Genomic DNA, 70,728 nt, shown 5'->3' with positions numbered 1-70,728 from the left:
TCAAACAAACTGCAACAAAAACTTCAATTTTTAGTGGTGGTTTTTCTTCTCCCATTTCCACCTATTACATTTTAATTAATTACAATGTCACTTAAAAATCCTGACACCCAGTAGGTATTAACTAATAGCTAACTGACTGAATATATAATATTGTCCAATCTAAATCACTTACAGTTGTCTCCGAAGCAGATAATCCTGGATAGTCGTATATCTGCTGTCGAACCCCCAACGATTGCTGATTACGAACATTTTATTTCAATTCAATGACGTTTCACCTCATAACATAAAGATGGAATGTTGGTTTGTTAAGGGTGCGCTCAAACTTGGGTCGTTTTGTCTGAATCAATTAATGATTTTATCTCCTCGCGTTATGCTTGATTTCTCTTTCTCATATTTCAGAGGACTAGATTTATTTTCAAACTAGTGCGTCTAAACGCATCATTAATGTGGTAACTGTCAACTTTCCAAGCTGATTTTAAGCTCCTTTAAAGTACATGTACAGTGTCACCTCATTTAAAACGTTGCGGTAGGTCAAGGGCCTATCTTCTATTTGAATGTACAAGATACAACTTTGCATCCATTGAATGACCGAATTCCCATGTTTGCGAGGATAATCATGGTATACATCCATTCGGTCATCCCACTCTTCTTCATTTATATTACCACCACATCTGACAACCTCATACAGAATTTGAGAAATTCAATCCGTTAAACTCGCTTTCAAAAATTCGCTTCCAGAATATTAGCCCTTCAGAAAACTCGTCGTTGGGTAAATTTTTCGCTCGAAATTTCTCTATCGGAAACCTCCCTTCTAAAAGTTTCCACCTCGAAAAATCCGCTTTAAAATATGCGCCTCCAAGAACATGTGTCCCCAAAATATTGGCCCCTAGGTAGATTCGCTTTCGGAAATTTCACCCCCTATCGACACTTTTGTCTCCAAAGAAAATGGCAAAGTTCAATTGAACTGCTATGGCCGCAATGGCAACGGTAAGTTTTCGTTTTATGATATATTCCCTTCAAAATATTTGCCCATGATAAATTTCCATGGACAGCTTCCCTTCAAGATTTACCCCACTCAAATACTATTCTCCTATTAGGAACTTGGTCTAAGGAACACTAAAGTTCGGGAACGCTAGGCCACGAATGAATTTCCCCTACAAGGACTCTTCCGTGAAATAGTCCCTATGTACCTAATTCAAAAGGCATCATAAAAGCCTCTCGGAAGGTTTGTCTTAGGAGAATTTGCTCTGGCAAATCCGTTTTTAAAAATTCGCCCACCACAAATTTTCCCATTAAGTAAATTGGTCTCTGAAAATTTCTACCTAGGAAAATTTGCCCCCTACATTTTTACCTCCAAGGAAAATGTCAAAGTTCCCTTGAATTTCTGTGACCTTCGGAAATTTGCCCCAATAATATTAGTTTTCGGGGAAAATCCCTGAAAATTATTCGCGTCTGGTAGATTTCACTCTTCAGTCTCAAAGTAAATTCGCCACCTAATAATCGACCCAGGAAGATTCACTTAGGAAATTTCGCTCCCGTAAATCCGCCTTCAAAAATTCACCTCCCGAATTATATTCGTCCCCAAAAGAAAAATTCGGGCCTGGACATCTGTCTCTGGAAAACTCGCCTACCAAAGATTTTTGCATGGAATTTTTTTTTCGGAAATCCCCCCCCCCCCCTCTCGCCAAGTACATTATACCATATACATTATACTTCAGACGATTTGCGACGAACTTCGCAGTGAAGTCCGCGCCAAACAGTAACGCTCAAACTCAAACAGCAAAACATACCTTATCTACAACAGGAAGGAAGGAAAGCCTGCTGTGGCAGACGACGGAACGGTGCGATAATTCTAGAGCGCCACCACCAGTTTATAGCCGGTCACTGGTGAATAATCTAGCAAACCCCCCCTTCCCCGAAATAAACGTAACCTTAAAATTAGTGGGTACGCTAATTAATTACGAAAAATCTGTGAATAACACGTAAATATCAACGTTTAAGATGAAATATGAGAAAGATGCCTCCTTCCTACTGCTCTCACACTATATAAAATTTAGCAATTTCGGTAAGGGAAACCTAGATTTTCCAGTCATCACGACAAACTCGTACAAACTGTTCCAAAATAAATATTTCTTTAATTAATTGGCCGTCTCCCCGATGCCATAAAAATCTGAGAGGCCCATCTCAAACATCAAAGTGAATAAGCGCGTTTCAAAAACTCTGGGTCATCGTGATGTGATTATCTTCGTAAACTTCGACTGTTTTGCCCGTTTTATACTGATTTTTTGTTAACATTGCTAACATAAAATCCGCGAATAATTAATAAACGGAATTGAAACCATAAAATATTAATTTTCCCTCATCTTCCAAATAACGGATGCTGCAAAAATAATTTTCTCTACGGGAACGGTTACAAAACTATACGGTATCTTGTTTCGCTATCAGCGGTTGAAATGCGGAGCTACTAACAACCACGATTAATTCTATCCTCTATTTCCAACTAAATAAATCGATCCAAAAGTGAGTACATTTATAATATACAGTGAGTTCACTGGCTGTCAGGTAGTTTTCATGGTGCAAAATGGGTGGTTCGTTAGAGATTCCCCCCGAAAATTTTGCCTCCAAGAGAAATTCCAAAGGTTCTTTCACTATTTGTAGTCACATTGGTCACGGTAAATTCACCTCCGAAAGTTTGCCGCCAAGAAATCGCGTTTTCGGGGAAAATTGCTGCGAAATGGTCGCCCCTTATAGATTTCCGTCTCTGCCAGAAACGTATGCTCTACTGAAATACGTATCTAATAGATTCGTTATTGGAAGATTCAAGTTAGGAATTTGGCCCCAAGGAAGTTTCCTTGAATTTCGTAAAAGTTCGGCTCAAAAAATTTGTCCTTATGACCACATTTGTCATGGTAACTATTCCGTCAAGCAAACTCGTTTTCTGGAAAAATCGCCTATTGCCAATTTAAAAAAAAAAAGCAGTTTTGCTCCCGGAAATCTCTGGAAAACTCTGGAATGCAAGCATGAAAGAATTGGGAGCGTTTGTTACTAACGAGTTTTAGAAATGAGTGTTTCATTTTCAACTGCTGGAACTAATTTCTCAATTACGTACTCCAACGTTCAAGTTTTATCCCCTTTTGTTCAAGAATGGCGACACAAATGAGTTTTTTGTAGTGAAAAATAACCCGGCGCCTTCAATTAACGTGTCCGTGACCGAACACGACAACAATTTATGCTTGTTTAATTCCCGCCCTACGCATCCCATAAAACCTAAGGTACTAAATCTCTCCCAAATACGAAAAACATACGCCACGTAGCAGTTTGCACGATACTGAAAAGACCTCACGCCGAATTCGCAGCTGCAGTCAAGTAGATCTAATTAAGATAACTGAATATGATTCAAATCTCCGAAATCTCACTTCCAGACATCCGAAACCCATTATGAAAACAATGCTCTACAGAAATTAAAAGACGCAGACAATACAATCTTGAATTCCGTCTAGTCTCGTAGTCAAATAATTTATTAGAAAGCAAACCTGGTTCGAAAAATTAAATTCAAATTTAGAGCTAGAGTTAAAGTGCGCAAAACCGCAAAATAATAGAACATAGAGCATCTTTAAGCCATTCCACCTCAGAATCTACAGGGGCTCAAATGCGCAGCTTAATCAATTTCGCAATATTTGTAACTTTTCAGTTTTACACAGCCCGCGGCTACCTCATTTCGCTGCGTTTCAAAGGAACAAAAGTTTTGATTAGATCGATTGCATTATTTACAGAATGTATACGAATAACATCAGTCCCATCAAAATAAATAACGTACTTCGAATAAAACAACAGGGAGGAAACGAAGGGAACGTAATACTGTTAAAATAACATTTTCGTTTGTAAAATACGAAGGGTAATTACGTTCAGCTTAAATATCCGCATTTTATTTGCATATGGAGATGTTAAATGGGCATTTTGATGTAGCTATCTATTTATACTTTATAAAGGATGTTGTTAGATGTTTTGTATTTCTACCAAAAACGGATAAACAAAAGTAGGCACTCCTTTGCAGCGTGTTGATGCTTTTTGGATTAAATACGAACGAAATCAAAACAAAATTTCACAAAGTGGTATAAAAGTATGGGGTACTAAACTGTGAATTTTTTCCGAATCCCAAATTAAACTTTGCACAGACATCGACAGTGGATTCCAAAATCCGAGCATCTAGGTCTACAGTTAAAAAACTAAAGTCAATATCTGGAACAACATTCTTGTGCTATTAAACTAAGCGTTGAAAGAAACAAGGCAGTCTTTGCGTTGTAACATTTCTGTTGGCCGCCATTTTTTAAAAATTTATTTTTTGTTTTCAAACGTGCTTTAAATTTGTTGTCAGTGGCGTACTTCTGCATGGTGAAGGGGGCATATTTTTTTAAATGGCAACTACGATTTTTCGTTACACATGGCGTAACCTTTTAACTAACAATTTTCGTGGCCACAGATTTTTGGAAATTATCCTTAATTTAAATTCAAATATAAACACAGGCAATGACATTATGCGGGTCACTCTGTAATTGGGCGCAAGCCCTTATACTATTCACCTTGTCTTTGATTAGTGCACTTGAATATCGCAAACCTCTTACGACAACATTAATTGGGTTACAAAAAAACTGTAAGTAATTTAAAGTTTCTTAAATTATAGACTGCCTGCGCGCGGGGTACTATGTCCAAAGAAAGCTTTTTTTCTTGCAGGGATTTTGTTTTAATTGTTTCATATGTTTTGGAATACATTTTTGTCATTGTCAATCGATTAATATTGCGAATCTTTTGTGCGACCCAGATAGAGAAGTTTTAGGTTAGTATTAGGATTTTTCTGTATACCAGAGGCCGAATGTGTTTCAGATCAGTGTATTTTCGTTACGAATTCTAACTATTGAGGTCAGTTCCTTTTGTTTTTATTATTCCAAACGCGCCGGAATAACGCAGCATTAAACATAAACAATATTAATATATAGCGTAACATGACACCAGCACTTTTAAGCGATTTGTTCTCGACCGATGTCTTTTTTATCTTTGAAACTAAAACCCTATTGAGATGAGATTACTCTTATTTTCTACGACTTTCTGGAGTCGACGATATCAAAATGCCATTATGAGAACAACACTATAGAAATTAAGTACGTAGAACAAACATTTGATCTCTAACCTTTAAATTGAAACCCCGACTTGTGGACAGGTCTCGATTTACTCAAATTTTGAAACTACCCTGTACACTTTTTCAAACCTACAACAATGCCCACCCTTATATAATATTGAAAATTTTAAGTTCATAAAAAATTAAATCAAAATTAAGAGCTACCGTTACACTACTATATATGGATATGGACAACTTGAAGTAAACTTATTTAGAAAAATGTGAGGTTATCTCTCTTCTTATTTCTTGATATTTTTGATAATTAAATCCGAAGAGCCGTATAGTAACGGGGAAGAAGAGAAAGGTTTCAAATATCTCAAAGAGTACAAACTCTGCAAAATCTAAACAAATCCGGAGAGATTTTAAAAAGTCATTAGGAGCGAAAAAATCCAAACAGTCTGTACAAACTGGAGGATTGCAAAAGTTTGAATAAGCTGAATAATTCGAAGCATCCATAGTACTCGAAGAGACTAAAAAACTTCGGCGAAACAAAGGAAACCCAAGGAACTTTTAAATTCGATGAATTCGATGAAGAATCTTGGCAACCTGATGGATCGGAAGAAGAAGTGAATAAATCCGATGGATTTGAAAAAAATTATTGGAGCGTGATCCAAAAATTCTTATTTCTAGGAAACTTGCAAAATTTGAGAAATTTGTATCCTACAAAGAATCCAAGGAGAATTAAACAAATGAAATTGGTTATATTTAAATAATTTGAAAACTTCAAGCAACAATACATGTCTGATGTATGCATTGAAAAATTCGAGTAGGTAAGCAACACCGATCCTGGACCACTTTGGCTTTGAGTTCTGCGCATGCACCAATTTCAAGGTCATTTGTTCTACCGCGCACGGACCAAGTGAATGTCACTGAAAACCATCGTGGTTCTTCCCGCTAACTTGGATTCTTGCAGTAAATCAAAAAGAACGAAATACAAGAGACTACATAAATACAAGTGGAAAACACAATAAATCAAATCAAGTACAAAACACATTATTCAATTTGGATCAAACTCGTAAAATGATAAATTGCACGTACATAAAAAACACTAAAATGGCGTAGTGAGTTTTCATGTTATCGCGTAAGCAAAAACCACATTGAATAATAGAAGAAAAGTTTATTAGAGGACCGCTTTCTCGTATTGCTAAGACGCAAGCTGCGGTTCGCACACAGATACAGCGAAGAATCGGACTGTATTAGGTTTAATGTTGGACCGTTAACGGTACACAAAACAAAACCATTATATATCACCATTTTATGCATTATGTAAGAAGAAACGAAAGCACCCACAGAATAATAGAAATGTGAATAATTTCTAAATTAGAATAATCTGAAGGATCTTAAGAATCTGAAGTATCTAATTGATGTCGAACTTCAAAAATTAAGAAACCAACTTTAAAAGGGGTAAAATGGAATTCTAATCGAGATTTTTCGAGGAGTAGTTTGTGTAGTTCACTATCCTCTTTGTGGTCAACTGTCATAAATTAAATCGTTGCATTGTTAGGCGTTGTGAAACTGTAACCCGTTGGCAATCATACCATAAGATCTAAGAAGTTATAACCCACCCCCTATTCGAGAGCAACTCACAAAACGCCTACAGCAAAAAAATACAACAGTTTCGCATGAGGTCAAACGTATCGTATAAAATACAAAGCTATTGTTTCGTCTAATGAAAGCGAATTTGCAAAGTGTCTTTGTGTCTAAAAATACCTACCCACGCATTTAAAATATAGGCGCTGTTTTATACAAAAAAGATCAATCTCAATTTAAAGTGGTTGAATAAGCAATAAATAGAAACCCTTCAGATTCAGATATGATATCGAACAGCGTATCAGAAACACAATGGGTTTTTATACAAATTTCGTTGTTGGCGCGGAAATGAAAACCCTCAGTCAATAAAGGGGACAATTGGCTTGTGTTTAAAATAAATTAGGCGCCCAGTTTTTTAACGTGCGAAAGCTTTTAGTGAATTGCTTCCATTTTGTACAGAAGATGTACGTCCGACGTGTAAACCACCACCTAAATATGAGAAGTCTACGTATGGTTTAAGTAGGTATGGGGGTCACTTGACTCCCCCCTTCCTGTACAATTAGGCGAACCTAACCAAACGTATACCAGTACAAATCGTTGAGTTAATCTTTACATGTATACAATGTATAGAAATCCAATGTGATAGGAAAACATGACATTCGTTACAGCGTATCCCCACGAGTACTTTTGCTGTGTTCAGCAAAAGAAAAATGATATTGGTATATTATGTAACTGCTGTACTGTTGCGATAACACGAAAAGCACGTCAATTAAATAAACGTTTTGGCTGAAAACCCAAGGGAAATCATTATTGACATTTCAATTGTTAAAAACACGAGCGTAGCGATTTATCTACATATTAAGCTTTTTTTTTGTTGTATTTTTCAGCTTAGTCATCTCATTAAAGACCACAGTTCCCAGTAAAATTACTACCTCATCCATCTTACGTTCCCATCAAATTACGTAGAAGACGTATTTGCTACCGAGACGATGTAGTTATCCTGAATAAACATAAAATCAAATAAGTGGACCACTGAGGACAAGGTTTATTTAGGATTATGGCAACAGCTTTTTCATATCTCTATTGTTGAATGCGACACTCAAAAGTAAACAGAAAAAGTAATTCAGTATTTTTTCGCTTTCAATCCCGATCCTCTTGCTGACGGACGTCTTCGAAATTTGCTCTCTGTAGATTGAGTGTTTAGACCAGTTATTGAAATAAAGAGATTTGAATCGACTAATTTTGCAAGAGCGTCCGACCATTATTGATTACGTTACTGAGTCTTCAGTAAATGTAAAAAGAGGACAGAGAATACTGACCGAAAGGGGGAAAAAGGCAGACTGAGGGATCCTTGTTCTGGTCTTGATAAGCTAAAAAATAAAATGATTGATAAGGTTGAACATAAGCAATAATCTCAAAATAGATCTGAAATGTCAATGTTTAATTTAATTCAATTTTTTTTATCAAAAAGGGATCAACCCGTATTGAGAAAAATTATCAGTGGCTTCCACAGAAATCAACGGAGCTAAACGGAGTAAATGACAATCAAACAAATGTACACAAACCGATGTGCAATCAAACGTTATATCAAGGAGTCCTCGAAAATAATAATATTACTTTTGAGCTCAGAAGGGCGCTTTTCTGCTTTATCTGCAACAGATAACACAAACAAACAAGCAAGAAGGATAGTGACTAACGCGACACATAAATACTGCGGTAGCAACGTCTAACGTCTGACACTAGAGCAAATCGAATACATAAACCGTAATTAACATTTAACAGGAATTAATAATTCGAAAGACTTTACACTAGGAAAAGCAAAATTCTGATTGACAAGGAATTATCCGTACAAATCGGTGTATAAGGCATGCTCAAGAAAACTACTTTACGATGCACAATAATAACTAAATTTCCATACAATTAATTAATTAATTAATTCAAAATGGAAATAAGAAAACACTGAGGGTTTGTTCAACTCTTCGGGATGACACAAATAACGTAACTAAAAATCGTAGATATCAGTTTCTGAATAAGCCTCGGTAATTTCAAAAACTAATTTAGAAAACAATGGTAACTAATATCTTCGTATGATAAGCAGATCTGAAGGATATAGCGTATTCAAGCTAACTGGATTGGATCGTCAAAGTAACAAAAATATAACTTCTTCGTAGCGTAAGTAAAATCATAAATAATGAATCGAGAGGGTTCGTAATACCTGCAGTTAAACAGGGGCAATAATGAAGATGTAGGTAGGCCACCAGGTAATGTAGGTATAATCACGTGCCGTCACCAATGTCAATCTCACAAAAATTGTGGGTTAATGTAAAAATACGAAGTCAATTAGCAGTATAATTGGCGTATCGAGAAAAATTTGCAATAACCAAATTGGAGGCAAGATCTTCTCTGAACAGGAACAGGTGCAGGGAATGCGCAAAAAAAGATTAAAGAATGTGTGCAGCAAGGTACAAAGCGTGAACTCTAGCGACAAGAGAGTGAAGAAAGGTTAATGACTCGGACTCCACTCGGATAGCCTCTAACGGGGAAAATAAAAAACTAAGGTAACAGCAAAGATCTACTGTAGAGATAACTTACATCTTAACTAAACGCGTTTACAAAGGAAATACCTAGATGGCGTAAGAATACATTAGAATAAAAATCGAAATAAATTAAGAGACATGTTCAAGCGCGAAAAAACACAGTACAATTTTTTTTCGTGTATAAATAGCACATCTGAACTCTGAAGTTATTCTCTAGTTTATAAAATTTTGCAATTGTAATTAGAGTCCTGAATCCATAATGTTCTACAGCTCTTGATAAGACTAAGGAGTTCCGACGAGGAAGTTGTAAAAAATCAATCTTGAAAAACTGGAGGGTCGCGCAGCTTCAAAAGTGAACTTTTTTTAAATTATTTATTGCTGTGTTTATTTCGTTTGGGAGGATGAAATTTTCGGACATCCTAATTAAGATGGACAAGGGCGGTCTCCTTTTTATGTAATTAACTTTTGTAATTACATTTTATTAATTTGTCGTTGGTCTATGTAAAGGCATGGGGATTATTTGTGTCATACGAGTAAGCGGTCAAGGTTGTTTTTGTTTACATTTTTACTTTATTTAACGTAGAAATTTCTGGGAATTTTGTTTGGTCTTTATCCGTTATCAAATGTAAATGCTTAATTTAATTGACATGTGAATGTGATCTATCGCCTTTTCTGTGTTATTAAGAGAGATAAAATTTTAATTTTTCCTAGAATTTAAGTCTCTTAATGTCTGATAACAAATTGATTTATAAAAATTATTCGACCTAAGGCTAAGTTTTGTTTTACGTTTTGAAGTTTTGGCCATCAAAGATTTTGCAAGGAGAGATGTTGGTCGGCGCCCCCATAAGTGTGTTTTCAACGTCTCAGTTTGAAGTTGAGTTTTTTTTTTGGAACGTCCTTGTCTACTAGACGGAGACCTTTTATGTGGATCACAATTCCCGGAGAAGTAATGTAAGTAGTTAAGTCTTAATTTTAGCAATAATTGTTTGTGTGTTTGTATCATTTTCCTTGTGTGTGTTAGAATTAAATCGCACTTTTGTAATTGTCAGATTAATTTTCAGTGTGTTTCATTCTAACGACTCCATTTCTAATTTACCTGTGTTTTCATTGGATACTTGCCCAAGGTCCATTTTAATTATTCAAAATTTTGAAGTTCAGTTTGGAGTTTAAGGTATTTGATCTGACCCACTATCTGTTAGAAATTAACAGGTTAACTGAGAGAAGGGTCGAATCTCTTCTCTGTGCTGGGGAGAAGTTTTGTGCCGTGATAATAAATAAAGGTAAAAAGCTAGCTAGGTTTTTGTTTTGCTGTTGTGTGTACGGTCTTTCTGGTGTACGGACCAGTGCACACAGCATTATTTATGTATTTAATTTCTGTGCCTTGACTACTAGTGACCATTGGCACGTTTACAAGTAGTTTTTCGTAGATTTATTCACAATGCATTAGGACCTAGTACTTATTTCTAATAAAGAACTACATATTGACATTTTTTACTTAATTCTAATGACTAGGGATAGGATTTTGACGATTTTGTGTCTTTTTTCTGAAAGTCTAAGACATTGCTCTGTTATATATAAACGTGTTTCAGGGAATCAAGTGACAGCAAATTGTGTTTTTTTGCATTTTTTTATTTTACATATTTTATTTTGCCTTAATTGTTCAGTGAACGGGGTTTCAGCCAATGCCAACCCAACCCACTTTACATTTACAAATCCATGCCCGAACCCGGATTCGAACCAGGGACCCTTGGCACCATAGTTCAGCTTGCACTGAACTGCGTCACACGGGCCGGCAATGGCATTGCTTGCCATTTTTTGCTAATTTTTATAGTATTTTCAGAATTTTTTGGGGTTCTTGTGCTTTTTACTTATTTTGCATTTTTTAGGAATAGCACTAATTTTTTTTTGATAATTTACGATATTTTTCTTGGCTAGCTTAGAAACCCTTGTTCAAGTCTTATTTTTCATACACTCCAGAACAAAATGCAATATTTTTCTTTTCTCGGTGGTTCCGGGTAATTTACCTGTGAAATGGCCAATGGGTAAAAAGAGGGCAAAAATTGACATCCTCACAGATAGCCATGCTGCACTAAGGGCGTTAGTGACCCGTACGGCCGTACCCTACGATTCCAAACTTGGCTGGGAGTGCATCTGCAATCTAAAGAAATTGGCAACTGGCAACCGTATCACACTATCCTCCCGGCACTCCCGGCGACAACCCATCCCCGTTCCCGGTGGCCATTACTATCCCGGCATTGGTCATCCCGGCGACGACTATTACTTTCTCGGCAATGCACATCTAACGACGTCTGCCATACTCCATTTTTCTTTTGTTTTTTTTTTGGACATAAACATATACTGTAGAAGCGGTTGTCTAATTAGGTACCGAAAGTGATTGCTATGGTTGAAATATGCAAGAAAAGCCGTCTTGTTTACACAATTGCCAACGGTGCAAAGGACGCCTTTTTTTAAATTGCGTTTTACCGTTTACCTATGCAGGTAAAACTTTACCTAACTATAAATGGCATAATTTCAATTTGATACTACAATCCCTATTCAGATTGTATTATATCTAGAAAGAAAAAATCACTCTATACAATAACAAATAAGAAAACTTAATTCCGGTGAATTGTTTCAATATAATAAACATGAATTTACTTCATATGTTTACCTCGTCTTAAATATTTTCCAACCCCCCGATTCGAGATAACCGAAGCCGGGAAGTAACCGGTCGCCGGGATGGCTTGTCGCTGGGAAATCGGTGCCCTGATTGTCATCGCCGGGATGGGAATCATAAAATATCAAAAGAATGAAAATAATCATTACCATAACTTCGAATTATCGAAACTAGGATTGATAACCCTAAAGCCCCCTCGCAAACTCATAACTAAAAAAATTATAAAAAAATTATATTCATACATAAAGCATGATAAAACTAAAAACACACCAAAATATACAATAAACTCAAAACTTAAAAGTATTAATAGTAAATGTTTACTTTTTAAACAAAAAACTAAAATACCAAAATACATAATATAAAAATAAATTTACCTATTAATTAACATTGTTTTATTAATTTAATATAAAATATTGGTCTTGTAAGTCAAAAATAAATCTTTTAAAACTTCAGAGAAAAGAATTTTCTTTTCATTAATATCCAAAATTAATATTTTATATAAACTTACTATTCTCTGCATAGAAATAATATTCTTATTATTAACAATATCTATAACAACCTTTATTTTTATAAAACATCCTATATCAATAGGATTAATTCTATTAATTCAAACAACATTAATTTCATTAACAAGAAGAATAATCAGGTTCAATTCTTGATTTCCTTTTATTTTCTATCTAACAATAGTAGGAGGAATACTAATTTTGTTTACATATATAAATAGAGTAGCCTCAAACAAAATATTTAAATACAGAAATTCATTATCATTAATTTTAATTAAAGAAAACAAGCCCCTATAAAATTGAGCGTTCGCCTTTTTTTTGCTATTATTATTAATAAAGTAATTCAAAATCTTAAAAGAATTATATAAAAAGAAACAAAATCTGATCCCAAAAAAATCTTAATGAACTAAAAAAACTTGTTAAAGTTATTTTAAAATAAAACAATAAACATATAACAAAATAAATAAATATAATGTAATCATAAAATAATTTTTTTGAAAAACATAAAGGAATCATAAACAACATCCGCACTATGGTGGATTAGTGCCTTTTTATTCCCCCAAAAGGCCTGGAAAGTTCTGTAAATAGTCTGGATAATAGTGTGCTATGCTTTGTAGAGCCCAGAAATCTCTGGAAAGGTAACTTGAGGATTGCTGTAATATTCTGCACAAAGGAAATGTGTGAACTACTTTTAAAAATTATTCAATGCTCTGAAAAGCATATTATATAACGCTTTAGAGGGATCTTGAGCGTTTTACAACAGACTCTCAAGCCCTTTTTAGCGCTTTAAAAGCCATGTCTTAACTGAAGCTAGATTTTTGGAGGAAGAGCTTTATAAAGAGTCGTGACGTTCAGAGAAGACGTTAGAAAAACTCGAAAAATGCTTATAGAGAGTTCATTGAAAACCTTGAAGGCTACTGAACGCGTTTTAGTGGAAACCCATTTCTAGAGTGTGATGGGTTTTTCCAGGGATGGGCGAGATTAAGAAATCCACTCAGAACGTTCTAGAAGAGGTATGACCAAGCTATACGCAAAGGTGGCTAAGCGATATATTGCACTGTCCCCGAAAACTCCACAAGAACCCAACAACCCATAGAAAAATGATTCAGAAATAGCTCTGAAAGGGGGCGATATGCCTTGGAAAAGTCTTGAACAACCACTTCTAGCGATTATGTGCTTCCCAGAAACCATTTTGAGGATGTTCTGAGATTTCCTGAAGAGGACTCCTAAAGCTGTGTAGAGAGCCTAAAAGGATGCTATTTGACTATTCTCAATCAAAACACAGCATTGGAACTAAGAGCTAAAGCTTTCTTTCAACGCAATATAGTTACCTACCTTTTTGGACCAAAATTATGTTATGTAATGCAACTTGAATCATTAATGCTTTACTAATGAGTGGTAACGCGGATAAAATTAATTACATTCGAGTAGTGAGTAAAAAGCACTCGCGTATCATTAAAAACGTACCTACCGCATGCCAAAAGGAGGGCTAAATTAAAACATAAACCGTAAATTAAAAGCCATATAATTCCAGTTTCCAAATATACACATTAATTGTTTGAAAATTGTGTCAAAAACGTTCACAATCCTAATTGTACGTACAAATTAAGACATCTTGTTAAAGTGTATCGGGTAGGTAACCATTTTGGGGAAAAGTGGATGGAATAAATGAGAAGGGAGGTAGCTATTCGGCTGGAAACTTTGATAGAAACACAACGGTTGAGGATTTCACATTAATTAACCAGAATGGGAGCGAGAATGGTGCTTCATACCAGTTTAATTAATGTATTTCATCAGACGGAAGCTGTAGGTAGTATCGAGAAATGTATTTTCAAATCAAAAGGGAATCAGGGAGGATAAAAAAACAGCTGCATACCATTACTACGGGTTTAATCTCATTTTGCACTTACAAGTGGAATCGGAAACTATTTCCGTATCGCATACGGGATATATGTAAATCAATGAATGGCGAGCTGCAAAAAACCATGATGGTTCAGTTTACGGCCGTGCTGAGTTAGACATTAATTAAGAATTTGCACAAAAGAATGGGGTCATGCTGTAAAAAGCTTTGCTTTATGATCACGAATAGTAAAATCGGCAGTAAAAGCATTAGAAGCCTGCGAAAGAATGGGGGAGAGAAAAAATCTATTTTCTTAGTTCACTCTCGGAAACCAATTAGTTTAACGCTTCCGACGTCTAAATTGAGCAAGTTCTTTAATACCCTTTATAACACTACACGAACAAGGTTGCCCCGTGGGAAATCTGCCGAGTTACAATAATTTTAGGGACGTAGACTGCATTGAAAACTATTATCATAGGTAATTTTCGAATTTTAAAGGACAATCATAAATTTCCAATTAGGCACACTATACACGGAATTTGGTACGTAATTTTGAATATTCACTCCCGGCGCTATACGTAGGTACATCAAACGCGGCTCCCCAGGGGGATGATTGTAATTTTAGCACAATATTATTCAATAAGAAGGAAAAATCGAGTTACGTAGTACTCGCTGAAATATTAAACGACATCGCCGAAGTATGTTTTTACCTACCTAAAGCTAGGTCGAAAAAATAAGTCACTCGAAGCTTATCGTAGCGTGTAATGGCTTATTTGTACCAGAACGGCGCATTTTTTTTTCATCTAATTAGCAGTTGCAGTTATTTAAAAGTACTCGCGTTTATGTTTCTGCAACATGCACTTTGAAAATCGCGTGTATTGCCAGTTATAATAACCTGCATGCATTTTGTTAATACCATTAATTGAAATATCAGGCACTTCTGGAATCCGTAATGGAAAACGGATGTATTACTGAAGACGTCGGTCAAACCGCGCAGAAAAGATGTGGAAATTGACGGGTACTTTTTAGCCCCACGTTAGGCGCCCAATTGTAACAGTTTACGTTAGTTCCGACCCTCACCCTTCGATTCTACATAGCGTCCCGGCGATGACGAAGATGCTATCCAGGACGTGAGTAAAAGTTCGTGGTCTCATAGCGTGAAACCAAAAAAAGCGTGCGGTCCCTAAATTATTCCACTATCGCATGTTTGTGCAAGTGTAAATTCGTAGCAATCAACAGGTTAAGAATTAGTTAAAATTTTAATCACGCACTCGTTTTATATACCTACAATTAGGGAAGCTTTTCGTGAAACCACAACTTAGCGAATTATACTTGCATGCTATAAATCACGTGCTGGCCAGAAAGAGAAAGGCAAATTACTACAAACGCTATAAATTACCACGAATTCACCTTTTCACCCTTTTTAACAACTTCTTTGGATCAAATACTGAATGGCCTATGGGACGAAGAGGTCAGGATATTATCCATAAGTGAAAAAGCATTTGTCAGGAAAAGTAGAATACTGTGGAGCAGGTTGGCCATGAATTTAAGGAAAGTTACCACTTTAGTCTAATATTGTGGTCTTGGTCCATGGACCAAGATTATGGGGTGCGTGTTTATGGTGCAAGATCGTACCCTGGGATTTTCCCGACGACGACATTAGGATACCAAAAGGGCTTTTCTGTAATCGGAATCCTATTTAGCTTAATTTAGCGATAGGTTACCAAAACAGCAACAGTACTCTTAAAAAATGACAAATTATGCATTTCAAATTTTACTTACATATAACGTGTTCCTAGTTCTTGTTTAGAAATCCACAGTACGTACATGGTACGCCGGCAATTTCGGTCAACTTATAATTTTGCATGTGATCATGACATGCGCACGCGCTTTGCTCTTTCAGGTCCCAAGACCGGCTTGCCTTGCTAATTTTTGTAGCTGGACGTTACGCGTGAGTCATTACTCATTAGTATTAAAGTAAATAAATAAAATAAATAAATAAGCCGTCTCGCATTATACGAATCCAACTCGTTTTATTGTACTTTTGTACTTGGAACACCCATAAACTTTACAGCATTTCGTCTAATGTATAAGTTACTCCACCAAATACATATTTCCCATAATTGCACTTCGAAATGCAAACGCAAAGGAATATCCACCCGCGAACGCTTATCCTGGATTTACGGAAGAACATTTCACGTACATGGTACGTTATTTTTGCACCACTTTGTACATACTAGGTACGTACTTTGCCGTACGTACAATGTACGGAACAATTCGAAATCTAAAGCAATCAAACGTTACATCAAGGAGTCGTTGAAAATAAAAAATTACCTCGCAACGACCTTGTTGAACTCAATAAGGGCGCGTTCAGCCAATCTGTAACAAACAACAACACAAGCAAACAAACAAACAAGAAGGGTGGTGAATAGCGTGAATTGCGTAAGCAATGTCTAACGTCGACACGGAGGTCGGATAATAAACTGTAATTAATACTCAATAAGAATCAATCATTCAAATGACTGTACACTAGCAAGAGTAAAATTTTAATTGGCCACCGGTTAGCCTGACATCATGTATAAAAGCATAAATGTGACGTTAACTTCAAGAAAAGCACCAAATTTCTACTAATATAATAAATTCAAAGTATAAATAAGCTAGTGTGAGAAATTCTTCGGAGTAAACAAATAACGTAACTGAAAAAGGTAGATATCAGCTGGGGACGAAGTCTCGGTAACTTTAAAAATTAATTTAGAAAGTAGCGGTAGCTAATATCTCATATAACACAGCTAATCTGAATGATACAATGTAGTCAAACTAACAGAAATGAATTCGCGGAGTCGCAAAAGTAATCCGTCGACAAAATCGAGTCTCGACATCGGTAATGTCAAACCTTATATAACGACAAAAACAAAGTACGTAGTATCAGGAGCGATTTACAAGACGATAATCTCCAACGTTTCGTAAATACTTGCAGTTATAGGAACTATCTTCAAATCTCCAGGTATAAACAACTTCGAAGCGGGTAGTAATGATAGGAAAAAGTAGATTCACATGGTTAGTGTAGGTAGAATGACATGTAGAAACTCATCCATTGCGTGTGGTTCGCCACCGCCAATCTTAATAAGAAGGCGGATTCAAGTAAAAGTACGATTTTATTCACGTAGGGTGCAGGTACAGGTACATAAAAGTCGGTAAAAGTTATGGCGTACCAAGAGAAAAATGCATGTAAGCAATGCAAAAGTAAAAACTTCACTGAGAAGTAGAAGTACAACTGCGCGAGCAGATAAACTTAAAGAAGGGATTAGAAATACTATGCGCGACCTTGGTCGATGAAACAAAGAACTATTGTAATAAGAAATCTATAACAAATTTGCTTCAGTACTTAACTTACATCTTTACACTAGTGCATTACAAAGAAGATACCTAGATGGCGTAAGAATACTAAATACCTATATAAAGGAGAGTAAGAATCCATCTCGTCTATTTCCCGTCATAGATCGCCATTTAATATTAACGTCAGATCAAGTATACGTCGACGGAGGTGGGAAGGCAGGTTTCATCCGAACAGCTCTATCGCGGACAGTTAGTACGGTAGAAGAATAACCCGCTCTTCTTCCATTAGAAGCAAAAGAAATCTTCCTTCCCACTCCTTTTGGTGTATACTTGATCTGACGCTGATATTAAATGATGAAGTATAACGAGAAATAGGTGATATGGTGTACGGTCATTCTCCCATCTGATTCCATGATGGTTACGGGTTAAACGATTAGCCTGACGTTGAAACCTGGTATCTAAGCTAGCCCAAAGAAGTGAATGCTTGAAGACAAAATAAGGATCAAACTGGTACTTTCCTACATTGTTTAATCAAGCCCAAATTACGACCCAGGATATGAGTTCTCATGATAAATTTTCTATTCGTACCCTGGGTCAGGTGGTTTATTAAAAATTGTAATAAGTATTTTTTAAATTGAATTTTGGAGTGACCAATGCTCTCAAAATAATGAAATATAGGTCTTATCGAGATTTTTCGTAATACCGGTTGCCAGACGTGCTTTGGGAAAGGTTTATAGTGGGTTTTCTGAGATCTTGTGCGGGACATGGTCGATTCCTGTCGAATGAGGTAAGGGAGCAGAATCATCAGGTGGAGGACGCGTTACCATGGGAGTCATAGGAATCAGGGTAAAAGCCTCTGATCCTCAAATCTACACATCTAGGTCAAATGGGGATTGGCGTCAAAGCAGTACGTAAAGGAAAAATAATTTCCAATACGAAGCTACTTTAGGCGTGATTGCAGGGTTGATACCTATTCCGGCTGGATGTCGTTCCCTTAAAAGGCTAACATCCCCATCATCTCAATAATTCTCATTAAACAAAATCGATCATTTCATAACTACCTACGCAAACATCTACTAAGTTTGGATAAAAGAGATCCACAATAATATAGGTAGAGGTACGCTTTTATGCCCCAGTAGATACTTGAAAGCAACTCTTATTGTATAAAGGTACTCGTGAGAGACTAAATCTCTGCTTCCCCTTGCGATTATGATAAAAATCCTGAATCCGTTATAAGAGAAATCGTCTTTCCGACTTCCGTAACAGAATGACATCGTGAAATGGAAAATATTAAATTTATTTCCCCTTATACGTAAACGGTATGGCAAAATGAAACGTTCAAGTTTCGTACGTGTTTCCTTCGTAAGTGTATTTGAGGGACAGGAAGACATCCCTTCATCTAAACAGATACGTACTACATTATTATTCAATACAACTTTTCATTTTTGACGATACATGCGCATTTGATATATTTGACTTTTCGCATATACGTATCGGTTTGGTTCATAAAAAGAAATATCGTACAAATAAACATCCAATGCTTGTCTCGTGATCAATGCTTTGATCCTTATCTAAACTATCATTTTTTATACGTAAGAAATTCCTGGTATCTTCTCCTGTTTAAAATATGCACACCTCTGAATGCGAAACAAAATTTTAATCCAACCAAAGTACTAGTATCACTGAATTTAAATGCAATTTTCTAATCAAGAAGACAAAATAACCCAAATCTTTTATTTGGATTAGATCCTTATTCATAAATGTAGTATAAATCGGTCCGTGCAAATAGTTCTCATAGGTCGATTTCTTTAGGAATATTAAACATTCTTCAAACAAAATTACTTATGCAAATTCATAAAAATAACCGGCCACTACTTTGTAGAAATTAAAAATATAAAATCACTAACGTGGGTAATATTCTCTTCTGGTAAGTGGTAACTAATTGATATTATCTCTCGGGAAATGTCGCTTCCTTTTGAAATATGGAAGCACTTCGATGGTATATCTGACTTTTTGCACCACCCTGGTAACGTTATCTTTGTGATGAATGCAAAGTTTGACGGGATAAAACTTTATTTATCGCAGTAGGTCAATTAACTTCAAAGAACCTGCTGTTAACTAGCTGTTACTGTTGAGGATCCGAAACAACAATTTCTTTGTTTATCACAATGAGATTTAATGTCAGTTCCGTTGGTCTCTGACAAGCGGTTCTCCGACTCGAAAATGATCCTTCGCGTAAAATTAATGCTCGTAAATAAACGGCTACTAAAAAGTTTTTCCGCGTCCCATAATTTACGTACTGTAATTGGTCTATTCGCAGAAATATAAAATTACAATTAACCGGCACTATTTCACGAATCCGGTCTTAATTACCGCTTTTTAACGACGCGATTGACAAATAACAGCAACGTTCTTGTTTAGAATTTTTCTCTTAAAATAAATCTAATAAATTTTCACAAAACGAACATTTTAACGCACCTCAAGTGGTACGTAACCGCTCGTGAAATAAGCTCCCAATAATCGCAATTATACGTGCTAGCTTTTAGAAAGTCTAACCCCCAAAACTCCCTTACAATCCGGCCTCACTAGCGTTTTATCTCGAAAAATTTACACGTTGTTATCGCCTTTTATTTCACGACACACTTTCGTTCAAGTTCGCTGTGAAGCGGTATATGTGTAAATTTCCCATGAAAACAAAATACGAATTAAAAACCAAAGCGGCAAAGCAGTCACTTGTACAAGCTCCTCCTGCGTCTCCGAATGAATTAAACACCTGTGTTTTCTTACGGCGAACAAAACATCTGCTTTAATCTACAACTTAATTAACTGCGTAGCGATAAACTCCTTATCGCACTGACCGGAGATAGACTTTTACAATAACAACACGTAATTATTTACTAACAAAATTAAACATCAAATAAATGTGAAACAAAATTACATTGAGATCGTATGCAAATAATATGATCGAGTTTGTGTTCAATCTAAAATTAGCGACCACATTTAACTAAATAAAAAAATGAAATTCACATGTAGCTTTTAGTGTTCCAGAATCTAGCTTGCGATCTCTTCTTTCTTGTTATTCTCGAACTTCCACACAATATAACAGTGGTTACGTCTAGTGACTCGTCCTCAGAAACTTCCCATACTTCATGTTTTAGGTCATTGTATCTATTTGTAACAAAAATCACGTCAATGGACATTCACGCTCCCTGCGGTTTGCTTCCTTAATTTACCGCGGTAAGTTCTAACTCCGCTGCCCATTCTTCCACCAGGTTTCCCTTGCAGTTGTCCCCAGACTGTAGATGCCGCATTGATGTGCCCCGCCACTACAACTTCCCGAACCCCATTCTCCCTTATGGTTCTGGCTAGGTTGTCTAGAGTCTCTTCAAACTGAGCCACCGTCGTTTGGTGGGAAATACACGCTGTAAAAGTGCTTTCCTTCTACCTGCACCTACAATTAGCTCTCACCGAGTCCACAATTCAATACTCAAATGCTCCCATTACAACAACATAATGGCGGCTTTCCGTAAAATGATCCCTTTCCCCAACTCGGATGTTAATATAATGTCCCCGGGTAAGGTCTGGCGGTCTGGGTCGCAAGCTCCAGAGCCAGCAGTAAATTGTTCAAAGTTATCTTATTTATTTATGATTTTGAACCATTTCATTACTTCTACATATCATAGGAGAATTTTAGAGTGGCCGTCTGCGTTAATAAGAAGCCATTTTGTATGCGTTCTTAAATCAATAATGAATTTGGGGAAAAATTTAGAGGATTTGTAGTAACGCACGCGGCGAGACCAGCGTGTTAACTTCCAACTTCAAATTATCACCATTACGCATCTGAACTACGGAAATTTTAACCCTACATTTGAAAACAAAGTATGGTGGGGAACTACCACGGAGTTAAGTAATTTGTGCGAAATTCATTAAGGGCGAAACTCGTTGATTTTTAAGCATAAAAGCAGCTTAAAAAATGCGATGCTAACTATTGAATTGAACGCAAGTTCCGCGAGTTTTACAGTAGAATCAATTAATATCTAGAAGAGGAATGAGAGATTATTGTGCAACCAGACGATATAGACGCGTTTTCATCGCATAAATTGCAGTCGTATTTAGTCAAGGACCGGTTAATTAAACACGCCGAGTTATTTTTCGTTCCAAAAAATTCATCTGAGTCGCCGTTTGTGAACAAAAGTGGATGAAACTTGATTGTTGGAATACGTAACTGCGAAATTAGTATAAGTCCTCGCAGTTAAAAAAACATTAACCGATAGGTAGAGTGTAAAACGTCTCATTTTGTAAACAAATTTCCCCTTTGCTGTGAATGAAAATAGTCTTCGCACTCATTTCTTATGGGCGTTAATGACAAACGTTCTTACATGCTTGCAATCCATGCACACAGGGATTAACTGTTCTAAAAATCTACACTCTAGAACTTTTAATTCTGCTGGACGATTTTTTTAGCGTTGGAAGATTGAAGCTTCAAGATTTATGTTCTCCGAATCATTGTAATGAGTCCGTTCCGACCTTATTATTTTATCATTCGCGTCAGATACAAGATTATTCTGTTTACGAGGTACAGAGATAACCATTTCAGTTAAACATCTATAGCAACAGTCGCCATAATTTATGATTAATTAAAATGTTTGTAAAATTAGTTAAAGAAACTGGTACATTCAAGAGAGCTGCAAGTATGTAACCGCAATTCTCCAATTTATTCCAAAGAAGGGAAGTTCCTAGGGAAGTTCTCATTCGACTGAAGCGATGATGACTCACGATAATCTAAACGCGATTATCAAGACCGAGTACATTTGTGAACCTTGATACTATTCATATTTGTAAAGCTACGTGTTAATACCTGCAGGAAAAACGAGCCCCCACAGTTTAGCACCTAATCAACCCAGAGACGAGCAATCCCACGTGAATTAGAAGGAAACGGGTAATTTACACTCGATTCAACAATTCAATCTACTATTTACGCCATTTTGGTCAAATTTAGCAACAGAATGTACATTGAAACCGCCCTACAGCCGATGAATAGCTAAAGCCGGGTGAATTATCGAAGACGAATTGTATTAGAGCAAATAATGTCAACAAAGGTAACCCTTAGGCCGACACAATACATCATGATGTATCAAGATGAAGTGTTGCTACACAATCTTATATCGATTGCAAGGCGGAATTAATAGTGCTTCCATTTTGGTAATTCTGAAGCTTTTAAAGTCGTAAAAGCTTACGATCGCTTACAGAATTTATATCGAGTCGCGCGTTATTGGGAGTAATGGAGAATGTGTATGCAAATTGTCGTGTGAGCGAAAAAAAAAGGGGGATGACTCGGGATATGGAAAATTCTCGTTAAATATCCCAATGCTAAGAAAATGATTGAATTTTAGGATAAGGATGAAAATCTGGAAGAAGAGTGGAAATTTCTATAGCTTGAATATTGAAGCGATGTGGCGCAAACTCAATTTATAAGAATAAGTGCGAACGTCAAAGTAAATTTAACTCGACAAGATGATACCCTTTTCAAATGGGTTCTGTCAGTGCGTAAAGAGATTTTAATTTCGTATCAGACGGTATGTGTAAATCTAAATAGATGCGTTTTTAAACCTTCCCTTTGTAAAAAAACACTTGGGGCCTTTGTAATTATTACTCTCGCCGAAAACTTTGTGAGGAGCTTAATTCGACTACGTCGAAAATTGAGTTTACGAGGAAAGGTGAGTTTCCCTCTACGAGGATATCTCTCGCGAAGTCGTTTCTACTTTATTTCGTCTCTGTTATAATCCTGCAGGAGTTTTAAACCCTACTTCGTCTGCATACAATGTTGCTGAAAATGCCACCCTATTTCACTTGAGGGCCACTATTCACCCCGTCAATTTAGTACAGAACTTTTAATAAACTTTCCCAAACCACCTCATAAGGTATGACCATCTGAAAATAAAGTTGGGATGGATTACAAAGTTTGCTTGTTTTTATTGGATTTGCACTCACGCTCAGGTTTGTTTGCCTTTTAAAAGTTAAGACCCTACATAGGTGCAGTTTGAACTAGGGTACAGCTTAAGATTGTTAAGGGTTCTACTACAATGACAAATTTTTTTCTGATACATTATTTAACCGTCGGATATCTCCAAAACAAATTCTAATAAAATAACATTAAATGAGATTATTCCTTTGAATACCTACTCTCATTTAACATGAATATACAATTTTCAAAAGAATGAAATCAACTAAAGAGATGGGTTCAAATAATAATTATACAAATTCGTTCCCTACAATCAATTTACACCGATATCCTGGCCACTTTAAATAAAAATTTAATGCAATTTCTTAAAGAAATCCGATAATTATTTTTGTACAAATCAAAAACGATTACTTCTTAATTAAATTGTTTTAAAGAATCAATGGTTTCCGTAGAGCACAAACTTCCATCAAAAGGTAAATCTGAACTATATAGGCATGAAAAATTTGATCTTTTGGGGAAATACAGTTGGGTCGGCTACCTTTTTGTGTATGGGATTGATCGGGCAATGAACTATTCAATTTATATCGACTGCATTCAAACTAGCTTTCTACTTGCGCAATTCCAGTTATTATTAAAGCACTAAGGCTAAACGAGTTCAAGGCTAAACACCGAAATGCGGTTTAAATATTTGCTTTAGAGGATTGCTTCGCTTCAACCCCATTTACAGCAAGGCGATATATTTTTAAGAAAATAAATACAATTTAAAATTTTAATAAAGATTATTGACATTATTTATTCCTTTACCGTTTCCTTAAGTGACCAGAAGAGGAGTATTAGCCCATGAGCAGCCGAGGCATATCAATATAATTACATAACAAGAACCACCCCCAATTTAATTACGATACAGGAAGGACAACCAACTATACACGAAAAAAAGGTGATGAACTAAATTTATAACATCCGTTACACTTTTTAAATGAATAGGAAACCCGAATTTCCGTCACGTACTCGACTTTAAACAAAACGAAACGAAAATTTCAGGTGCAAAGAGACCGTGGCAACCGCGCTCGCTTTCCGCAATACGTTTCTTGATATCTCTTGTTATCGCCCGACATATTTCGTGTCATGTTCTCTGTTTAATTTTACGACCACAAATGAATTTGCGAGCGCAATTTTGGTCAAGCTCGTTTTCTTTTACTATCGATTTATTTTAAAAACTTGCTCCAAGAACTGCCGAACCAAAAGGCTACCAGCATCCCGTTTTCACCAATCACAGTCTCTCATTTCTGTCTATTTACGTCATCTCAGCTCTATTCAGTGACCAAAGAAAATCGACGATTCTCTGCTAACTCTGCTCAAAAACCCAGCTCTTTTGCAAGCTCTGGGGGACTGGACTTAGTTCACCGCTGTCGGTATTTGACAACCGCACATGTTCGGAATCACTCAAAAGCTGTTAGCATTATTCTAGTAGGTACTTTATTATAAGTCCACGTAGTCGTTCCTTTCGTTCTTTAATTACTCAGGACTGTTTGTACCTATGGAGCTTCAAGCCTAGAACTATTTATACCCAGCACAATTCACACACGCGACTGAATAGTCCCAAAACGATTCATACCTAAGACTATTCCTATACAAGACTATTTGACTATGTGCTGTTTCGCAAGGTATAGGATTTGAAAATGTTACCTCCACGTTGGTTGTGCCGTGATGTTGATTTTTCTTACTGGCTCGTTGACTTGGTAGAAAAATTCGGAACCTAGTACGCAAATAAAGCGCTAAATTTGAATGTTCCGTCAAATTCAAAATCGATACGTTACCTAAATTATATCTTTAAATCAATAAATACTGTCAAATACAGTGAATACATCGTCTGGTTTATTTATGATGCAAACGTTATAGGTTACAATTAAAACAATATAAACAATTCCGTCTAAGATTCGAACCGTAACTCAAAAATCTTTCTGGAATTTAATACACAATTTACTTTTATTTTCGTTAATTGGCTATTTTTTGTTTCAGAACGTTTGAACGTTTTATACGAAAAGAATTGGACCAGGCTCGTGACGGAGCAACTGAAACGGTTTGAGAAGGCTGTTATGGACTCGTCTCGTACAGAAGGAATGGCCCCTTCTCCATCTCCAAACTGGACGTTCGGCGGAGCTCTTTTATACTCTCTCACCTTACTCACAACCGTAGGTAGGTAAGCATTGTTTAAGTGTCATTTTTGTTTAACTAACTGGCAGTTAAAGTCAGTAATTTCAATAACAGGTTCGGATAATCTGTGGATAAGATTGCCCAAACAATTAATGCCAAGCTTAGTAAACGTCATCGTTAAGTAGGCTACTTTCGCTAACAGCTATATGATACAACAGATGCTGTTTTGTGTTGTAGGATATGGACGGTTATCTCCACGCACAACCGCTGGAAAAGCAGTAGCAATGATTTACGCCATAATAGGTGTACCACTAATGTTGGTCCTTTTATCTGCACTTGGCTCACTTTTGGCGGGTGGCGCAAAAAGGGGATACTCAAAATTCTGCTGCAAGAACGACAACTCAAGCAAACCGACGCCGGCAGTTGAATATCACAGAGCACCTTCTAGTCCGTCTGGAAAGCACGCTTATCGATCTTCACACGAAGGTATCTACCTCTAAGTCTAGAGTAGAATATTTTTAAGGTTCATCTTTTAGACACCTCATCCATACAACTAATGCCAACGCATTGCGGCCAAAACAATTTAAACCACAAATTCTCTCATCATCAACACTTCGAGCACCAAATTGATCAACAAGAGATTCCCAAGCGCGCCATGTTGGCAACGGTACGAGCCACTCACATCAGGGGACGCTGTGCTTTGGGCCAAGTGAGGCAGATGCTAGCCGATCCGATGATCTGCCCCTCTCACGCACACTGTTCTCCTTCCACGAACGCCTCTGGGTGTACGGTCTCGATATCAGACTTAGACGAGGCTGAAGAAAATGAAGAGCACGACTCTGGGTAAGTCCGACCAAATGAAGAAGAACTTGCGATAATGCTGTTTTTTATTTAGTATATGCACTCACGATACACCTTCCAGGATGCCGTTGATATGGCGATCACCAGAACCGCTACAGAGATCATCCACACCTTTACCGACAGAACCACCACCGTCAGTGCCTGCTATAATAGTGATCTTATTTTTCGTCGCGTACGTTTGTTTTGGCGCCGCCGTGTTTGCGTCAACGAGCGGTTGGAGCTTCCTCGACGCTGCTTATTTTTGTTTTATAGCGCTTTCGACGATAGGAATCGGTGATAAGTTGCCGCAAAGCGCGGACTATAGTACGCAATTGCAGTTACTCGCTTGCTGCCTATATTTATTTTTCGGACTTGTCATAGTGGCAATGTGCTTTAGTTTGGTTCACGACGAAATCGCCACCAAATGTAAGCAGTTTGCTGTGAGTATGGGACTTGTAAAACACTGACAGTGTCTTTTTATATTGTAAATCTGATATTGTGTACTAATTGCTCTTGTTACTATGGTGTTTCAAAATAAAATGGACCGTGATTTTTCTTTATTTTTCAATGTAGCGCACTATTAGAATAAACCAGCAACTTAATTACCGTACTGCTTTACGTCTCTCGCATAATAATTCTTTGACACCAGCTATCCGCGTAATGCCACCAAATAATCTCTCTCTACTTTATCCCTACTTTCTCAATTTTTACAAAATACACCCACAAAATGGCGCTAATTGGTTTCTGCGACCATGTTCACTCGTTCAACCAGTAAACTTTCTCCTGTCTAGCCAATTCTATTCTTTTAAAAGCCATTATCCAGTCGATCTAAAGCAAGTCGACTTTCTGCGAGTTTTTCAAGTAAGTAATAGTACTTATTGCCTGTGCTATATTCTTTGATGGTTTGTTCATTGTACCTCTTAATATAATCAAAGTATATAACGCCCACGAACAAAAGAACTCTGTGGGCGTTAAACTGGTAAAAAGTAAAACCAAAACACCAATAAACCACAAGTAGAAACCAATTTCGAAAGACAATTCAAAGGGCTGTAACTTTTGAACTAGTCGCCAAATCTTGGAACTGTTTGAAATTATGGATTCTACAGGCCAGACATCCCACGGTCAAGTTTCAGTCAATCCGGGGTAGGTAAAATTTTTTTTCCGGGCCGATCTGAGACAATTTTTTTTGAGGGCCTCAAAATAGGCTTCCTTTTTTTACCGAAAATCGACTGCACCCACCAAATTTCTCGGGAAAACATTTTTTATTATTAATTTTTGTTCGTAGAATCCAAAACACTTCGTACTTTTTCGATCAGACTTCTCAATAAAAAGTTATAGACTAGAAACCAATTTCGAAAGAAAATTCAAAGGGCTGTAACTTTTGAACCAGTAGCCCAATCTTGGAACTGTTTGAAAGTATGGATTCTACAGGCCACATTCTATAAGAAAATTTTTTTTCCGAGTCGATCTGAGAAAATTTTTTTTGAGGGACTCAAAAAAAGGCAGTGTATAACCTTCCTTTTTTTTTACCAAAAATCGACTGCATCCAAATTTCTCGGGAAAACACTTTTTCTTATTAATTTTGGTGCGTAGAATCCAAAACAATTCGTACTTTTTCGATCAGACTTCTCGACAATAAAAAGTTAAAGACTAGAAACCAATTTCGAAAGAAAATTCAAAGGGCTGTAATTTTTTAACTAGTAGCCCAATGAAGGAACTGTTTGAAATTATGGATTCTACAGGCCACATTCTATAAGAAAAATTTTTTTCCGGGTCGATCTGAGACAATTTTTTTTGAGAGATTAAAAAAAAGGCTTCCTTTTCTACCAAAAATCGACTGCACCAAAATTTCTCGAAAAAACACTTTTTCTTATAAATTTTGGTGCGTAGAATCCAAAACAATTCGTACTTTTTCGATCAGACATCTCAATAAAAAGTTATAGACATAGAAACTAGGGAATGCAATACCGGGATTGCGGGATCCCGAAATACCGGGATAAGAGAGACAGCGATTTGCGATTTACGAAACGTAAAACCGCGTGACAAAATTCGCAACGGAAGGTAAAAGGCGCCCGAAGTTGACTACTTCTCGGAGACGCGCGCGCGCGCCTTGCAAAAGGTCGTTTATTTCGCCCCTAGGACAAAAAACAAAATTCCGCTACGCCGGATCGTTGTGCGCCTTTACAACATCTTTTCGACGACACCAAAGAATCAGACCAAAACTGTAGTAGAAGATAGGAAAAAACTGAAAAACCTACACGTTAGTAAACTACGCTCGAGGATGACTCCCAGATGTCGCCAACCCCACATCATGTAGCCCTGTCCCTAAGGTTGACAAATTACACGACCTTGTAGATACACGTACACCTGTTGCCTTTCTACAAGTTCTTCTACGCGCCCGCATTTGCTGGCAGCCAGCCAGCCAGCCAAAGTGAGATTAAAAACTACTTTTTACAAATAAATTTGCAAAAATGCGCTAAAAAACGCTTCCTCCAAGTAGTTGAAGGTTCTATGCAACTTTTTAGATCTTTATAGGGCTCTTTCTAGATCCTTTACGCCCTTAGGCAAGTTTTCTTGTCCTGACCCGAGGCTGTAGAACTTACAAAAGTGTCCACCATGGGGAAGCTTCCCAGCTAGACCTGGTAGCCTTCCTGACTCAAGCATAGGCTTCTATTTAATATACTCTGAAGATACCCACCGCAATACCCAAACCAAACACAACTTAGACTTACATATTTAATTAAGTAAAATGTTTCAATATACAACCACAGATTAGCCTAGTGTAATCTGTGATACAACTTTAGAGATCATCATGATCCACCCGATAAAGTCCTGGACAGGCAGCTGATGGATCTTGTATATCCTCAACGAAATCACAACAATAAATACAATAGCCATATACAGCTCGCAGATAATTTATTAATTCATTTAAGGCGGCTTCTGTTGGTCTCTCCTCTTCCTCATCTTCACTCTCACTTTCCGAGTCCGAATGTTTGTTTTTCTTCCTAACCGCATCCATAGTTTGTTTGGTCCAAAACCACGGTTTATCCGGTTCCTTAACTTCCTACGGTGATCTTTCGTTAATAATTGCAAATGTCCTAAATTTACTCACGTGTTTAAAATCTAAATCCTCGCAAGTTCTTTGCGCTTTAAAATAATCCTTGTTCAATCTAAACATGTTGCGCCTTTCCAAATTTGTATTTTGAAAGGCTTCCTCTTGTTTCTTACCCGCTTTCTTCGCGAAGGCGACGCGTGCCCGTGCGAGTTCGTCAAAGTGAGTTTCGGTACCTAACCCGCTATTGCCCTGCTTCACCTTAATATCTATAGGTTTCGTAATACCGCCGGCTTTCCCCAGACCGCTGCCCGACTTATACCCCATCTTCTGAAGCAGCTGGAAGCCCTTGTTGTCCTCCGCAATAGCCGTATTCAAACCCTTATCTCGAGTCTCGGTCTCCTGTTCGGCATAGCGTTTCGGTTTCTTGCGCACCAACTCCTGCTTTTGCTTGTATAGCTCGTGACTTCTCTTTTGAGTACTATTGAATAAAAGGCCGGGACGGATGTCGTCCTTTTCACTAAAACGTACGTCGCACATGAATCTTGTGTACGCCTGTTAAGAAATTAATTACCTTCCCAACAATAATTTATCGGACATATAATCCTCCTCAGAATCTGACATTTTGTATTTCTTGTGGAATTATTTAAAAACCAAGAAGAAAAATAACAATAAATACATAACCTAACTTTTTTCCTACCTAACCTTTATCTTTCAACTCAATTGCTCGGTTGCCAGTTGCTCGACTAATTTTATTCATACAGTATGTCGATAAAAACGATAAAAGTCGAAGAGAACTTACACTAATCACAAACTGAAAGGACACGAACAATAAACCTTGGTAATAAATGCATATTGTTAGCATTTTGGGCATTTAATACATTTTAGAGCATTTTAAGGCCATTTCTAGGGCGTTGCACAGTATGTCCCCGAATCGACTTTACAAGAGGTAAATCTACGTTACAGAGAAAAACTACAAAAATACGAAAATAATATAGTTGAATTGTACAAAAAGTCAAAAAGCGTCTCTATAGTAAATGACACTTGCTTGAGCTGTCTAGGCTCTTACTATGGCCTCAGATAAAATTATCTGTGCTAAGATATTATTTTGGTGCTTACGGAATGTAAGATTTTTAATTTTTACAATCTCGACCTCCCTGTATATATCGTTATAATATATTACAAACAAACTGGCAACGTAGCTTTGTATAAAATTCCATCTAAATTTTTTATAGAATCCAAGGGCGATTATTATGCAATTTTCCTGATTAATGTAAACATGTAAAGAAGCAGTGCATCAAATAATGTAGAGCTTACATGACAAAGTCCAACAAATGGACAAGAAAGTGATAGAAAATTGTTCTCAGGAAGAAAGGATTCCGGAAGCACTAGAAAACGTTGTCGGCAGGGCGAATCGAACCGAATTCGATGCAGTCCATCGCAGATTTACTGAACCAAAGGACCCAAAGTTAATCCGAGAATATCAAGTTGCCAACGATTACTACTGCGATCAGTGCCGGTTGTTCTTTGCACCGGACGTTGTAGGTCTCAGGACACACTTTAAGGAAGATATGGTGCGACATCGACCAGTGGGAAATTGCTTTTATTGTAACGGCCCCGTATACGCTTATTATTATAACAATAACCGAAGAATACATCATAACTGCCGTAATCGTAACCAAACTTAGCTGTACCTGGTACGTTAATTTTTGGAATGTTTTTGTAAATAATAGTTTATTTGAAACCTCTTTACGAAGGTCATATGAACGTTTTTTAATAAATAATAAATGTTACTTTTTTGAATCACACTGTATTGTATTGATAGTATGTAAACAAAGATGGCCGTCGATGAAAGAAACTTTCGATCTGCATACTACGAAAAGGTTGGTTTTAAGAGTGTGGAGGAGAAGAAGTCGTTGGAGATTTTGCTAAAGGAAAAAACGCTGGATCGTGTAAAATTGAAACAATTCTGTTTGCGTTTCTCGGTCCCTTCGGTCTATCGAAATTTGGTGTGGAAAGTTTTGTTAGGTTGGTGTTCCGCAGGGCGGGCTTTATTTGAATTTAAATTTTTAGATATTATTCCCCCGCACGTGAATTGCCATCCTTTTGTAATGGATCAAAGACGACAAGAATGCAAAAATATGATTCACTCTCTGCACGTTATGCGCGTTGTCGATTCGACAATGAGTAAACCGCAGTTGATGTACGCCATGTATTTATTGCAGACGAAGAAGTTGAGGTTTAGTGTCAACTTGAGGGTAAGTCGAAGGAGTTGTGCTCATATCTTGTGAGTTTTATGGGTAGGTAGAGAATGGGTTTACTCAAATTGTTCAGTCGTTGCAACAGTTCTTTGAAGATGATGCCGATCTGTATTGGCTTGCAAAGTGTTTGTATGCAAATACCCAGAGGTTCAAGCAAGATATACCTAAGCTTATAGAAGCTACAAATGCTCTGTTAGAGAAGGAAGACAGTACACTTTACAAGCACTTGAAGAAGTGCGAAATTATAAATGACTTTCTGATAGAACGATGGTTTGATAGCTCTTTTGCTGGGTTGCTCAAGGAAACTGCTCTAGCAAGGTATCTCTATTGTGTTATTGATATTATTCAAACTTGAAATAACTAGGATCTGGGACAAACTCTGCGGTGGTTCCTGTTCGATATTAGTATTTGTTGTGATAATCCTTCTAACAAACCAGAGGCACAAACTTCTGCGTTGTACTGATTCAAGAAACGCTATGGAGTGTATCTCAAATGTAAGTGTTAAGGATAAACTATCGCTCAAATAAGTACAGTTTTGTTCCAGTTACCAGAGGAAACTGCAGAAATAATAGCCAATAAGGCCATAGAAATGTGGCAACAACATGGTAGTCCTCTCACGGTTCATGATAAACCCAAACCAGCTAATACATAAATTTTGTTATCCCCTATTGTTTATTTTACAAACAATTGAAAAGTATTATTTATAGCTAATGTAATAAAAAAACGAATAGAAAAGTATCAAGTGACATCTTATATGTATTTATTACTAGCCACAGCAAATTTTTTTATGTTGTTGTCTATCAACTAATTTTTGACGTTCAATAGATGTGAGCTGACCTTAATGGCACTCGCACAACCTAAAGAATTTGGCATTTTTTTCGCTCAAAAATCACAAAAGGATGTGTCCTGCAGATGAGTGCAGACATATGTTTTTTTTAAGGAAGACAGTTTGAGCCGAACCACAATTTTTTGGGTGCAACTGCAATTTCCATCAAGTCAAAAATGTAATCTATAGGTACCTAGGGCAAACATATGGTTTGGTAACATATATTAAACAAAATTCATTTTATGAACTGCTGGCCCTGTTACCTCCGAGGATTAATAAATCTCATGGGGCGAATCTTACGGGAGCGGAATCGCCGGGGGCGAATCTTCCAGGAGCGAATTTGTTGGGGGCGAATTTTCCAGGCGAATCTTTTTGGGATGAATTTACTTGGGGGCGAATTTTCAGGGGCGAATTTTCGGGGGCGAATCATCCTCAATCATTTCAGCACATCATATGGATAAAAGTGGCAGCTGTATCTAACCATATGAAGTAATTAATATTTCTTTAATATACATTCCTATAGACAGAGTTGGACTGGGTCAAGCATCATAGAGTGCCCCATTTGACCCGGTGACCCAGCTTGACCCAGTGACCCAGTTTGATCCTGTGGCCCAGCTTGATCCCAGTGACCCATCTCGACCCAGCTTTACCCGGTGACCCATCTTGACCCGGTGGTCCAGTTTTAAACCGTTGACCCCTAAGTTGATCCAGTTGAATCCGGTGCGACCCAGTAATTAAATTATTGTTAGGTATCCGGAATATCTTAAGGTTAATTTTTCTTCAAATTTATAGCATTAGGTTTGTATTGGTATTTAAATTTTGTCATCCAAAACAATTTCAAGTAACTTTTAATTTAAAAAAAAACTTCCTCAATAATATTCGCCAATAAGCACGTAGCCCAATTTCATTCAAGAGAACTAATACCTAAAAAATCAAAACGCATTTGGTTATAGTTTGTATAGTCAAGTAGTCAATGAAAGTATTTAGAGAAAAGATTTATTTGGATTAAGCTATAACTAGTAGAAGAAAATTAAATGTGAATGAACACCACTAAGCAACTGGTAAGCCCTGAAGCAAAGAAATGATCGCAAGGAGGGAACTGTTTAGAAATAACATTACTATAATACAATTCGGGACATGGAAAGTTTTTTACGGCAGTAAAGCAAACATCACAGAAATGGCAGTTGTCAAGCAATCGAGTATTATTTTCAACAAACCAGCATTAAGTTTCATTTATTTCATAATCTGTACACTTGAACCGAGGTCACTGACTTACTGCGTTATTCGATCATATTAAGTTACTGGGTCAAATTGAGTCCCCGGGTGAAATTGGGTCGCTGGGTCAAACCGGGTCACTGGGCCAAACTGGGTCTAACTGAAGAGAGTATGACGTAACCCAGTGACCCAGTTTAATTCAGTGACCATAGGTGACCCAGTCCAACTCTGCCTATAGGCCCACCGCCCTAGGTTTTAGGTTAGTGTATTCTTACACTATGGTTTTCGTAAGTAAATCTTTACCTTTTTACGGACAAATGTATATAGGTATACCGACTCACGGCGGAAGATTGAACTTTCGGACTCCTGAACTACCTATTTTTCACTAACTCCTACGCTCCAACATTATATGGTCCTGAAAATATGCAAAATTATACTCAACAATTGATCTAACATTCAAAAACGCAATCTAATTTAAACTATATAGTATAAATAGCATTAGGTACAAAGTGTTCATGTAAAGTTTATAACATTTGGGAAAAGAATTAATGGTGATTATATACCTACGTACGATAACAATTGCCCATATGTTAATAATAAAAACATTGGGCCACATAATTAAGTATTTAACTCGGAACTTCAGAGTTTTGAAATAAAGCTCTTTTATTAAGCAATTTACGGGTCTTTGAGTATGCGAAAGATTGCAATTTAAACAAATGACCTGGTAAAAAAAGAAGATACACGCAGATGGAAATGGTTCGAAATATTCTGGAGCTTTTTGACCTTGAATTGAATTTGGCGCGCGAGCTAAGCTCGTTTGTTGTCTATTTGTGAGCTTTCAAGATGGCAGACGTTGCAAGGAAGTTGTGTTTCTTTAAAACGATGGTTTCGGTGTAAAGTTGTAAAATGTATTAAATATGTATATATTTGTCTTGTTGAAAATAGTTGTAAATAATAGTTCGTAATTGATCTGTGATATTTATGATGGCTGATGAGGAAGAAGTGGAGCCGGAGGTGGACGGCGAACGAGATCCAGACCACGAATTATTGGATCATTTAAATATCGTACAATCCATGATTGATGTCTCCGCCGAACGTTTAGAGGGATTACGGACGCAATGCGCTACGAGCGTGGAATTAACGCAGCAGGAAATACGAACATTGGAGGTATTGCGCTAGTGATCAGCTGATAGTTGTCAAACTTATTCCTTTGCAGGGAAAATTGATCAAGTTGTTTTCGAATCAGCTTGTAGCGAAAGCGGGGCTCCGATCTCTTGTTGTTACTCACCTGCCTTCGTTAACACAATGGCTTCAAGTTGTAGGTTTAAGTTTAACCTCTATTCAAGGTATCTGCCAACGAATAAGTTCCGTCGAGGAATTACAGGAGAAGTCGGAACACGAACTGAAAACAATCCTGACTGAGAAGAACGCACGGCCCGAAGAGCTTAGCAGGCTGTGTCGTGCTTTACACAATCTGCGACGATACACCGGTAGGCCACACTTAAACCGTCCATTCCAAATCTTTGATTGTCTTTTCAGGTAACATTATGCGACTCGTTTCCTCCGGTCAGTCGATAAATATTACGCTAATGATGGGTGAGTTTTGTTTGTGAGTTGTGAGTGTTTAATTTGCGCCCCGTAGAGGTACTTCGGCGACCGGGTAATAACGAGGGAACCGAGACACATCTGTCGTGGGACTCGTGGGATAGACACCATCCTCATAAGGTGATGGGTTTGTCGCCGAAGGCGGCGCGGACGCGTGCGACTAGAGCGTCGGTCCCATCCGAGGATTGCCTGACGAACAATAATAGGGGAGCTGTAATACCGGCATCACCTTCGGTGTCTAGTATCACGTCTTTGAATGCTCATTCTGATGTTGGACCGCCTCTAACGCCTCCCTATCAAAACCGCGGGAAAGGTAGGTGGCCTTGTGTGGGGGTGAATCATACCGTTTTCGGGTATCTACAGAGGATGTGAGTTGTGTTGATTGTGAGGCCGGCGTATATCCGGTGCTTTTTGGGATAATTATTAAGACAAATGTTATGAAAATAATAATGAGCACTTTGGTAGTAGGTTGGGTGCTTAGACCTTGAAATTTGACCCACTTTACCATACTGCAAAAGTTTGTGTTCAGAGTGAGTGGGATCTAAAGGTAAAGAAAAACTAAACTAAATTTACTTCCATTTTGAACAAAACACAACACATCCATGGTTGCACCTGCTTTAAATCCAAGGTTTCCTTGTTGAGATACCTATATATAGCCACCATTGGTCATTGGACACCCTGTATGGGTACATTAGTACAAAGTAAACATGATAAAAATGATTTTTCTCATTTAAGTAACTCAAAAACTGAAATACTCTTGAGATTCCATAATACGACCTTAAAGATCCAATATATTACGTTTCACCCCAGGCTATTTTCCATGTTAGATGTATCTAGCGCCAAAGTGGGCAGTATTCGAAGTACTCCTCATTCATTACCCAGTTCTGCCCCAGGGACTTTCCAATAATTGATCTGGTAGTAGCTGGCTGTGGTTTTCTCTTTCTAGCATAATGACTAGGGACCGGATTTCATGCTTTTATGCATTATGTAAATATTGTATGCAACTCAAAATAAAACAATAATTTACACGAACTAACAAAAATGAATCACATTGTCGCAACATTGTCGCAAAGAAAATAGTGCATATTTTGCATTTTTGAAGTTAGATTAGCATTTTAGTAACTTTTTAAAGCATTTTTATTACAAAACAAGATTTAAGTGATAGTAATTGCAACAATTATATTTTTATTTATAAATTATGAAGATAAACAAATAAATCAAATAAAATAAAAATTATGAAATAGAAACAGAACAAAAAAAAAACAATAAAAATAGAATAAAAATAAAAAGAAAAAAAAAGAAAAAAAAGAATAGAAAAATAAATAAGATAACAAAAAAAATATGGCGCCCAAGTTTGTCAAATTATAAAACGTCAGTCTAGGGGGAAACAAGTACCAATTTTAGTGTACACCAAAAATTCAAATTCAAATTAATTCACGTAAATTCAAATTAATTCACGTAAATTCAAATTAATTCACGTAAATTCAAATTAATTTACGTTAATTCAAATTGAGTCACGTTAATTGTCATTATTCTCGTTTATTCTAATTAATTCACGTTAGGTCAAATTAACACAGAAGGGTGTACACCAAACATTCAAAGTTGTTTCCATCTAGAATTTTTCCAAGGCAAATTTTTACCAGGACTAGAGTTTGCGAGTAAAATATTTCAACGGCGGATTTTTTCTGGGGACAAATTTTTTACACAAGTATACCAGGGAAAAAATTTCCAAGAGCAATTTTATCAATCTTAAATTCTCAAGACGAGAATTTTTTCATAGAGAATTTCCCCAGGGCGAATTTTTTGGAGACGAAAACGTGCCAAATATTCCAAGGCCTATTTTGTTGTTGTGTCTGGAAATGAATTTTTCCACGACAAATATTTCCAAGACGAATTTTGAGGGGACAATTTTTGTGGGTCAAATATTTCAAGGGCGATTTTTTGACGTTTCTGGGGCCAAGTTTTCCACGCAAGTTTCCGGGGCGAGTTTTTTAAGCGAGTATTCCAGGGCATAAACGTCCAACGCAAATTTTTCTTTGACCAAATATTCGAAAGATAATTTTTTCAACATTTTCTTTAGACGAATTTCCTTTTCTGGACGAATGTTTCAAGGGCAATTTTGGGAGCCTACATTTTCCGTAGGTTAATTTTTCGGAAGAGAATTTTTCCATAGCGAATTTTCCCAGAACAATTTTTCTTGTAGTTTTTGGGAGTGAAATATTCCAAGGACGACTTTATTCGGTAGGCGAATTTTTTAGGAAAGAAGTTTTCCAGGAAGAACTCTTCCGAAAATTGTTGGGGGTGAAATTTTCACGCAAATATTACGTAGAGGCGAATATTCCCTGTATGAATTTACGGGTTGAATCTTGCACGGAAGCATTTTAAAAAGGCGATTTTTTCATAGCGAATTTGTCTCGTATATTTTTTTCGGAGGACAAGGCTTTAGGGGTCAAATATTCCAGGGGCGATTTTTAGAGCGCATCAAATTTTCTGGAATTATTCACGCAAGTATTCTAGCGAAGGTAGATTTTTACGAGCTTTTTTTTATGGGAGCGATTTTCCCTAGCAAATTTTCAGGAGATTTCTGAGAGCGATTTTTTTTTACAGGAATCGGCGATTTTATAGAAATGAATTTTCCAGGACAATTTTTGCCAGGACGAGTGTTTGTGGGTCAAATATTCCTACGCAGATTTTTTCGAGACTAAATTTTCTGGGGGCAAATTTTTCACGCAAGTATTCCAGGGAAAAATTTTCTAAGAGCAATTTTATCAATCTTAAATTTTCAAGACGAGAATTTTTCCATAGAGAATTTTAAAAAGGCGATTTTTTCATAGCGAATTTGTCTCGTATATTTTTTTCGGAGGACAAGTCTTCAGGGGTCAAATATTCCAGGGGCGATTTTTAGAGCTCATCAAATTTTCTGGAATTATTCACGCAAGTATTCTAGCGAAGGTAGATTTTTTCGAGCCTTTTTTTATGAGAGCGATTTTTTCTAGCGAATTTTCAGGAGATTTCTAAGAGCGATTTTTTTACAGGAATCGGCGATTTTCGAGAAATGAATTTTCCAGGGCAAATTTTTGTCAGGACGAGTGTTTGTGGGTCAAATATTCCAACAGAAATTTTTTCGAGACTAAATTTTCTGAGGGCAAATTTTTCAGGCAAGTATTCCAGGGAAAAGTTTTCCAAGAACGTTTTTTTGGTGTTTAAATTTTCTGGACAAGAATTTTTCAATAGCGAATTTTTCCAGGGTGTTTTTAATGTCAAATATTCCAAGGGCGAATTTTTCCAGGTTAAACTTCCAGGACAAAAATTTGTTATACAATTATTCCAGGAAAGAATTTTCCGGTGCGCATATCCCCAAGGCGACTTTTTCAAGCCTACATTTTCCGGAAGCGAATTTTCCCAGAAGAAATTTTTCGGGAACAAGTCTGAAGATAAGACAATAGCCTGGACAATAGTGATTTTTTCGAGGCTACATTTTCAGGATGATAATTTTTCTATAGCGAATATCTCCAGTGAGAAACTTTTCCGAGAACAAGCCTTTAGGGATCCAGGGCGATCCAAGGGCGATTTTTTAAGCGCAACCAAATTTTTTGAAGCGAATTTTCTGGAGATTTATAAGGGCAATTTTATCAGGTTTCGATGATTTTTTAGAAACGAATTTTTCTTAAGGAGAATAAGTACCATTTTTCGTGTACACCAAACATTCAAATTCAAATCAATTTACGTTAATTCATGTTAATTCACGCTAATTGAAATTAATTCACGATAATTCAAATTAATTCATGTTAATTGTAATTAATTCACGTTAATTCTAATTAATTCAGGCTAATTCCGCGCCGTTTTTTAGGAATCCGAAAATACATTTGAGACTGACCAAATGTACGTAGCCCCCTACTTATTATGTAGCTGGTATCTACACCATCTGGTTATGGCTCGATTGCGCCACTTTAATTAAAGTTAGGGGATCACGTAACAAATTTCAAAAAATGGGAGGGGGCAACTTAACGTTCTAAAAAATTCTCTTTACCCCTCGGGAAAATAATCGAGAAATTGCCTTGATTCCATTCCACTGTGCGTTCAATATGCGCACTGTCTCCCCGCCTTTGCCCTTGTACCTGCTGCCGCATGGAGGGAAGGGGGTAGTGCATGAGAACCCTAATGATCTACCATGAACATTGTGGTTGTCTTTATTAAAATAGGCGTAGTTCAGTGGAGGGCACTTGGATTTGTTCCTGGAATTAATTCTTTGTGCAGGAGCCAGTAAGATTGTTTCGTCCCATTTTTTGACATGCACTTTTTATTCTCAGGGCTAAAATTCCCAACAACCCCACCGCCTCGAAGAAAGCATCTAACCGGTATCCAGACCACTGGCGTCCTACTTCCCGACTCTTATCCACTCACCAAAAGCAAATCGCACGAGTCCCAATTGGCCAATTCGAAAATTGATAACGGCGGAGTCAATCCCGCAAAGTAAGTCAAAAGCATTTGGTGCCAAAGGCACTAAAAAAATTCTTGTAGCACAAACGACAGGTTGGGTACGGTAAGCAGAAGGGCCCGTTTACCGACGGAACCCGGGCCGGATACGATGACCGGTTACGCTAGTCCCATTCTCACTAGTCCAATTAAATCGCCACCTTACAACAATACAGGAACCGATAGTGACGACAACAGCTACAAATGTAAGTTCTCTTCGGATGTCTTCGCATGTACTAATTGTTTTTTAGCTGCTACAAGTCTCCAAATACCGAAGTCACCGCGTACGCCTACGGTAGGGCGCGGCATGGGTCATCAAATAGCGCACCGCTTTACCAAGACGTTCAAGATGGTCGCGACGTGCGGTTATTGCTCGAAGCCGATATATTTCGGCGCGGGGCTCAAGTGTAAGGAGTGCAAATACAAATGTCATCGCGAATGCGAGGAGAAGGTAGCGCCATCTTGCGGTTTACCACCGGAGTTATTAGACGAGTTTAAGAAGAATTGGCAAGGTTTGACACACGTTTGCCATAACCATTCGCTTAAATGCATTTTAGGTTCAACTTTCCACTCTCCTAACACGGGCCGTGCCAGTAACACGAAGAACTTAATTAATTCGCTAAAAGGACGCAAACATTCTCATCCGCAACCGTCGATTAACATTCCACCATTTCCGGTAAGCCATTTATGTTTCAATTGTTTGTGTTAAAAATCGTCTCGGGGTATTACAATATTGTATACACGAGTTCTGTAAATAACTGCAAGTTGGCGATATACGTTTCTAATAATTGAGATCGTTGTGCAGACGAACTGCAAGAGAATCAAGAAAGTTCTCCATGGCAAGTGTATGAAAGATTTTACAAGGTGTTACGGGAAAATGGAGTTTTGTAATGAAAACGGAGATTTCGATCAGGTACGATAGTTGGAAGTGTTTGTTGTCATACCTTTTTTTGTCGCATCCGCCGATGTACATACTGTTAGATGTTTCCTAAATTGTGTTGTACATTGAGTTAAATGTAAGTCAATTTGTGTTTTATCAGAATTTTCATTGACATCAATCAGATCCGTTAAAATAAAACATTCACTGCTCATCTGGTGAGAAATTCATGAACTGAAGTATACTGTACAACATGGCGACACCTAGGTGTCAGGTCTGCTACTGTGTTTGCTGGTTTAGTATATAAGAGAGCGGGTTTGAACAATCCAAAATAATTACATGTGTGTGCTGCTAATGCTGTATAGAGGGAACTAGGAGATTCCGGAGGGCTCGCGTACCTAATATGGAACGCATTCAAAATTAAAACTTCTGCAGTAATCGGAAATATATGGCATCGACATCAAACTTCAAGTTTTTTAAGCGCGCCAGCCATTAATTATGCTTATCCAATCAGGGGCGTTCAAACTTCAATTAACACCTAGGCCTAATTGGAATTTTCCAGGAGCAACGACTGCTGTATACTTGCTCGCTGCAAGACTGATAACGTGTAAACACCTATATTTGGAACTCGTTATGTCCTTGTTTTCACTTACTATTGGAATCTAAGATCCGTCGTTAACTGCCCAAGGAAACTGAAATTCTTAAAATAATAATTCGGTGTCATGTTCTCCATATTAAAGGCTTTATCGCTGAAGATAACACCCTGACACCGTTCTGAACTGCGTGCGTTTTATCGCTATACCTACTCACGTTCATGTTTCGTATGAAGCGTATATGTTGAACAAAATTCAAATTTGAAAATAAAACTTTTGAAACTGCAAAGCGGCCAACCGTTACAAAGATTATGTTTAGTTCCATGTTTTCATTGTGCCCTAAGGGGTCTAAAACGCATTCCTGGAAGATAATCAACCTGTGGGGCCGATACTTCCGTCTCAATTATATGAAACGCACAAAGCCATGTTTTCTTATTATATCAAAAACATTGGCTTACACTTGATCCTAAAATTGAACTAAAAATCTGCTCATGCAAATAATTCTCATGGGCCGATTCCTTCAGGAAAGATTTAAATTACTTTAAACTAAGCCAATATGCAAATTCCCAAAAATAACCGACCACTATTTTATACATTAAAAAAAATGACAGGACATGGGTAAAATTCTCTTCTACTACCAATTGTACAGGTAGTTTTCAATTGCGCTGGCGGCTTGGCGCAAATTTTTTTAGCACAAAATAAAATCTACTTACGGAAATTTAGAGGTGAGTGACAAGACTTTGTTCACTTTCCTACGTGAAATTTGCTAACACGAATGAAACATACCCTGCGCTGAATTACAGGTGACGCATTTAACTCCGCTAACCGGTTCACGCTAACTTTCTTTCGAGGTGCAACGCGTATTCGAATAACGCAAATCAATACACCCTGCGCTAAATTACAGGTGAGCGAGTTAACTTCGCAAAGGTTGCCTTGCTTCGCTCCCCATAATATTCTGGAAGAGTGAATACCTTAAAACACTGTCTTTCACCTCACTGGAAATATATGAAGCGATAGCTGAGGTGCATGAGTTCTGTCATTTTATCTCGCGCCCTTGGAACAGATTGAAGACATACCTTTGGCTTTAAAGCAGTGGTTCTCAACTGGTGATCTGTGGAGAAAGTGTTATTTTCGAGTGCTTTGGGAGTGGTCCGACAATACGAAGCATATAAGCTATATAAATTTCGCGCTCAATTTCTAAAAAGTGTTTTTATTTCCATACTTATCGCGCTAGGATCTCACCCTTGACCCCGCTGGGCATATCAGGGAATCAGGGACTTTTGCAGGTTGGGAACCACTTGAAAGCATATTACAAATGAGTGAAGATCTTTGTCAATGAGTTCACAATTCCGGAATGATAGGTTATGGAATTGTCATGATACTCATCGGAATACTCGTAACGAGTCCCACTGAACTAGTTTAGTGTAAGTAGATCGAACGTGATGTGTAAAGAAATTATACAGTATCAAAATGTGTCTCCAACTTCTCAGCTCGGATAGTGTTGGGCGCAACCCAAGTTCATGCACATTCATTGCCAATAAACTGATTGTTAACTGTACCCATACCTGCATGTAAATATCTGCTTGTTTATTTGCATTGAATGTGTTCGTACTCATAACTGCCTTATAATGAAACTGTGTGGTGAAGACAATCGCGAATTGTTAGAAACGTATAACTTGCATCATATTGTGGCAAGGGCAAATCTCACACAATCAAGACACTATATAAATATAACCAAAAATGTATCATCAGTAAAAGGAAGAAAGAAGAAATATCCACGCCCTCTACGTTATTTGAAATAAATTTCCTAACTTCAATTCTTAATTTAGGCTCCCGACTCAAGTTCCAACACTTCCAGCTGCAACAGCTCAACGCCGTCAAGTCCCGCTTTACTACAGCCAAGTCACACACCTCATTCTAGTCTGAAGCAACAGTTTCATTTTCCAGGTTAGCGATCGCGTCCGCGTTCGCTTGTTTTACTTAACGACGAATTTGCAGAGGTCACTTATCCGGAATCGAAGGAGGTAACATTGGAAACCCACCCGTTACCCGCCTCGTCCGCGCTGCATTACGAATTGACGAGCTCGCAACAGTCGAGAGATAGCGATCGCACCGTCTCAATTTCGGGAAGTACGGATTCCGATCGGACACCCGTACGGGTCGATTCGCAGGACAGTCAGGTTTCGGACACGGAGACGATCACGGATGGTCATAGGTGGCCGCGACAGAATAGCGTAAGTTGTCCGCGGTTTACGATTGCAACGTTTGCAAGTGGAACTTTGTAGTTGTCGATGCGAGAGTGGGATATACCGTTCGACGAGCTGAAGATTGGTGAATCGATTGGTACGGGACGGTTCGGTACAGTGTACCGAGGATATTGGCACGGAGATGTCGCTATAAAGGTTTTTAAAATGGATAATTTAAATGACGAGAAAGCTTTAGATCAATTTAGAATTGAGGTTAATTAGCTTAACTGCGTCGTTTTTAGATGAACTAATTTGATTCAACAGGTTTCGACATTTCGCAAGACGCGCCACGAAAATTTAGTTCTCTTTATGGGCGCATGCATGAATCCGCCGAGGTTAGCGATCGTAACGAGCTTAAGTAAGGGCATGACGCTGTATACCCATATACATTTACGTAAAGATAAATTTAATATGAATAAGACTACAATTGTGGCTCAGCAAATTACACAGGTGAGTGACAAGTGTTTCCATAATCATTTCATCGAAAGGATTCCTACCCTCTTCCGCACACAAGGTCTATGTTAGATCAGTTACCACATTCTTGGATTAGTTGCATTACATTCGATTCATCTTCGAACGATAGTATTTTCCTCCACTTTTTTCTACTGCATTGTGTTAGTGCATGTATTTCTTGCAGCAATAGAATATGACGCTTACCCTCTCTCGTCAGTTGTATTAGATTTTAATTATATCAGTGATCATGCGCAGCTATTTCATTTGTAATATCACAGATAATCTTTTTTAAAGGGTATGGGATACCTTCACGCCAAAGGTATTGTTCACAAAGACTTGAAAAGTAAAAACATTTTTCTCGAAAACGGCAAAGTCATCATTACAGATTTCGGTCTGTTCAGCGTGACCAAGCTGTGTTTCGGCAATAGGTAAGTTCTCGCTCATCCTCGTTGTTACTAAGCGACCGTTATTCAGAAAGAGCAACGCGCTGGGAATTCCCGCCGGATGGCTGTGTTACCTCGCGCCGGAGATCATGCGAAGTCTTAAGGCGCACCAGTCGCACGATGACGAATTGCCGTTCAGCGAGTCGTCCGACGTGTACGCTTTTGGGTAATCTCGCGTGAAATCCGCTACCTCTTTTTAGAAAGGTTTTTTTTTCAGTACGGTTTGGTACGAATTACTATGCGGCGAATGGCCCTTTAAGGGGCAAACACCGGAAGCGATTATATGGCAGGTAGGGAAAGGTATGAAGCAGCCACTGGCTAACTTACAAGCGTCAAGGGATGTTAAGGTGAGTTTACATATGCAAGCCGTTATACAGGGTGGGGGTGTTTCAAATTAGTCATTATTTCTAAAATACGTTCACATTTGTAGCCATTTAGTGGTGCCAAGTTAAACCTTAGAAAATGGTTGTGGGGGGGGGGGGGGGCAAATGTTCTACCATTCATGGTATTCTAATGAAAGGTCTCATAGAAATATATTGATTTCTACAAACTATAACTTTCCCGTGCGACTCTTTGGAGATCAGTGAGCGACGGGGCCTGAGGGGTGGGGGTGGTGGTTAAAAATTTATTTTATCTACTTGCATTCTAATTAAAGGTCTCAACGAAAGGAATCGTTTTCTACCAACTACTGCCCTTCTTTCTGTCCTCTTATCAAAGTACGGGGAGGAGGGGAAGGGGGGGGGGGAGTGAAACTAGTTTTATCCTTCATGGTACTCTAATGAAAGGTCTCAACGAAAAGAATTAATTTCCACCAACCATAGCACAATTTATACTTGTTTTATTTTGTGTAATACATTGGCATTACAATATTCCCCAAAAACTGAATTGATAACGTGCGCGAAAACTAAGGAAAATCCTACTTTATCATTGCTGGTATTGAAACACCTTCGCCCAGTTTTAAAATGCTACGTCGGTACTAATTTGACTCTCTAGAAGTGATCTTAGACACAAAGTAGCCACAGTCAAAGTGCATTTATTTCATAACCTTTCTGTTGTAGGATATTTTAATGCTGTGTTGGTCATACAAAGCAGACGATCGTCCCGATTTTATTAGGTTGCTAACGATTTTGGATAAGCTTCCGAAGAAGAGGTTGGCTCGCAGCCCATCGCATCCTATCCATCTGTCGCGTTCGGCCGAATCCGTTTTCTAAACCGTTCCGATGGGTTATCTCGCTGTTGTTGCTGATTTATATTTTAATTTACCTCAAGATGTAGCACTTTCAAGCGTGAGTGTAGTACAAATAAGACGATAAGTATGGTCACTGTTACACCGTACATTCTTTATTATATTTGTTAATTGTTGGGTCGTCTATTTTGCTAGTGGTGGGAATCGGATTGAATGGTAGATCAGGTTGAATGATTGGGCGGGTGGTGGGGGAACTTAGGTACTACATTTTTCTATAACAAATTAATCTTTTTGGCAAATATCAGAACGCTTGGGGCTGTTACGACTGCAGAGCTCTTATTGTCGGCGCCGGTGATAGCTTTGCTGTTGAAACGCGTTCATTAAAATTTTATTGCGATGATTTAAAAATTATGTTGTGATACAATATTATGATTAAAATAAGTTGATGCAATTCGAGGTAGTTGACTCAACAATTGATAAATGTAATAAACCCCCTCCACTTCGGAGAAATATCTCAGTATTGTACTTTTTACTGTGATTTAGATAAACATAACGTTTTTGTTACATAATTATTACGTTATTATTATTATTATTATTGTTTGTTTCGAAGTCGATAGGAAACATGTTTATAGGTTAAAGCACTACTGAAACTTGAGCAAAAAGTTTGTTGTTTATAATTCTTACCTCTCTTTCATTATCATCTATTGAAATTTAAAACTTTCTCAAAATATGTGGTATATGTAACCCTAGACTTATTTTCGACTAACACTCAATCATTGAAGAAATTATACTTGATGTGTGTTTTACATTTTACACTTTTATCTGTGTTATATAAAGACGTTTGTTGTTAGTGTAAGAAAACTATTCATTCAGTCTTTGATGGAAAACTTAACATATTATTAATTATTCGTCCCCACCTAAATGAACACATTGCTTTAATTTCGGAAATAGACAATAACGACGATTATGAGAAGCATTACATTCAAGAAACACAATTTCGCATTGGTTGTCTTTCACTCGTAGAGAAATTAGATAGTACTATCCAAAGACAAAGTTTTAATAATAGGTACACTTCTGCGTAGGAAAACAAAATTTTTCCGTAACTAACTCGCTTAGCGTATAATTGTGCATTGCTGCCCTTTAGTATTATCTCGTTAATTTTTGTGCAAGGTGTTGCAGTGCGACTGAAAAGTGTTTAGTTGCACCCTTATTCTATAAATACCACTTCTTCTTTATTTAACGAAAATTGTATAAAATACTTAAGGACATTTTTTGCTTGTCAAGATGTTATTATCTTGGTAAGTACTACTGTGTATATACGTTGTATTGCATTCCCACTCGTTTTTGTCACTCTAGTCCATTTACAATTTTTCTTAAAATTGACTCAACACATTAGCGGTGTCGGTGCACAATGCGTGTGTGTTGTCTCTACTTTAAGGCATATTCTGATCTAGAGTTCATGTAAATTATTAAGGATTATTTGGAATAAATATTCCTCTTACGTATTGCTTTTAATTTATCCGGATTCTACCGTTGGTTAAAGCCGAAAACGAATTTATTGGCAATTTTTGTAAATGTCCATTTTATGTATGACAAAAAAAGTCGGTTTCCAAGTGTACACTTTGCCATTCTGAGATTTAGGTAGCATAAAATATTACTGAAAATACTAATCGGATCAAAAACAGTGAGGAGGTTGAAGAATGTGTGGCGAAAGCAATAGTTGAAGGTACTGCTAGAGAAAAGAAAAAGACGGTACTTTTTTTTCAGCCGGTGAAAATTCCTAGGTATTGCATGATCAGCAGAATCGCCCCAAGAAAGATGCTTGTGTAAGAAGCTGGTTGAAATCACATCGGCTAACGATACACGCACCAAAAAGAGTGCAGGACATGAAGTTAAACCTTCATTTGAAATTTTTTACATTATGAGTTCGGTAATAAATAATGAGATTAAGATCGAAGTAAGTAATTTACCTATCAAATTGTAACACCCTGTATGTGCATTTCAATTTGTGGATTTTTTTTTGAAATTCGAGTTTCCATTTCGAGGTCGATTTTGTTTGTATCAGAATTATTAGATGTTAAAAGTTTGTTTAAATAATTGCCCCCTGTTTATTGTATTGTAAATCTAAAGTACTTGCTAAAAAGATTTCTTACGGTAAGTTTCTTTCCGGCTGTTGCGTTGAGAGTGATTATCGCTGCGTATGCTATTTAAATTTCGAGATAAGGGTGTGTTATCGCCGTTAGGAAAGCACAGGTGCGATTTGATTTTTTGAACACTCGCTGTATTTTGTAAAGAAGCAGAGGCGGAATTGAGAGTAAAGGGCCCACCTCGTATTGCACCCTACATATAATTATTCATAATCAGGAAACCATATCCACATCCAGAGCTGGGCAGTATTCGATTTTGTAAATACTTTGTAATTAAATACTTTTATGGAAGCAGTATTTGTAACTCAAATACTTTCACAAATATTTAGTATTCGAATACTTTGCAAAGTATTTGGATGCTTCGTAAAGTATTCGAATACTTCGCAAGGTATTTGAATACTTTGAGAAGTATTCGAATACTTCCCATAGTATTTGAATACTTAACCTTCCTTTTTTTACCAAAAATCGACTGCACCAAAAAATCTCTGGAAAACACTTTTTCTTATTAATTTTGGTGCGTGAAATCCAAAACAATTCGTACTTTTTCGATTAGACTTCTCAATCAAAAGTTATAGACTAGAAACAAATTTCGAAAGAAAATTCAAAGGGCTGTAACTTTTGAACTAGTAGCCCAATCTTGGAACTGTTTGAAATTATGGATTCTACAGGCCACATTCTATAAGAAATTTTTTTTTCCGGGTCGATCTGAGACAATTTTTTTTCGGGCCTCAAAAAAAGGCAGTGTATAACCTTCCTTTTTTACCAAAAATCGACTACACCAAAATTTCTCGGGAAAACACTTTTTCTTATTAATTTTGGTGCGTAGAATCCAAAACAATTCGTACTTTTTCGATCAGACTTCTCAATCAAAAGTTATAGACTAGAAACCAATTTCGAAAGAAAATTCAAAGAGCTGTAACTTTTGAACTAGTAGCCCAAATCAAATATAAAAATCCGATACATCTGAATACCGAACTCGATAGTCTACGTAACTTAAAAACAATAGGGACCTTTCTTATATCCTTAAGATCATGTCTACCAATTTTCAAAGCGATCGCACGTTTCTAAACAAACTGTCATGCACACGGACAAACGGATGGTCAAAAATGGATCTGTTCCAAAATCGCTAGGATTAAGTTCAGAAAGGCGTACGTATCATGTGCACGACGTACGATCGCTTTGAAAACTGGTACACGTATTCTTAAGGATATAACTGGTATAAGAAAGGTCCTGGTAGCCGGTAGGTACCTCCTATATAATAATAATGCGCTTTTACTCCCTTTAAATTTGTATATAACAATAGAAATATAAAAAAAGCTAACCCCATGCAAAGTATAACTTGATTTTTTATCTAGTAGTACTATTTTAAATTTTTAATGTATTTGAATACTTTTTACTGTATTTGCGCGAATACTTTTCAAAGTAAGATAATGAAATACTTTTCAAAGTATTCGAATACTTTTTATAGTATTCGAATACCTTTGATAGTATTAGAATACTTTTGAAAGTATTCGAATACCTTTGAAACTATTCGAATACTTTTGAAAGTATTCGAATACATTCTAAAGTATTTGGATACTTATTTTTTTTAAGTATTTGAATACTTTTCAATGTATCTGTACCTAGTATTCGCTTGTGCTGGACGTAAAAGTATTTAGTATTCAAATACCTTTGATTTGTGTAAAGTATTTACTATTTAGTATTCAAATACTGTTTGAAAGTATTCTGCCCAGCTCTGTTCACATCTATGTCAATAATTTCCGTGACGTCACTCAGTGTTTGATTTTGGCACTATTTACCTACGGCACTGTCATTCTAGGAACCGTAGCTTAAATGAATTGAACTACGCCACTGCTACCGCACTCTTAAAACAATTATTTTAGGTTAGAAATCTACAGTTTTTGTATTTTTTACATTTAAACTTAGACTTTGTTTAATATTTTGTTATGGAAACACAAAATTTGGAAACAAACCCCTACGCCTACCTAGAAAGGGAGGAGTTTTCATCCGAACGTTTTAAAATATCAATAAAAAACCTTCCGAAGTACTACGGTGTTAATGTACGTATTTGCTGTGTACGAACTCCAAAATATCTACCCACTGTGTCCTTTCAGGAAATGAAAAAGCTTCTAAATGACAAACTCAAACTGGCGTCGAATAAGATTAAGTTCCCCAAAAGAAACAACCCCTTCATTTTTGTAAGCTTTCGCAGCGAAGACGATCGAGAGAACGGTATTAAAACCATTAACGGCTACAAGTGGAAAGGTAAAGTACTATCTGCGCATGTAAGTAGCGGATGATGGCCGCTGTTCGTACTATGGCAAATTGTTACAGGTGGCCATGCCCGCACCGGATCCACTGGTTAAAAGACGAAATGAGCAAGACGACGAAGACGCTTCGGCTAAGAAGATCAAAGTAGACGATCGGCCTCAAGAGGAGCGGTTGAAATCGTCAACAGTACCGTTGTGTGATACACCGTATGATGAACAAGTAAATAGCATACAGTGTGTTCCAATTAATGCCGGCACTGTTGGTAACTTTCTTATTATTGGGGCTATTTTGAAATTGAACAATATTGCGATAAGATGTATGCGTCTAAAATACTAGGACCCCCCCTCCCTCCCCCCAGTTATTCCTGAAATTGATACCAGTTGGGTTATTTTAAATGGAATTTGCTGTATATGATTTCATTTTTAGATGGTATCATTGATTAGGTATACCATGCGTAGATTTTGACTTTGAACCACGAACTTATAAATTAAGATGGACTGCCAATGCTGAATTGACAAATGACACCTACATGGGGGCAGCCATGATGTGCACTCACTTGGCGCGAAATTCAAATCAACTAATAAACAAGCATTAACCTCACGTTATCTAAATAAGTTACTGTGACACATGTCCTTTTCCAAGGCTGCAATAGCCTCAAAACTTGAGCACTAGGAAAATTCCCCTAGAAAATATCTAAAACGTGCACATCATGGCCGCGCCCATGCTAGGGCCATTTTTACCTCTATGCAACTGTTTGATCAGCAGTCCATCTTAATTTATAAGTTCGTGCTTTGAACATACAAAAATCTATGTTCAATTCTTGAATGTACAATTACATGCCTGACAGTCATGCAACTCACCCTGCACACAAATTTGACCGCATTGTAAACAAAAGAAACTTAGTATTATAGTTATTTATTACTCCGGCAATTTGTTTAGCTGTCTTTAAAGGGGTTTTTCAGTTTTTGCTTTTTGGATCGGTAGTCTAAAACAAAATTATGGCAACAGCAATTTCCTAATCGGAAATGATAAAGAATTAGTTAACGGAAAGATCTTTACCTTATATGAACTCCCCAAAAGATGTGGAAGTGGAACTCTGAACCACGCTCCCTGATGTCCTAAAAATGGGACATATCTCAAAATCTAAGCTAATTAAGCGCGCTTCTAATGCCATTAGCCCAATTCAATCAGACGAATTAATGAACTACGATTCATTGTACTCACGTAATTTTCCGGAGTAAAATTTCCAAATTGGTAGCCCATTAAGGCCCATTGTTACCTGGAATTTCGGGTCAATCTCAAGAAGTTTGCGATTATGAAATAAACTGCACGACCTTGCAGCTTTAATGCTCGTTTTAAATCAACATAGGGAAAGTGAAGTCGGCAGATATCTAATTACCAGAATTAAAATCCTAAAATTATTCCCTTGCTTTCCCATACTGAGGGCTGTCGGATGCTACAAAAATAATTTGCATATCTCTAAGGGAACAATTAGAAACTTCACAATGATGTTCGGCAGCTAGTTTTCCTTAGCAGCGGTTAAAACACGACGCTAGAAATCAAAGCAATTACTTTTACGTTCTCCTAGTAAAAAACTAAATGGATCCAGAACTACAATTTCTTGTAAAGAAACGGGAAGGGGAGGGGGCGAATATTGCTTGAGAGCTAAAATCAGCGGGCGATTATTTTAAATTACCTCGAGTTTTCTTTGGGCCTTTTACAACCTTTTTATAAGGAATCTTTACTTCAAGAGCGAGTTTTTGTAATTACAACATACAATTTTCTTTGGAACAAGTTTCTGTCAAGTGGAGTAAGTTATCCTGGGAGGGATGTTCCATTTAAAAAATGCTTTTTTGCTACCAAAATTGTAGCGTTGCAACTCTGAGCAAAGTGTATGGTAAATTTAACCGAATTCACAGCTTGAATACTAAGAAAGTCAGAAATAGTACGGTCTTTCAATGGAACGCAGTCTAGTTGGGCTAATAGTGCAGTTTTAGCTGAGCATAAAGCAGGAGGAAATGAGAAAGGTTTTAGTAAAATTAGGGCACAATCTGGGAGATAACAATGTGGTACTCAAAAAGTGGGTGCATCAACAAAAGTGCGATAACAATCAAGTACCTTGCGAGTTATTGGATATTCGCCATTCCAGCGTGCAGGACGGGTTAGTTAATCGAATGCTCACAGCTTCACTAATCGTTCATGTTTAGCTATCGGAACAAATGCGAATTCACTGTCGGCGTGGACGAAGAAACGTCTTTACCTACTGTTGGTTTTCGCATCAGCAGCTACGCTAAAGGCGGCACGGGTGTTGCGCCCGTTGAAAATCTTAGGCACATTCCCAGTGAAATGAAAGTGGCTGTTAAAGTTAGTTCATCCAAATAATTTGATGAACTAACGAATTGGTGTCACAGTCAATCATTACGCCCGAAATTGTATTCTTCAGACGAGCCCTGGATTAGTTCATCAAATTATTTTGACCTGACGCGAATCTCATCGTCTTAGTCACACGCATTTCTTTAGGTATTCCAAGATTTCGTGCGCAATTCGAGCTTGGAAGTGTTCAACCCGGAATTTCAATCGGGAAACTATAGGCAATTGACCGTCCGTTGCGCCCCTCAGCAGCTCATGCTCGTAGTGGGCATACATCCGCAAAGTTTGCCCGAAGAGAAATTGGCAGAATGTAAAAATGAGCTCGTCGATTACTTTTTCCAGGGCCCCGGTAAATGCGCAAACGTTACTTCGTTGTATTACCAGAAGATTATTAAAAAGTACTTCGAAACGTCCTCGTTTTGCATTTTTTACAGTGTAGCTTGTAGGCAGTCCAACGATGACATTAACCTGGCCGAGCACTTGTACGGCGATACCCACATCAATGAAAGTATTCTCGATTTGAAATTTCGCATTTCTCCCGAAGCCTTTTTCCAAATCAACACTTCGGCGGCCGAAATTCTGTATAAGTCCGCAATAGAACTGGCGGAACCCAACGAAAATACCACGGTCGTCGATATCTGTTGCGGTACTGGGACTATCGGCCTTTGCTTCGCGAAAGTATTCGCCCATTTGTCTTTTGGTGAAAATTTTATTCGCAACATTTTAGCATTGCAACCAAGTGCTTGGGATAGAGCTCGTAGCGCAGGCCGTAGCCGACGCTAAAGAAAATGCGAAAAGCAACGGTATCGACAATTGTGAATTTTTTTGCGGTAAAGCGGAAGATTTGCTGAATTCCGTGCTTTACAGGGTCAAGAATGAAGATATCATAGCCGTAGTTGACCCTCCAAGAGCCGGTTTGCGTAAGTACAAATACTTGTAGCATGGAGTCCAAATGAGCATTTTGGTTACACTGATATCAATATGTGCCAGAGGTAGAGTAGATTTCTTCATTTCGAAGAAGAACAGTAGTTGTGTCTCTTTGGTTCCGATTAGAAAATAATTTAGGTTATTGGTCCCGCAGTAGTGTTTTTGCCCAAGTGAAGTTGATTTCAATTATTTAAAGTACAAATTTTAGATCATAAAGCAATTTTACAATTGCGGAAAGCGACAAAAATAAAGAAATTAGTGTACATCTCCTGCAATGCAAACGCCGCCATGAAGAATTTCGTGGATTTGGGTAGGAGGCCGTCGAAAACCATAGACGGAGATCCGTTTGTACCTGTCAAGGCTGTGGCCGTTGATCTATTTCCGCACACCAAACATTGCGAATTGGTTATACTTTTCGAGCGATGGGATTTGGTAGGTCGCCTTGTCTTAAATCAGTATGTATCTATTTCTTATTTTAGGACAAATTGAAAATCGGTACAAGTGTTGACACTCAACATTTAAGTAAAACAGCTTCAGATAAGGATGAATAAGTGTCTTTGTTCATATTGCTTTGTTAATTTGATGAAATGATTTTTATTAAGTACCTACCATGTGTATTTTTTAATGCCCTTTATTTTTAAGTGGGCGCCAAACATTTAGACCGAGAACATCGTGCACTTCAGTTTGACGACATTGTAATGATCTTGGGGATCCTCGAGCCGGCACTGCGATCTTTACTTACATTTGGCAACGTTACAAGCAGAGACATCTAACTTTCATGTCAAGACGACTGACGTTTCCCACCATATTAAAATCTCGGTAACAATCAGGACCACGTGGTACGAATGGAACTCCTACGTTGTGTTATACTATGACAGTTCTTTTCTGTGTTGGGACATGAAACACACTCGAGAAGATTAGTGAATCAAAACAAAGAGTTTTTTGCGGAAGAAAAGACAAAAAAGTGAATTATACCACGCCGGCTGGGAAAAACTGAAGAATCGGAAATGTACTTCCTCCACAGAATAAACGATTAGTCAACACATGCAGGGAAACTACACACTGATGATATACTTCCACGTGAATATATATAAATACTCAATAAAACAATATAAGGGCATATCCATTTGGAGAGTATAACAAACAAACATGATTCAGGTAACGGTACAAATAAAACAAAGCTTAGAGCACGTCAATAAAGAAATATCAAAATCTAATGTAAATAATAAATTAAAAATTGACGGTTATACACGAAAGTAAACTCGTAAGTACCTCTAAGTAGGGACCCTTCCCTTTACAAGAGATACCACGTGAATAAAGGTTATCGGTATCACGAAATGGTAGGAGCAGGGGATATTACGAACAAGTTAAAAAGTAATCGTAAACGATTTACATAAAGCGCATTTCCACTTGCATTCATTTCCTATTTGTAAGATGCTTTTCTAAATAAGAAAGTTGGAACTGCGCATGCGCAAACCTACATTTTGAAGCTAACGTTAGATTTTCCTTTGTTCCAAGTAGCTATGTATCGAATTTCATTTAAATCCCTCCATAAATAAGAAAGTTGGCACTGCGCATGCGCAAAACCAAAATTTGAAACTGGCGTTAAATTTGCTTTTATTCCAAGTGGCTATGTGTCAAATTTCATTTAAATCCCTTCATAAATAAGAAAGTTGGCACTGCGCATGCGCAAAACCAAATTTTGAGATTGGCGTTAAATTTACTTTTATTCCAAGTGGCTATGTATCAAATTTCATTTAAATACTTTTATAATTAAAAAAGTTTGCAATTCGGTTTATAAATGGTCGGGATGCGAAAAGGGCACTGTGAATTTTGAATCGATTCGACTCAACTTTTGGCATTGCGTATTATATGGCTAAAGCTATGCCCATATTGAATTTCATTCAATTCAGTTCATAACTAACGGAGATCTAAAAGCGATCGGACATTTCTAAACAAAGTTATCGTTCACACGGACAGATAGAGGGACAGACAGACAAAGGAACAGACCAACAGGCAGACGACATACAGCAATGCAAAATTATAAACAAACTCTAGGATCGTTAATAATCGGCAAAAGTGCAAAATTATGAAACATGTAAAAAACGGTTTTTTGTTTTTTTTACAATAACTTTTTTTGTAAGCGGTACAGAAAAAATTTCTTCCTTGGTGCAAGACTCGACACCATAACGAACCAAATAAAAAGTAGAACAATAGCTCTTAGGATAAAAAACTAGTAGCGTTTCAAAACGAGCGGGCGGACGGACGAACAAAGTGGCCACAAAAGCACGTTTTTTTTATTTTTGTGGAAATGCGCTAAAAAGCGAAATGAGGATTCCTGCGTAAGGTTGGGATAGGCAACACATCACACGTGCGCCTGCGTTTAAGGTTGCATATCTATAGTGAGGTCGATATTATTGTAAAGATTTCGAGACACACTGCATTTTGTGTTATATTATGATTAGAGGCTGAAAGGGACTAATGGCTGCGAGCTGGTTAAACGGGCATCAGGTGAATCAGGAGAGTAAGAAGAGGAAAAAAGTAAAAGAAGATTATTTTCAAGTGTTTAGAAAGAGTAAGGAAGATATAAGATCACTATCATCAGGACAAAGAAAAGTGTAGACTGTGAGGAGAGACGGCGGAACTGAAAGAAGGGAAGCGGAAAACATGGAAAAATTGACGGAAAGCGTAAAGGAGGAAATAAAAGGAGGAGCGGCTAATGAGACAAAAAACCAAAAAGAGAAAGTGCAAGAGAAGATAATGGGAGGATTAAGGGAAGAAATAATAATAGTAATGTTTATTTCTAAAGAACATGGTATCGAACAAAAAGAAAAAAATAAATTCACATGGGAAATGGTAATGAAGAGAAGGGATGAGCAATGGGATAAGAAAAGGAAGCACTGATGGAAAGGATTGGAAAATTAGAAGAAGAAAGTGAAATAATGGAAAGAGAGAACATAAGGAACAATATCACGATAAAAGGAGAAAGGGGAAGAAACCACTTACAAGTAGAGGCGAGAACAATTGCGAAGTAGGGGGAAATAAATTAATTAGAAATAAAATAATAGTGGAAAGAAAGTAAGATGATATAGAGCATTAGTGGTGGAAGACGAAGAATACAAATCGGGTAACAAAAAAAAAGCCTACTGAAAATAGAGACGATACGTTACCTGAATTATATCTTTAAATGCCGGTAGTACATCGTCTGCTTATGATGAAAACGTTAAGGCCCGTATTCACATAGTGAACGAACCACTCGTTTATTTTGTCGAGTGAATACGTGCAGTATGGACTGTATGGAAAATTATAGGGATCACTATAATGATGGCTGCGTACAGAATATATGCGATGGTTAGAAAGAGAAGTAGGAAAGAAAAGGATGTTAGATGAAAGACAAATGGGATTGAGAAGAGAGAGAGGAGAGGGAGGTTGCAAGAAAGCGAGAAATAGGGGATAGAAATGGAAGAAGAATTTATAAAAAGGTGCCAGGAAGATATACAAGTGCAGCATTAGAGAGAGAAAATGGAGAATTTACGAGGAAACAGAAGGTACCTTCAAGGAGCTATAATAACGGAAGGGCGCTGAAACATTTAAGGGATTGAAGGAAAAACATCAAATTAATAGCAAGGTTTAGAGGCGGAAACGAAGAGAGAGGAAAGGAGCGGAGAGAAGAAGAAAGGAAAATCGTGCTTGATTAACTGATTATTACCTCAACCGCATTTACGTGACTCATCATTACGAAAAATCTTCAGGAAAAGTTCGACCTTTATATTATACTATGAAAGTACACGGTAATATAAGAACAAGACAAAGAGCGCGCCTTCGAATAAATCTCCACTGTACAATTATTCAGAGCCCAATAACCGACTATATTATTAGATTTAGGGAAGTGCCCACTACGGACATGTTTAAAGTGCGATTTATAGCACTTTAAAAATACGCTCTTAAAACCTACGAAATGGAAAATGTGAAAGAGAAGCGAAGGTCGGCTTCATTATCTTGTTTAGTCGCGGCTTTAAACGGTAGGAGAACGCATCAAAAATTTGCGCGCTAATTGAAAGTTTTCCATTTTCCACTTAAAATTCGAGTAGTGCAACGGCAAAATGTTCGCCGGATTTTCGTGTAAGTACAATTATCCATTTTATTTGTATTGATTGTTCGTAATTATTTATATAAATTCGTAATAGATTACTGCGTAGGCGGCTTAGATATCGATTTGTTTAAATAACTGGGACAAAGACGCGTCTATTGGGACAGGTCATTTTATAAACAGCGATATAGTCTTGTGAAATTTTTTGAGGAGGTACTGTGTATTCATTCTTGTAAGTAGGTACCTACTAATTAATGAAATTATGTCATATTTATTTTGGAAGAAAACTAGTTTGAGGTCCTGTTATTATTTCATCTGTTGTACGGTGTTAGATTTTTTTGCATAATAAAATCGTCCTTGTAGTAGAGATGATGTCATTCTATTATATGAAAAAAGGGATTCCTATTAGCTAAATAGTTTAATAGGATAAGGAATTCACGTCCTTAAAACACTTAAAAGCAAACCAGGGCTCCTCCACTTAAACTTTTAACAAATTTTAGATTTTGGACTTGTTTCAAAATCTATTATTATTTCAAATAGTAAGAGCATTAGTCATTTCATTGACCTTAGAGAATTTCTTGATCGTTTCACGTGTTTAGCACGGGTTTTGCAATTGTTTTATTTATTCCACTTTTGTTTGGTGTCCAATCGCCAACTGCGTGATATTGGTTGTTGTTGTGGTTTTAACGCTGATTATTTTTAATGAGAAATAAGATCAATTAGAGCAGTGTTATATACGCCGATAAACATTTTTAAATCCGGTTCCTTTTTTATGTACCTAATTTGAGTATTTGACATTGCACCGGAGATGCAGCTTCCAACCGAGAGGAATGAGTCTAAATATATCGGTTATTTTAATGCTATTCTTGTATTTGACTTATTGGAAAGGGTGGCTTCCTGGTTGAGTGAGAAATGTTTCCAGGTCAAGTTACGGTATTTTTGGGTGCAATCCATTTCATTCTTAACCGCACACTTTCTTATGGGACTATAACGTACATAAAGTTACTACTTTCTCATCCCCCATACAGTTCAGTCAAATTCAACATGAAAAGATTAAGATCGTGAACGATGCTACAAATCAAGTTCCTACCTCTCATGGTTAATCTGCATACGTCTGGGGTGGTTCTTGTAAATGTGATTATATGTACCTATGAATATGCTCCGGCTAGATGTCAGCCAGCAATACTCTTCTGGCCTCTTAAGGAAAAGGGTAAAGAGATAAATAATCCTGTAAAGCAAATGGTTAAAAGGTTGGTTAAAAAGTATTCATTCGCAAAAACACACTTCTCATCGTTAAAGGGTTCGAATGAACACACGATTTACATGCTTTCACATAATCAAAATTTATTTTAAACACACAAATGAAAGGAATCATACAATCCTAACTATCAAAAATGGACTACAATAGCGCAGGTTTGACACCCCTCATAAGCGTTGGATTGCCATTAAACAAAATCATGAAATATTAAAAAATATTAGAAACCCAGCCAGATTAAATAAATAAATTAAAACAAAAATTTCATTGACAATTAATGACCGGTCATTAACTGTAGGCGTCTGGACCAAACCTCAATATCTAAATCGACATTGTTTACATAGCAATATATTAAAGATTTTAGACACCAACTGTGTGGTTAAATCGTCTTTACATAAGTACTTACTTATACAATGTTAATTAGCGCTTGAGTATAAAATTATCTTTAATAGTTTGTAATTAATACATCAATATGGTACGACGCTAGATCAATTCTATAACGAGCTTAACAACAACAAATGGTAACACGACGGAACGCGCCAATACTACAACGCGATAGAACAATAATTGTTCATAAACACCTTGTTTGTCGCGGTTTGCAATCCGAATAGAGTTGGTTCTCCCTTCAGCTGTATTCTACATGGACCGGGTATAGAATCCTCGCTGATGCTCGGCAGGGTATAAGCACAGAAACCCAAACACCAAGAAGATACCATTAGAGTAAGACCAGTCATACACACGGACATGACTGGCCATTTGGAACAGTAATATTTCAGCCTTCAATAATGGCACAATCCTGCACTTCTTAAAATTTTCCAGTCTTTGTCCTCAATCACTCTTTTATAGTATCACCTGCAACGAGTAACCCTAACATTTCGTTTCCTAGAATATTGACCATGGCTTTCATCGTCCTGGACAGGACATGCGAGAATACAAAATCTAATAGACATTTCATTCGATTGGCCTCTTGAAATCTCAGAGATTATAATTGGCCTACGTCTAGCACACTCCACTAGTAATTTTTCTGACCTAGATTGGCAGCGAGAACATTCACGAACTGTAACATCAAGACTACCACACTTAAAGCAGTGCTTCCTAAGCGGCTTATTACAGTTTCGATCAAGGTGGCCATTTTTCAGGTAATTTCAGCAATTTACCTTATAATGGGGTTAGATCCTGTTTCGAATTCGGGGCACTCGATCCAGAAATAACAGGGACGGATACAAAAAAAATGGACTCGGTCTCGTCTGTACAATGGATCCAGCTAGGGAATGCAATCCCGCAGCAAAATCTCAATCCCGGTATTTGCAGGATTGTTAGATGTTAATCCCGCGGGATCCCGGTATTTGCGGGATCCCGCAAAACTTTAAATAAATTTGCAAATAAGCAATTCTGTGCGGTTAACTTCTGTATTAAAATAAATCGCTAATTATCACAATATTTAACAAAAAAGTACCTTCAGCCTAACTTAGAACTCAAAAAAAAGGTGAACTTCTAAAGTGCCTCAAAAATCATAGTACATTTTTAACGAAAAAAGTTTAACAATTATTTAAAAATTAACATCTCAGTTATGCGTTTCATTAACAAAGTACACAGAGTCGTCCCCTTGATCGCCAAATTCCTCAGTCCCGCAAATCCCGCGGGATCCCGCTCCATTTATGTGCGGGATTAATCCCGCAAAAATGCTGCGGGATCCCGGTATTTCGGGATCCCGCGATCCCGGTATTGCATTCCCTAGTTACAGCCCTTTGAATTTTCTTTCGAAATTGGTTTCTAGTCTATAACTTTTGATTGAGAAGTCTGATCGAAAAAGTACGAATTGTTTTGGATTCTACGCACCAAAATTAATAAGAAAAAGTGTTTTCCCGAGAAATTTTGGTGCAGTCGATTTTTGGTAAAAAAGGAAGGTTATACACTGCCTTTTTTTGAGCCCGAAAAAAAAAATTGTCTCAGATCGACCCGGAAAAAAAATTTTCTTATAGAATGTGGCCTGTAGAATCCATAATTTCAAACAGTTCCAAGATTGGGCTATTAGTTCAAAAGTTACAGCCTTTTGAATTTTCTTTCGAAATTGGTTTCTAGTCTATAACTTTTGATTGAGAAGTCTGATCGAAAAACTACGAATTGTTTTGGATTCTACGCACCAAAATTAATAAGAAAAAGTGTTTTCCCGAGAAATTTTGGTGCAGTCGATTTTTGGTAAAAAAGGAAGGTTATACACTGCCTTTTTTTGAAGCCCTCAAAAAAAATTGTCTCAGATCGACCCGGAAAAAAATTTTTCTTATAGAATGTGGCCTGTAGAATCCATAATTTCAAACAGTTCCAAGATTGGGCTACTAGTTCAAAGTTACAGCCCTTTGAATTTTTTTTCGAAATTGGTTTCTAGTCTATAACTTTTGATTGAGAAGTCTGATCGAAAAAGTACGAATTGTTTTGGATTCTACGCACCAAAATTAATAAGAAAAAGTGTTTTCCCGAGAAATTTTGGTGCAGTCGATTTTTGGTAAAAAAGGAAGGTTATACACTGCCCTTTTTTGAGCCCCGAAAAAAAAATTGTCTCAGATCGACCCGGAAAAAAATTTTCTTATAGAATGTGGCCTGTAGAATCCATAATTTCAAACAGTTCCAAGATTGGGCTACTAGTTCAAAAGTTACAGCCCTTTGAATTTTTTTTCGGAATTGGTTTCTAGTCTATAACTTTTGATTGAGAAGTCTGATCGACAAAGTACGAATTGATTTGGATTCTACGCACCCAAATTAATAAGAAAAAGTGTTTTCCCGAGAAATTTTGGTGTAGTCGATTTTTGGTAAAACAGGAAGGTTATACACTGCCTTTTTTTGAGCCCCGAAAAAAAATCGACCCGGAAAAAAAATTTTCTTATGGAATGTGGCCTGTAGAATCCATAATTTCAAGCAGTTCAAGATTGGGCTACTAGTTCAAAAGTTACAGCTAGGGAATGCAATCCCGCAGATCGCCAAATTCCTCAGTCTCGCAAATCCCGCGGGATCCCGCTCCATTTATGTGCGAGATTAATCCCGCAAAAATGCTGTGGGATCCCGGTATTTCAGGATCCCGCGATCTGGTATTGCATTCCCTAGATCCAGCTTAAATTACCCCGGATTGACTAGAACTTGACCGTGGGATGCCTTAGAATTGCCTTGAAAATGGAAAACGGCATGGAATTTTTCCGGATAATGACTCGTTCCTTCTTTAGTGTCTTTTATATAGACAGGAAAACTTTACACTTTACGCTTTTACACCTACGCCAATGCAACGTTAAATTTCAATTTTAACCTTTTCTAACAGAAACAAAAAACCACGAAACGGTCCCTTTTGCTAATTTTCTTTTCTGAAACCACGTGGTTCGGTGCCGTGCCGTGACCAGAACGTGAATGCCTTAAAAAAAAAGCCCCACTCAATATTACTTAATTAATGACACCTACAAAATGGTGGATTAGATTACTTTAATTGTTAATTTGTTGGTTTAAATCCCGCCTTACGAATCAAAGTAGAGTGAGGGCGATAAACCATTCCCCAGTCTTCCAAATATGGCAATTTTTCAAGTTCCGTGATATTGAGTTGCTATCACGATGAGTCTGCAAATGTAACCCAATCGTTCCAATTAAAAAGATCCAGACTTTATGACCCTACCGATTTCCGAAAGCAATTAAGAAACAACGCCGCAGAAAATAAACAACGCAGTTGACCAATTTATTTTTTCAAATTCTAACCACTACATGGATAGATGGAAATGTTTAGAATATGGTTTCTTGAAAACATTGTATATACGGTAGGTAAATGAGTTTTCTGTGTCTATCGATAAGTTTTTGTTATTCGACTGTAGAAAATCTGGGTCAATTGACTTCTAGCTGTAACATGATAAAGATTTTGTTTGTTGTTGTTTGTTGTCTTTCGGTATCCTGATGATCTTTGGCTTTTTCAAATTACAATATGCAAGATCCTTGAACATTAAAGGACTATACCAATGAAGGAATTATTTGTTGTGGTGAAATAAATATCAGATTTTTATACAAATTTCGTTATGTTGTTGTAAATCCGCAATAAAAGTAGGAAAGGGCCCTCATTAGCGTAAGTACGGATGAACTAATGAAAACTGACGCAAAAAGATACAATTAGCTTAAATGCGAAATAATGGAGCACACAAAATTTTCACACCCATTCTAAATAGGTAAATAGTGGGTATTAACAAAATTACTTTTTATCCAAATCACGTAGGTAAGTATCTAAAACTAAACTCTTTTCTGCATTAAATAGAAACATTTAAGGGGATTTGGTTCAAAGTCGAATAATGTAATAATAACTTCAATAATGACTTGAGGAATCCATTTTGGATTTCTGCCAGATAGCCCTGCAAATTTCGTTTTTAGTAGGTACCTTGTTTGCTTTCCGTGATTTTGACTTATGCAATTGTTGTCACCAGCTGTAGCTAATTGGGCGTAAAGTACAATTTTTTTTTCTACATGGGTCACTTTAGGTAGGAGTTAATTGAATTTCTACTCACAAAACTATGATAAGCGCAGCGATTAATGAACTTTTTCCCATTAATGTAAGTTCATAAATTGGTATTTAATGCTACAGGGGGCTATCGGTAAAGGTTAACATCGAGGTTAACATATTAATAGATAGGTCTCTTGCGATTTTATTTACGCGCCACATACAGATAACGGTCTAATTTTATTTTAATGAGACGTTGTTAAATAGTCTACATTTTTAATTAAACATTTTGGCGTACCTATACCATTTTTTAGATGGGCTATAATTTGTTTTTGACCAGAGATCTGATTCATATCATCGTTAGGGCCAGTTTAACTAAAGTGTCCGCATAATCAAGCCCCACCGATGGGTATTTGTTCCCTCGTTCGAGACCTTTACAAGGGAAATAGGGAACACTATCCTGATAATGATGATAATGCATCCCGTCTTCTTAAAATAATTTTATTGTTTATTGCACTGATGTTCTTTTATGCTTTCAGCTGCCATGAGGGGAATTGGTTCCCGTTTTGGGGATCTGTTTTCAAGGAAAAAGAAGGAAGTCGACGAAATAGTACAAGAAAAGGAAGAAAATGTGAAAGAATTTGTCAAATCTGAAATTGACAAGACGGGACAGGCCATGGCTCAAGCCAAAGACGATTTTGTCAAGGTGGCTTCCGAAGCGGGTAAGTTTAAATCTGTAAACATTGTTCTAAAAGGCAATTAATAATTATTGTCAATTAGTGGAAGATACGAAGAAATCGGCAGAAGACTCGAAAAACGCAGCTATGGCTTCCCTTGATCAACAAATGAAGAAAGCGGAATCGGCGATCGACAACACGATTCAAAGTGCCAGTAAAACAATCGATCAAAAAGTTACTGAGGCAAATCAGTTCGTTGACGATAAGAGAAACAAAATGCAAGATGGTATTAATCAAACCACTCAATATGTTGATAATAAAGCGAAGGAGGCAGGTGAGTACATAGCAAACAAAAAACAACAAGTCCAACAAGGAGTTGATGACTCGACTCAATACATGAACAACAAAGCTAAAGAAGCAGGTCAGTACGTGGCTGACAAGAAACATCAGGCCCAACAAGGAGTTGATGACTCCACTCAATACATGCACAACAAAGCAAAAGAGGCAGGACAGTACGTGGCTGACAAGAAACACCAGGTCCAACAAGGAGTTGATGACTCCACTCAATACATGCACAACAAAGCAAAAGAAGCAGGACAGTACGTGGCTGACAAGAAACACCAAGTCCAACAAGGGGTTGATGATTCCACTCAATACGTGAACAACAAAGCGAAAGAGGCAGGTCAGTACGTGGCTGACAAGAAACAAAACATACAAGAAGGTATCGAATCAACGAATCAATATATTGACAATAAGGCTAAGGAGGCCCATCAGTACGTGGATGACAAGAAACATCAAATCCAACAGGGAACTGACCAAACTAATCAGTACATCGACAACAAGACTAAGGAGGCAACACAGTATGTAGATGACAAGAAGCACCAAATTCAACAGGGCATTGACAACAAGAAAAACGAAGCGAGCCATTACGTGGATAACAAAAAGCACCAGATGCAAGAAGGCATTAAGCAAACTAATCAGTACATTGACAACAAAGCGAAGGAGGCACAACAGAAAGTGGATCAAGCGAATAAGTACATTGAACAGAAAGCACACGACACGGCCCAATACGTGGACGATAAGAAAAAGGAAATTGAAGACGGTGTCCACCAAGCGAACCAATACGTCGATAACAAAACCAAAGATGCTAACAAATACATGGAAGAGAAGGTCAAGGAGACTGGTCAATATGTTGACAATAAGACTCGAGAACTGGAAGAGGATATTGAAAACACCGGAAAATATTTGGATAACAAGCGCGAGCAGATCGGAAATACGGTCGGTCAAAAATTGAGCGAGGCGCATCAGTTTGTGGATCAATCCAAACGAAACGCGCAAGAAGGTATCCATCAGGCGAACCAATACATGCATAACAAAGGGCAGGAGTTCGGGCAAGGCGTCGACAGTGCCCTGCAACAAACCGACAAGTACCTCGACAACAAGAAAGAACAGGCAAGCGCCGCGTTCGATAAAACCTTACACGACACCAATCAGTTTTTGGAGTCGAAAAGGGAGCAGGTTAAGCAAGGTATCGACGAGTCAAATAGGAAAGCGCAGCAGGACGGCGAAGCGCTGAATGCGGCGCTCTTCGCCAAAACCACCAGTCTGCTTGGTCACAAATAAATGCTAACATTCGCACCGAATTAATTTACTGCTAAAACTATTTATAAGTACAAAATGTGCGCTTGTAATTTGGATGCGCTAACTGTGACATGCTTCTGTCTGCGAGGAAGCATCCCCATCGCATCTTTGTTTTTGTGATTTAACTGGTTCTTAGATGGTAGTAAATACACGGACATTTTTTTTTTGTTTTTGTTAACGGCGTTAATTTTTTAGTACTAAAATTTGTTTTGCGCTTTTTTGAATTTTTACACTTGTACCTATGTAATTAAGATATTTTTGTATATTTACATTGTGATTTTAGATAAATATATGTGTTATGGGTTAGTGTATGTTTTTTAAAGTGGTACAGGAGTAAGTTTTCTCTTAAAATTACATCCCAGCTGCGCTATCCCACGGTAATTCAACGAAACGACATAATGGTCTTTAATACGGTATAACGATGTCCCGTTTCGTTCACTCGTTTGCGGTCTTTGTATCTTGGAGCTAATTTAAAGTTGTGCCTCAAGTCACCTGGATTATCCTGTGACTAATATATGGTTCCAGATGGTTTTGTCGGTCACGGACTGAATTCGGCTGATTCTGTTCCCCACGAAGTTATGGTATTTTTCAGGATACTCTTGATCCATGCTAATGCAGTCATAGAGTCTGATCACTCGAACCTCTGAATGTTTCCTAGATTGAGGCTTTGTTTGGTTCTTGTTCACAGCTTGGCTTCCAGTACTGCTCCATAGAGCGGTAAGGTTTGATGGGGCCACCTTAGATTCGGCTGTTAACATCGATGTCCTCATTTGCACACAGCACCCGACGTCACAGAAGGCATTGGATTCGATGGTTACTTTTCCATTGTCGTGGTTCCATCTTGGGATTTTGGTCTGTCCTACCTGAGATCCTCTCGGAAGGTAGTTTTTTTCCATCAACCTGGCTAGAAGTTTCTTGTTACACTCAATGGCTTCTATCCAAAATACCTGCAAGAACAGTTTAGCCCGTATTACCTACCATGGGTGTTAGCTAGTCCAGGGGGGGCATGTAATCTTGCCGTCTGGGATAGGATCCTTCGTTTGGTCTTGGATCGGCGCCCATTGTGCACCTTCTGGCCCAAAATCCATGAACCCATTTTCCTTGGGCAGAGTGGAAATAAGTTCCTTTCTAGTCTATAACTCTTGATAGAGAAGTCTGATCGTAAAAGTACGAACTGTTTTGGATCCTACGCACCAAAATTAATAAGAAAAAGTGTTTTCCCGAGAAATTTTGGTGCAGTCGATTTTTGGTAAAAAAGGAAGGTTATACACTGCCTTTTTTGAGGCCCGCAAAAAAAATTGTCTCAGATCGACCCGGAAAAAAATTTTCTTATAGAATGTGGCCTGTAGAATCCATAATTTAAAACAGTTCCAAGATTGGGCTACTAGTTCAAAAGTTACAGCCCTTTGAATTTTCTTTCGAAATTGGTTTCTCTTCCTTCCAATTACTTTTCCACTTCCTAGGATTGCACCCTCCTCGTTTCAACAACTGATGCTGGAGGACTTTTGCAACTTTTTGGTTGTATGACCTCGTTAATAAGTGGTCCATATAAAATTTCCGTTTCACAATTTCGGGTACTTCTGGAAACTGCTCAGTTTCGTCTTCTGCCAATTGTTGTACGGTACTTACTGATAGGATGGTGCGGAAGTAGTGCAGTAACACGAGGCGAGTAAAGCCAGGTCTAATACAGTTGTAGTGTACTTAACCTCCAGGTTCTACGCTAACTTCACACTACAAGAACACGAAAATAAAGTCAACCCGACAACGTTTAAAAAAAGGCCACCCGAATGACTATTCCCTCCAAAACTAAACAAGATTCCGCTTAAATCTGAAAAGTGGCACGTGATCAAACATCTAAGGCAGGACCCCCTTACGTTAGTTGTAGACAACGCTTTGACCTGAAGCACAGTAGGGAAGGAACGTAAAATAAAACACTGAAATTGTGAAAAGTTTGTTTATTAATGATGGTAATTATTAAGATTGTGAAAGCTCGGAAATTTAAGTCGAAATAAATTACATTTCAAAAAATAAACTTTGAAAATGGTATAGTTCACCGAATAAAAATAGAAATAGGCTGGGAAAAAAAAACCTTACCAATAAAAAACCTAGCCGTCAAATTAATATCAAATTGTGTTGTAATAGTTATTTGTACAACTAGTTTTGAAAGTGATCCTTTTTTTCATGATTTTGCACTTTGATTAATGAGGGCGAAGCCCGAGTTAATCTAGAAAATTCATGGAAAAAAGACACTTTCAACACGTGTGGTACACGAAATTTTTTTGCATAGTGATCCATAATAACCCACAATTGAATAATTTTATTGACATTCGCAATTTACTGTCACTCAAAAATGGATGCTATTGTTCATAGACAGGACTAAACTCCATGGAAACTCATAGTAAAAATCGTGAAAAAAAGTACCACTTTCCATACGATTTTTCGTTAAAAAAAAGTCCGTTAATTTCGTCACTATGTAAAAAAATTAATTGTTTGTAATGATGTGAATGCGTAACATAAAATTATAACATCAATAAAAGTAGCAGGTAAACTTCAAGAGGTAACGTATAGGTTAAAAACAAGTTTTGGGAAATATGGGTCAGGTAAGCAGGTACCAAAATTCTAAGAAAGGGTGAAATATACAGGACGTGACTCATATTTGGTGGAATAAAGTCCTTTTGTTAAAACAAGATGTGTGGAAATTACGAGTCGTAACTCATATTTATCGCACGTAGATTCTAAACTGAAGAGCTTTGATTAGCGTAATCCCGCTCCTGCAAGATAGGTACCCGCCCTTGGTTTCGAGATTTCTAAGCTTTAGAGGCTTGTATGGTTGTAGAGAGGGCATAGAAAGTTTCGTAAAAGATCTAAGGGGCCTTCGAAATGCTGTTGAACACTTCTAAACGCATTTTACGGTAATAGAAGGTTCGAGGAATCCTAAGCGTTCAATTACCTTTTAAAGGTTGTTTACACCTTTTTCAAGATTACTTTAGAAACCTACCGTAGGTTTCTGTGCGCCGTTCATAGCCTTTAGCTCTTCCCTTTAGTTTTAGAGGTGTAGTGAGACCCATCTAAAGTTAGGCAACGCACCTCACAACGGAAACAATGCCAATATGGGAAAACATACAAGGCGCTCTGTATATTCAGGAATCGTTCTGCGTAGCTGCCGAAGAACAGGGAATATATACATGTACAACGAAGCTTATTGCCAAGACAAATTTGCGTCGGTTATTAGATTTCCGGGGGCCTCGGGTAGTGGCAGGCGTATCGGGTTCTGTTTATTTATTTTGTTTTAAAGGGTGTATCTACAGGCAGTAGGTAATCATTTTATTCTTTTTCGCCATTTTATTCAGTATTTATTTATGCATTCATACGGGGGGATCGGATGATTGGGAGAACGCATGCGGGTTTCGACGCTCAAAATAATCAGTGTTTTAACTACCAACTTTCGACATCATAAGCATCTGTTGCTCGTCGTATCATTGAGTAATTAAATCCTTCACTCAACGGTCGTATACAGTAGACTAGTGGTCTCACGTGAAATGCAGGGTCTCTGCAAAATGGTTATACTTTTCGGTCCCTACACGGATAAATTGTATTCGACTGCCAAATATTATACGAGTAATAAATAAATAATAATACAAAAACAGACTGAATTTGAAACCCTTAAGATATTTCTTTCCTTTCAGAATTTAGGATGGATTGCGGTAGCTATGGAGAAAGCACTTGATACAAGGCTAATGCCTGACCAATTACGTCTCATTATTATTCAGAACTAGAAACTTTCTTGGACTAATATGAGTAATTACTTGATTTACGGTTCCACTGCCACGGTCGATTGGTCGATAGTCGGAATGTTTGAAAGAAACCTTATTAATATATTTTTGTTTCTTGACTTGGTACAAACATTTCAATATTTTCTACTTAAAAAGTGAGAGTGGAGTTGTAGCAAGTGCGTTCTCCAAAGCTACCTGTTTGCTCAGTGCTCAAGCGACTCACTGACAATGAGGTGCATAACAATATGTGTTGTTCTGCCAGTAGCGGCCAGTTTTAATTTCTTACATGGTCCTTCAGGTACGTCGACAAGCGTTTGCGTTAAAAAATTAGTAAATCATTTGTATTTCGATACCTACGTCGTTAACATACTTAGTGATTGGAGTGAAATGTGTAGAGTCATTTTTAGAGATGTGTCGCCGATACCCTACAGAGTTTTAAATGTAACTGGGGAGCTGGATATGAAACAGTACGAGTATATGGATTCTTCCAATGACTATATAACTTGTGCTGGAGACCGAATAATGTTGAATGTGACATTAAACAATTTACTTATGCTAAGAAATATAGAAGGGAAATCACTTGGGGATGTTAAGTTGTTAGCAATTGTAAACGTTGACATTGAGTTCATACCGCGCATATTTGAGAGATTATGGGTGGCTGGTTACCAAGACATTTACATACTAACGCAAAACCAAACGTTATATGTTGCTGATCGGTTTGACGTGGAGAACTCGTGCGGAAACACCGCAAAAAACATTCTTCCACTCAATTGTGATTCTCCACTACCACTGACCAAGAAAGCAATAAGATCGCAACTAAATAAATGCCCAATTATATTCCTTTCCCGTGATCCTGAGTATCTCACAGAAGACCAACTATCTCCAAGCTTTCGGCTTTTCGTGTTTCTTCTTCGATTTTTAGCAAATTATAATAATGCAACATTTCAAATAGTAATTGACGATTCATCATCAGAACATTCAAGCAAACGCAACAATAAATCACAAATTATCATTACGTCATACATTGGACGCATCACTCGTAGTTTCCATGTAAGTACTCCAATAGCGCAAGATGATTCGATATGGTTAGTACCAAAAGCACATCGAATACTAGCAATGTTAGCCATTTTTGTCACCTTTAAGGCCGAAGTTTGGTATTCAATTACCGGCATATTTTTCATTGTAATGTTAAGCTGGTGGTTGGTCCTGTCGTGTACCAGTGGACGATTCTCAATGAAGAACTTGGCGATTGCGATGACTCACGTGAGTTCGCTTACATTCCAAGGCTCCGTTGCACATCAGCCTACACGCATCGCATTGCGTTGTATACTCCTAA

General features: G+C 37.4%; 6 protein-coding genes across 8 annotated transcripts; 5 read left to right on the top strand and 1 right to left on the bottom strand.

The window, feature by feature from the left end:
- The first annotated feature begins 25,573 nt into the window (after positions 1–25,573).
- Positions 25,574–27,096, top strand: LOC116177599 (potassium channel subfamily K member 18). Its single transcript, XM_031496611.1, has 4 exons — positions 25,574–25,754; positions 25,950–26,198; positions 26,249–26,555; positions 26,608–27,096. Exons 1-4 carry the CDS (start codon positions 25,655–25,657, stop codon positions 27,017–27,019), a joined length of 1,068 nt encoding a protein of 355 aa, XP_031352471.1. The 5' UTR covers positions 25,574–25,654; the 3' UTR covers positions 27,020–27,096.
- A 2,178-nt stretch (positions 27,097–29,274) lies between these two features.
- On the bottom strand, positions 29,275–30,339 carry LOC116178581 (G patch domain-containing protein 11). The gene is made up of 3 exons (XM_031498125.1): positions 30,179–30,339; positions 29,665–30,124; positions 29,275–29,616 (listed from the first exon to the last, which is right to left on the bottom strand). Exons 1-3 carry the CDS (start codon positions 30,226–30,228, stop codon positions 29,353–29,355), a joined length of 774 nt encoding a protein of 257 aa, XP_031353985.1. The 5' UTR covers positions 30,229–30,339; the 3' UTR covers positions 29,275–29,352.
- Positions 30,340–30,805: 466 nt separating this feature from the next.
- On the top strand, positions 30,806–32,618 carry LOC116179274 (TBC1 domain family member 7). Its single transcript, XM_031499029.1, has 6 exons — positions 30,806–31,301; positions 31,430–31,632; positions 31,678–31,862; positions 31,909–32,183; positions 32,230–32,359; positions 32,410–32,618. The coding sequence occupies exons 2-6, from the start codon at positions 31,443–31,445 to the stop codon at positions 32,515–32,517; spliced, it is 888 nt and encodes a 295-aa protein (XP_031354889.1). The 5' UTR covers positions 30,806–31,301; positions 31,430–31,442; the 3' UTR covers positions 32,518–32,618.
- A 2,103-nt stretch (positions 32,619–34,721) lies between these two features.
- On the top strand, positions 34,722–47,156 carry LOC116178051 (kinase suppressor of Ras 2). Of its 2 annotated transcripts, XM_031497332.1 has the most exons (16): positions 34,722–35,073; positions 35,123–35,396; positions 35,446–35,502; positions 35,549–35,824; positions 39,822–39,984; positions 40,033–40,193; positions 40,239–40,499; positions 40,545–40,663; positions 43,287–43,404; positions 43,456–43,691; positions 43,743–43,916; positions 43,968–44,153; positions 44,451–44,584; positions 44,631–44,765; positions 44,817–44,946; positions 45,658–47,156. In XM_031497332.1, the coding sequence occupies exons 1-16, from the start codon at positions 34,888–34,890 to the stop codon at positions 45,808–45,810; spliced, it is 2,763 nt and encodes a 920-aa protein (XP_031353192.1). In that variant the 5' UTR covers positions 34,722–34,887; the 3' UTR covers positions 45,811–47,156. The 2 variants fall into 2 exon arrangements, with proteins under 2 accessions (XP_031353192.1, XP_031353191.1); XM_031497331.1 differs by having other exon boundaries at positions 40,239–40,663.
- Positions 47,157–49,782: 2,626 nt separating this feature from the next.
- LOC116178935 (tRNA (uracil-5-)-methyltransferase homolog A) lies at positions 49,783–54,104 on the top strand. 2 transcript variants are annotated; one of them, XM_031498594.1, is made up of 10 exons: positions 49,783–49,992; positions 50,047–50,217; positions 50,267–50,422; positions 52,201–52,364; positions 52,411–52,567; positions 52,724–52,971; positions 53,020–53,251; positions 53,301–53,493; positions 53,709–53,932; positions 53,980–54,104. In XM_031498594.1, exons 1-10 carry the CDS (start codon positions 49,879–49,881, stop codon positions 54,049–54,051), a joined length of 1,731 nt encoding a protein of 576 aa, XP_031354454.1. In that variant the 5' UTR covers positions 49,783–49,878; the 3' UTR covers positions 54,052–54,104. The 2 variants fall into 2 exon arrangements, with proteins under 2 accessions (XP_031354454.1, XP_031354455.1); XM_031498595.1 differs by lacking the exon at positions 49,783–49,992 and having other exon boundaries at positions 50,059–50,197.
- Positions 54,105–57,464: 3,360 nt separating this feature from the next.
- Positions 57,465–65,806, top strand: LOC116178220 (suprabasin). The gene is made up of 3 exons (XM_031497657.1): positions 57,465–57,622; positions 63,841–64,023; positions 64,082–65,806. The coding sequence occupies exons 1-3, from the start codon at positions 57,604–57,606 to the stop codon at positions 65,599–65,601; spliced, it is 1,722 nt and encodes a 573-aa protein (XP_031353517.1). The 5' UTR covers positions 57,465–57,603; the 3' UTR covers positions 65,602–65,806.
- The last annotated feature ends 4,922 nt before the right edge of the window (positions 65,807–70,728 follow it).

Source organism: Photinus pyralis, unplaced genomic scaffold, assembly GCF_008802855.1.
Source record: "Photinus pyralis isolate 1611_PpyrPB1 unplaced genomic scaffold, Ppyr1.3 Ppyr1.4_LG8, whole genome shotgun sequence".
Taxonomy (NCBI): domain Eukaryota; kingdom Metazoa; phylum Arthropoda; class Insecta; order Coleoptera; family Lampyridae; genus Photinus; species Photinus pyralis.
Note: the sequence above shows the minus strand (reverse complement) of the source record. Positions and strands in the feature narration are given on the sequence as shown.

What these genes read in the sequence shown, in the direction of transcription:
- LOC116177599 (XM_031496611.1), top strand. Translation starts at nt 25,655, where the DNA reads ATGGACTCGTCTCGTACAGAAGGAATGGCCCCTTCTCCATCTCCAAAC. An exon ending in CACCTTACTCACAACCGTAG is followed by an intron (nt 25,755 to 25,949) that starts GTAGGTAAGCAT and finishes TTTGTGTTGTAG; the next exon opens with GATATGGACGGTTATCTCCA. An exon ending in AATGAAGAGCACGACTCTGG is followed by an intron (nt 26,556 to 26,607) that starts GTAAGTCCGACC and finishes TTTTTTATTTAG; the next exon opens with TATATGCACTCACGATACAC.
- LOC116178581 (XM_031498125.1), bottom strand. Translation starts at nt 30,228, where the DNA reads ATGTCAGATTCTGAGGAGGATTATATGTCCGATAAATTATTGTTGGGA. An exon ending in GATAAATTATTGTTGGGAAG is followed by an intron (nt 30,125 to 30,178) that starts GTAATTAATTTC and finishes CGTACGTTTTAG; the next exon opens with TGAAAAGGACGACATCCGTC. An exon ending in AGGATTTAGATTTTAAACAC is followed by an intron (nt 29,617 to 29,664) that starts GTGAGTAAATTT and finishes AGATCACCGTAG; the next exon opens with GAAGTTAAGGAACCGGATAA.
- LOC116179274 (XM_031499029.1), top strand. Translation starts at nt 31,443, where the DNA reads ATGGCCGTCGATGAAAGAAACTTTCGATCTGCATACTACGAAAAGGTT. An exon ending in GGTGTGGAAAGTTTTGTTAG is followed by an intron (nt 31,633 to 31,677) that starts GTTGGTGTTCCG and finishes TTAAATTTTTAG; the next exon opens with ATATTATTCCCCCGCACGTG. An exon ending in CTATGGAGTGTATCTCAAAT is followed by an intron (nt 32,360 to 32,409) that starts GTAAGTGTTAAG and finishes GTTTTGTTCCAG; the next exon opens with TTACCAGAGGAAACTGCAGA.
- LOC116178051 (XM_031497331.1), top strand. Translation starts at nt 34,888, where the DNA reads ATGATGGCTGATGAGGAAGAAGTGGAGCCGGAGGTGGACGGCGAACGA. An exon ending in AGGAAATACGAACATTGGAG is followed by an intron (nt 35,074 to 35,122) that starts GTATTGCGCTAG and finishes ATTCCTTTGCAG; the next exon opens with GGAAAATTGATCAAGTTGTT. An exon ending in CTATCAAAACCGCGGGAAAG is followed by an intron (nt 35,825 to 39,821) that starts GTAGGTGGCCTT and finishes TTTTATTCTCAG; the next exon opens with GGCTAAAATTCCCAACAACC.
- LOC116178935 (XM_031498594.1), top strand. Translation starts at nt 49,879, where the DNA reads ATGGAAACACAAAATTTGGAAACAAACCCCTACGCCTACCTAGAAAGG. An exon ending in ATACACCGTATGATGAACAA is followed by an intron (nt 50,423 to 52,200) that starts GTAAATAGCATA and finishes GTGCAGTTTTAG; the next exon opens with CTGAGCATAAAGCAGGAGGA. An exon ending in AAATGAAAGTGGCTGTTAAA is followed by an intron (nt 52,568 to 52,723) that starts GTTAGTTCATCC and finishes GCATTTCTTTAG; the next exon opens with GTATTCCAAGATTTCGTGCG.
- LOC116178220 (XM_031497657.1), top strand. An exon ending in CAAGGTGGCTTCCGAAGCGG is followed by an intron (nt 64,024 to 64,081) that starts GTAAGTTTAAAT and finishes ATTGTCAATTAG; the next exon opens with TGGAAGATACGAAGAAATCG.